This window comes from Cynocephalus volans, chromosome 12 (assembly GCF_027409185.1).
Source record: "Cynocephalus volans isolate mCynVol1 chromosome 12, mCynVol1.pri, whole genome shotgun sequence".
In the NCBI taxonomy this organism is placed as follows: Eukaryota; Metazoa; Chordata; class Mammalia; order Dermoptera; family Cynocephalidae; genus Cynocephalus; species Cynocephalus volans.
Window position 1 is genome coordinate 1055076 of NC_084471.1, and position 69041 is coordinate 1124116.

The window sequence follows — 69041 nt, forward strand, 5'->3', positions numbered from 1 at the left end:
CCTGTGAGGGTTGGGGCTGAAGCCAGCAGCTCTGGGGTGCAGGTGACCAGGACAGTTATGCTCCTCTGGTAGCCCAGCAGAGCTCGAGAGAGCCATTGGCAACTGTTCCCTGCTGCCAGAATGCATGCAAGTGGCTTCCTGACCCCACAGGCCCGGAGCCAGCCCTGCCCTGGCAGCCAGCCCCGGGGGGACCCAGTGCCCTGGGCCGCCCTAAGACCTTAAGGTTGCGGGCTGCTTCCTTTGGCAGCCTAGGAGTCAGCAGGCCTCTGGTGGGTGGGAAAGTCTCGGGGCTGTCTTCTGCCCTGTTGCACCAGGAGGGGGAGTGTCTGTGCAGGGAGCAAGCGGAGGCTCCCTCCTGTGTGTCTTTGTGGCCAGAGCAGTTGGGTCGGCAGCAGGCACAGGGCATCCTGTGAGCTTGCCCCACACGCTCACTGCTCCCCGGGAGCCGTCGCCGCAGACAGATGCTGGCTGGCCGAGCTCTCCTGGTCCTCTGCCTGACCTGGGGCATGTTTCAGAGCCTGGCCATCCCCCGGACTGCAGAATGTGGCCTCTCCTGTTCTCAGGTGAGCCCCTGCCTCCACCTAGACTCCCATCCTGTGGGCGGATGAAGCTCTGGTTCCTCCGTACGTGGGCCTGACACCCTCAGCACACGAATAAGAGTGGCAGGAGAGGGGGTGCAGGGGCATGGGGGGCAGAAAGCAGCGGGGTGATAGGAGGCTGAGGGGACCTGGGGATTCCTGCGAGTCACAGCCAGACTCTGGGAAGTGTTTGCTGGAAGGCGGAGGAGAGGGGGAGCTGACTGCTGACCCACCTGTGACCTGCCCCCTCCAAGGACGCCTTGTTAGAAGGGTGACCTGAAAGCCCCTCCAGGCTGTTCACTGAGCCACGTTGCATCATCCGGCTCCTGTGCACTCTGCTAAGGAAATGTGCAGGAGGGAGTCGCAGGGCCAGGACTCGAGCTTGGAAGTGATGGTGCCCGGGACTTTCACTGCAGGGCAGGTTGGCTCAGCTTCCCCAGGAAGTGGCCCCACGCCTGAGGCTGGCCTAGGCACAGCAGGGACACGGGCATGGAAAGAGCATGGAAGATGTCATGGGGATGGGGGACTTATGTAGCAACTGCTGTGTGCACTCTTCCTGGTGTGGAGGACAGCAGGGAGCAAGATGTACCTTCCCAGGGGACACTAGGGACACCCAGGCAGCTCCACAGGCCTGGGAGAGTATCCAGCAGAGGGCTCAGGCAGCTGGACTGCTGGGTGGGTGGCCACGCTCAGATCAAAGGGGCAGGGACTCCGGGATCATGAGCCAGTGGTGAGAAGGGATGGGCTGGGAAAGGCTCCCTGTGGCCCAGTGGGAATGGGTGAGAGCAGACGACATGGGGGTCCAGGTGGGACTGGGCAGCCAGACCCACCCTGCAGTGGAGATGGAGAAGGGAAGGGGACAGGACTGGCTATGCTGGACAGGCAAGGGAAGGAGAAATCAGAGATGAGACCTGAGAGTGTGACGTTAGCCTCTGGGCCTGAGATGGGGTCTGGGAGGGCAGGTTTGGGGGAGGAAGCTGGACTCTGGAAGTGCAGGTTTGAGAAGCATTTTACTCTTGGAGAGCCGGTGCTGGGACGGCAGCCAGGGTACGCTTTTCCATGTTGGGACAGACAGGATGACCGAGAGGCTGAGGACTGTGCCGTCATGGGCCCTGGGCTGCAAGGAGGAAAGATTCTCCAAGAAAAGGGGACAGAAAAGGGGGAGGGGAGCTGAGGGGGGCCTAGCCAAAGGCAAGGAGAGGGCTTCATGGCCCAAGGCAGGTAGGACAAGGTCACTGGACTTAGCCTGGGCAGTTCCAGCAGTTTGGTGTACTGCTGGGGACAGTGGGGTTGGTAGGAGAGGAGGCGAGGGGGGGGCAGCCCAGCAGCTGGAGGCAGGAGCTGAGAGAGGGTCCCTTGGAAGATGGGGTGATGGAGCAGGTCTGAGTAGGAGTGGGTTGAATGGAGGGGGCGGGGCTCAAGTGAGGCAAGGGGCTGGGTGGGGGGTGGAGGGTTTACTGTGGTTTGGAGGATGGGGGTGTGCAGGGCTTTACTGCAGGGGGTTGGGGTGCAGGGCTTACCGCAGGGGGATTGGGGTGCAGGGCTTACCGCGGGGGGATTGGGGTGCAGGGCTTACCGCGGGGGGATTGGGGTGCAGGGCTTACCGCGGGGGGCTGGGGGTGCAGGGCTTACCGCGGGGTGGCTGGGGGGCAGGGCTTACCGCGGGGTGGCTGGGGGGCCGGGCTTACCGCGGGGTGGCTGGGGGGCCGGGCTTACCGCGGGGTGGCTGGGGGGCCGGGCTTTACTGCGGGTGGGCTGGGGGGCGGGGCTTACTGCGGGTGTGGGCTGGGGGGCGGGGCTTACTGCGGGTGTGGGCTGGGGTGCGGGGCTTACTGCGGGGTGCGGGGTGCGGGGCTTACTGCGGGGTGCGGGGGCGGGGCTTACTGCGGGGTGCGGGGCGGGGCTTACTGCGGGGGGCTGGGGGCGGGGCTTACTGCGGGGGGCTGGGGCGGGGCTTACTGCGGGGTGCGGGGTGCGGGGCTTACTGCGGGGGGCTGGGGGCGGGGCTTACTGCAGGGGCTGGGGGGCGGTATCTCAGGTGGCGGGCGCCGCTGGGCCTTGGGAAGCTTCAGCGCCGGCGCATGCAGACGAATGCGGTTGGGAACCCCAGCGAAGGGAGGGGAGCCTCGGGTGCAGACAGGCCTCCCCCGCTCCGGGGTGGCGGGTTCTTCTCGGTGACGGCGACGGCGGCCTGCGGGCGCGCGCAGGAGGAAGCGCGCCGGGACTCCCCCCGCCTCGGGCCCGCGCCGCGGCTCCCCTCTCTGGCTGCGCCCCAAGCCCGGCCCGGCCGTCCTGCGGGCGGGGAAGCGAGGCCCCCGCGGGCGGGCGTGGGGGCAGCACGGGGGCGCGAGACCCGAGCCTGGCCTCCGGACCCCGCCCCAGGGCCGGTCCCACAGACACCCCACTCCGACGCCCGGCCCTTGGGAAGCCCCAAGAAGCCCATCGGAAAACCCCGCAGTGAGGAGAAGGTGGCCGCTTCTCTGTCCCCGCCCCCGCGGGACACCAGGGTCTGCTCCACTTGGCTCTCTGGCCTCCAGCTTTGCCACGGTCCCTCTTCTTCCCTCCCCGCGGGGACAAGTGGGGGCAGAAGAGGGTCTGGGCCAAACGCTCAGATGAGCTGCGGGTCGGGCCATCCACCGACTCCACAGCAGCCTCTCCTGCACCCCCAGACACACGGGGCCACAGCGCCAGCCTGTGTGGGCTCCGGGCACCGGCTGAGCTGGTGGGCCCTGGCAGTGCCAGTGATCAGAACACAGAGCTCGTACCCTTCACATCTCCAGCCGACCCCTCAGGCTTCTGGGAGCCCCGATCAGGGGCTCTTCCCTTCTTAAATGGGGGGCAGGTGTCCAGGCCACAAGTGGGACCCATGGTGCCCAGAGGGCAGAGTGGCAAAGGGAGATTGGGCATCTGGGACTGGAGGATGGGTGGTCAGGGACCTATGCCATGCCCCCCTTCCATCCACTCAGGGCTGTGGCGTGGGCCCCGTGGCTGCTCAGCCTTTCGGGGTCTCCCAGCACCCTCTCTGCTGCCTCCTACTGTGCAGCGGGCTGCCCACGCCTACCCACCTCAGAGCCCTCGGGCCAGCCCTGGATCAGCCCAGCCCTAGGTCAGCCCTGCTCCTCACCAGGGACTGCAGACAGGGCTGCAGGTCCGGGCAGCTGGTCCAGACTGAGCTCTCTCCAGGCCAGAGGGTTCTGTGGCCACAGGAGGTCGAGGCAGCATGTGCCATCACTGGGAGACACTGGGGTGGTCAGAAAGCGGACCGGTGCCAACGCGGTGAGGGCTGGGCCTGGGAGAGTTAAGCGCAATGGGGGCCCTGGGTTGGATCCTGGAACAGAAAACGGACCTTCCTCGGGATGTGGTGCCATCAGATGCAGACTGGGGCTTGGCTGATAGCGACGCACAGCGTTGGCTCCCGTGCTCCTGCAAACACACTGTTGTTGTGGAAGACTAGCTCTACCGGAGACTGTAAACTCTCTGCGGTGTCTTTGCAACTTTTCTGTAAATCTAAAATTATTCCAAGTAAAAAGCTTATTTAGAAAGAGGGCTGGGGAGGGGAGAGGTAACCACCAGTAGCATGTGCTCCACAGATTCAAGGAACAGGAATGGATTCGGCTTCTAGTTTTCCATGTTCCCCCTGGGGCTCCTGGCAGACGTTCAGGGTCTCATCTTGAGTCCCCCCAGACCCCCCAAAGTCTGAGCTTCCTGGGTCTATGGAGGGTTACGGGGCAATTGCTGTTTTTTGTTGCTGTTGTCTGTGTGGACCATGGGCCCCCAGCACGGTGACCACCCTGGGGGTCTGGATTCCTGGGCTGCGTGGATCTATGACCTTGTGCTCTCATGCTCAGCTGAGGAGCCAGAACTACCCACTGGCGTGAGGTCCCCAGGTGCTCCTTGCCACACCCGCAGGCTGGCCTTTCCCCTCTGACCCTCAGGCCATCTGAGCCTGGTCACACATCCAGACCCCTCTGTCTTCACTCTGAGTGTCCCTCTTGGTCCGCTCCCTCAGCAGGGCAGGAGTTGGGTGGGGATAAAAGTAAAATGAGAGTTCAGTTTGGAAAGGACTTTTCACAGGCTGTGCATCATGCGTCGTGCACCATGTACCCACCCCCTGCCCCACACACGGTGGTTCCTGCCTCCCCGCAGTCACGGGCCACATAAATTCATCTTTCCATGAGGCCTCCCTTGACCTCCTACTTAGATCTACAGCCCACGTTCTCCCCTCTCTCCTGACCCCTATTGTTTCTGCTGGCCCCCGTGATTTTCCCACATCTCCCGTCAACATCTAACACAAGACGTATCTTACTAATCCTTACGTGGCAGGGCGTCTGCCTGCCCCATCTCAGAATGGAGGCCCCTGGAGAGGCAGGGGTCTTTGCTTATTTATTTTATTCTTATCCCACCACCAAACAGTGCCTAGCACATAGTAGGTGCTTGATCCATACTTGTTGAACAAATGAACAAGTGTGGGTGGGTGGCCTGTGGGGGCTTCAATGCCAGCAGAAGTCGGGCGAGGTGGGACCTGAGGGCCCACAGGTATCACACTGTTTACTAGGTGACCACTGTGTCCTGGCCTTGGGCTGGTCTTTCCCAGTGCCCCCCACCACTGAGGGGAGCCAGGGCTGAGGGCATCCCCTGGCCCATCAGGGAGTGAGAGGTGGGGCAGGACAGACAGGGCATGTGACTCCTCAGGGCTGGGTAAAGGGTGGGCTGAGAGGCGGCTGAGCTGCTCCCAGCCACTCATCCCCTCGCTGTTTTGTCCCCAGGGCTTCACCTGCAAGAACCACATGAACCGTGAGTACACCTCAGCCGGGATGGGGGACAGCTCGCATCCCGGACACTCCCATGCTGCCCTCCTAGTCCTGGTCCACACAGCACCGGTGTCCCCCCTCGGGAGGCAGCAGGGGTCCCCTCGTGAACAAGCTGAGCCCCTTTGCACTGGCCTCTCCCAGCCCTCCTCACAGAGCCCCTGCCAGCCCTGGCTGCAGCCTGGAGCACATGGCCCCTGCCGGACTTGGGCTTGCATCTCTGTCCCGTGGCCGGGCCACCTTGCTCTCCAAGGTGGCTGCGCTCATTTACATCCCCGCCCGCAGCAGGTGGAAATCCCCGTTTCCTCTTAACAAGCTTCTTTACCCCATCGGGCTTCTAGAAATAACTTCATGGCCTCTGCAAACATTGTGTGTGTTTACTATTAAAAAGAGGGCGATGCAGTATAGACAAGGAAGGAAGTTAAAGCAGAGCTCACTCCAAGGCCCCCACAGAGTGAATCTGACTCACACCAGGTGAACGCTGTTCTAGACATTTCTGTAGCAAACACACAGTGAGTAGCATGCCCAGATAAAAGTTATTTTGTGGAAGTGAAATTAGCTTATGTCATTTAAACTAAGTATTTTACCTATTTTTACTTGGATTTAATAGAAAGAGTAAGCTGAAGAGGCGGCTAACTTAAGTGAAGTGTTCTCCACCTCAAGGCATCTGGCTTCCTCAGGGACCTCTCGGGTTAAGAAAGGAGGTTATGAAAGAAGTTGCAGCCCAGGGTCTCTGACCCTCGAGGCAGCAGGTGACGCCTGCCCGGCCGTGGTCCTCTGCACTGGCCGGGTCACTCGTCAGCTCTCTTCGTGTGACCGCTGGGTCAGCTGCCAAGTGTGTCCGCTTGCGCCAGCCTCTGCGTCCTGTCCGAGGAGCTCGTTGTCACCTGCAGTGGGTCCTCTGCCTCCGACGCCCAAGGACGGGCTCCACTGTCTTCAGGCAGTGCCTGCCAAGGACAAGTCTGAGGCCAGCCTGCCTTTTTGCCTGGGTGCCTCGAGAATGCTCTTCCTGTCCCTGAAATGTCATCACGTATCCAAGCCGCCTCTTGGTGATTCCTGTCCTAGGTCCCTTTTCCTGGATCTCAGTGTGCTTTTCAATCCACAGATTTTGTTCTTTGATAATATCAGAGAAAACCATTTAAATTACATCTCTGACGCTCTTGTGGGTGCTGTACGTCGGGGACTTCAGTGGTCTTCGTAGAGGGTGACCTTGGTCTTCCGTTAGCTGCTGCTTTCTCTGTGGCTCCGTTAATCTCTTTGTCTCTTTCGGCGGCCTCGACTGTGACTGTCTCAACACTAAGCCAGCAGTTCAGTTCCCAGCCGTGTCTGCCCTTCCCCGCGTGTCTGGGGTATCACGAGCTCGGGGTTGGGATGTCTGGGTCCCTTGGCCCCACTCCCTTCCCGATGATCCTGCTGTCCGGTCATGTGATTCCTTGTTTTACTGAGTCTTGTCCTTAGTGAGAAGCTTTATCCCTGGAAGCACCTGAGGATTCTCCCTCCGGCCTTTGGATCACATTTTCTTCTTTGTCTTTCCAATTCTTTGTTCCTTTCTCCCTCTAACCTCCATTCCTGCCTTTCATTCTTATTTTAATTTTTTCTGTACTATGTTTGTGACCTTTCTTTACATCTCCATCACGTTTCAGCAGCTCTAAACAGACCCTCGGTTTATTCTGGCTCCCTTCACATCTCTTTCAACTAAAATCCATGGCATTTCCCCCAAGGAGCTGCAGCATGAGGGGCTGGTGTCTCAGGGTCACCCCTTGTCTCGCAGCCCTGGGTGCGGCTGGGGAGAGGGGGAACTTGGCAATGTGCCTTCTAGGGGCGCATCCTGTGCCCACGGAGCACTGGGGGTGGCGGGAGGCCCCTCGGTCCCGGGGCCCATCCCCGGTTTGGTGGGAAGCCCTGGGGCTGTCACAGTATTCTCTATGCTTCCCACCACACCCCGATCCAGGCACTGAAAAGATGAGCATGTCAGGACCCTCATGAGGCACATAGAATAGAAAGGAGATGCAGATGTCGTATGAAAAAAGGATAAGTGAAGGCTTTGCTCTGAATTGGTAACACAAGTATCATATATAAATATATTCTAGCTCTGTCCACAGAAAAATCCTAGAGCCAACGACAACTCCTAATGGTGAGCTTGTGCTCCGGAAGCAGGGCTTCTTAGACAAACAGCTGGTTCGCAGTCGGGGGCAGAAAACATCCAAGAACAGCCAGGAAGGTCCGGGCACCAGAAGGCTAGGGAGCCATCAGTGTGGCCAGGAGCTCAGGGGCCACTCTGAAGACGCTCCTGTTAGACAAAGAGGACTCGATGTGAGCTTCGACAAATAATAGTGATTGCAATGAACTGCAACCCATGAGTTCAGAACAGTATTGTTTAAGCTCACCCACAGCACCTGGGCTTTGGGGAGGGGGTAGATTTCTTTTGATTCACCCTAACCCAGGGGGAGGGCCCAGCTTAATATGGGGAAAGTCTCCCGTATGTGATACTAGGGGTCGCTCTCATTTGGCTGGTCTGTGCCCGCCTCCAAGCCCCCAAAGCCCTCAAAGCCCTCAGTTCCCACTGAGTTGGCCGCCTGTGCTCAGCTTTCCTCTGGCATCTCTGTTTTTGTCCTTATGACCCCGATTCTTGTATCAGCTCTCACAAGTTTTTAAGAATTTTTTTAATATGTATGTTTTCTCTCCAGCATAATTAGTTGTTTTCAGCATTAGAGTTGTTCCAAATAACCTGGTCAACCGTATTACAGGAAATGTAACTCCCAGCTTATTTTTAAAAATATGGAAATCTTTTTCATAGCCTCTTCCCCTGACAATGCTAATTTAAATTCACCATCATGTTTTCCCAATTCTGTGTTCACTGTTCTTTTTTGTATGTCACTTCTTCCTTTTGAGCTGTGGACCTAAAAGAAATTGAGGTATAACATATAAAGCATAGGATTTATTGAGCCAATATGATGATTGCAACCAGGAAAACACATAGGTCAGGTCACCCTAAGAAATGCGCTCCAAAGGGGTCCAGCGGAGCTCAGTATTTTACAGTCACAAGAAAGGAGAGAAGAGGACAGCCCCCTTATCATTACATCAGGCTTTTGTAGGTTGTACATGGCATGTAGATGTGGGATTTTTGCTAGCTTCCATCCTACATGCAGGGATCTAGGATGAGGGTTACAGGAAGCATTCTAGTTTATTTTATTCCTTTTCTGGTGCTAGTACATCTGCTTCTAAGTTAAAATTGTCTTATGATAACATTTTCCAGGACATGGGACATGACTACCCACTCATCCCAGATATCCCAGGGCACTTTAGTTTAGCTGACCTGATCAGACTTTTTTAGTTATCAGAGTTCATATTTCTCCTTTATGAAGTATATCTGTTAAGCATTCTTTTAGTAAGGCTCTATGGGTGTTATTTGTATGACATTTCGAATAAGGCAAAATATAAGTATTTCTTTCTAAGTCCTTCATGACGAATTTTAGGTTCACAATTATTTTCACCCAATAACAATGAATTTTATTTTGTATCACGAATAACTTAGCTTGTTTCTACTTCACCAGCCCTTTCTTCTATGCGCTCTCTTCCCTGTTTTGTTAGCTTAGTTTGGAACAAGAGCCTGTTCTTATTTTTATATATTTTATTTCACAATGGGCAGCCTTCCCTTCTGCGTCCGTTATGCTTAACTCTCCATATTCTATCATTTTGCTTGATCACCACAAATCCTTCTCTTGTGTGGTTTTGCCATTTTTAAAATATTCTGATTTTGGTCCTTTTCTTAGTAGGCCACAGTAGGTCTTTTTCCTTGTTCCAGAAAAGGTCAAAACGACAGATTTCTCATTTCTTGCACAGAAGAGTCTCTGTGTTGCCTTCATATCTATGAATGACAACTACGGAGAGACAATTCCAAAACACAAATTCCTCTTACAATCGCTGTACACCAAGCTCTATGGATGACACTGTTTGGAATTGCCAGCGTGCGGTGGTAACAAAAGCAGAACAACTTTTGTTGGTTTTACTGTTTTTCAAATCTCTATTGATCGGGTGGGGGAGGGCCTGTGAAGCTGGGTCCGTATTGCCCACGGTCTACCTGCCAATGAAGAAATGAAGGGGAAACCCAAGGAGGGCACAAAGACAGCCCAGGGTGTTTAAGGCTTCTTACTTTCTATTGCTTTATTGTTTCATTTATTGCACTTCTGATCTCGGGAGCTGAGAGAAACCCCCCACCGAGAGGCAGAGCTTGGCACTATGTCCTGCCACCCCTGGGGAATCCCATGTAAGAGGAGTTTGGAAACTTGCTGCCCTCTTACACACCTTATAAATTGACAGGAAGAAGGAAAGTACCTTTTCCACGTAATTAACACATAACTGACATAAAATAAACTGTACACATTTACAGTATTCAATTTGCCAAGGTTTTACGTGCATACACATGTGGAACCATCACCAGAATCAAGAGAATCAATAATTCCATCCCCCCTAGAATCTCCTTGAGCCCTCTGTGGGTTCCCCTCAGCCCTTTCCCACCTGACAACCACAGATCTGCCTTCTGTCAGCAGATATTCATTTGCATTTTCTAGAATTTCATGGAAATGGAATCACTCAGTGTATACTCTTTTGTGTCTAGCTTCTTTCACTCAGCATAATTACATTTAGATTCATCCATGTTGTAGCGTGTGTCAAAAGTCCATTCCATTGTGTGCATAAACAGTCTGTCTACCCGTTCACCTGCTGATGGACATTTGGGTTGTCTCCAGGCTTTGGCTATGAAGAATAAACTATAATGAACATTTGTAGACAAGTCTTTTTCATTATTCTTGAGTGAATATCAAGGTGTGTCTGTTTAACTTTTAAAGAAATTGCCAAATTGTTTTCTAAGGTGGTTGTACTACTTTACATTTCTACCAGCAGGGTATGGGGGTTTCAGTTCCTCTGCATCCTTGTCAGCACTTGGTACAGTCAGCCTTTTTAATCTTAGCCATCCTGATAGGTGCACAGCGGCATCTCATTGTGGACTAAATCTCCAGTTCTCTAATGGTTAATGCTGCTTGGCATCTCTTCGTGCGCTTATCTGCCACTCATATCTTAAGGTGAAGTGTCTGTTCAAATTTTTTGCCCATTTTTTATTGGGTTGTTAGTTTTCTTATTATTGAATTTGGAAAGTTCTTTATAGATTCTGAACATGAGTTTCTTGCCTGATATATGATTGGCAAATATTTCCTTCCAGTTTGTGATTTGTCTTTTTATTCTCTCAACAGTGTCTTTCAAAGAGAAGTTTCTAATTTTGGTGAAGTCCGATTTATCATTTTTTTCTCTTGTGATTTCATGATTTCAGTGTTGTGTCTAAGAAAGCTTCCCATCCTCCAAGGTCACAAAGATTTTTTAAATTGTATTTTCTTTTAAAGGTTTTTATAGTTTTAGCTTTTACATTTAGGTCTTGTGTTAGTCTGTTTTTGTTGCTTATAACAAAATACACAGAACTGGGTATTTTAAAAAGAAACTGAAATTTATTGCTTACAGTTTCAGAGGCCGGGAAGTCCAAAGTCCAGGGAACACATCTGGTGAAGGTCTTGGTGGTGGTGACAGTGATGGCAGAGTATCGCATTGTGAAAATGGCGGAGCAGAGAGAGAAACTAACGTCATTCACTCTCCTTTTAAAGCTCTCAGAACCACACCCCTGACCATCATTTTTAATCCATTTGCTAAGGCATGGTCCTACAATCTAATCACCTCTTCAAGGCCCCACCTTGCAATTACCATAATAAGATCTCCCACCCTCTTACACTGTCATGGGGGGACTCAGTTTTGGAGGAACATTCAACCCGAGGCATTCCACCCCTGGCCCCCCAAAACTCATGTCCTTCTCATATACAAATACATTCATTTTTGTCCCCGAGTCTTAACTTGTTTCAACTCAAAAATCCAAAGTTCAAGGTCCCATCTGTGAAATCAATATAAGTTATCTACTTCCAAGATACAATGGTGGGACAAGCATAAGGTACATATTCCCATTCTAAAAGGGAGAAATTGGCCAAAAGAAAGGTGTAATAGGTCCCAAGCAAGGCCGAAACCCGGCAGGGCAGGCATTAAAACTCAAGGCTGTTGAATCAGGTAACTTGACTCAGTGTTTGATGTCCTCTGCACGCTGGTTTGGGTCTTGGGTCCTCAAGTCCTTGGACAGCTCCACGCCTATGGCTTTCCTGGTCTCAGGCCACACTTCAGCTCTCCCAGGCTGGCATTGCGGGCTGGTAGCTCCACAGGTCTGAAGTCTCCGTGGTGGTTCCACTGTCATGGCTCCACTAGACATGACACTGATGAGGTTTCTCTGCTGCAACTCCGATCCCACATTTCTACTTGGCATTTCTCTAGAGAAGACTCTATGCAGTGAATCCATCCCTAGGACGGATCTTTTCCTGGACCCCCAAGCTTTTCCATACATCCTTTGAAATTGGGTTGAAGGCTGCCAAGCCTCCACAGCTCTGGCATTCTGGGAGCCTGCAGACCTAACACCACATGGATACCACCAAGGCTTCTGACTTGTATTTTCCAAAGCTGTGGGTCCAGCCACACCTGGGGCCAATTTAGCCATAGCTGGAGCAGCAGGGGTGCAGGAAGCAGCATCCAGAGGTGGCCCTGGCCAGTGAGCACGTGCAGGGCACTTCAGGCCTGTTCCCCAAGACCATTCTGTTTCCCTAGGTCATTTTTCCTGAAATGGAAGGGTTGGCCCCAGAGGCTTCTGCAATGCCTTCAGGGCCTTTCTCCCCTTCTCTTGACAATCCCTTTCTTTTATACTAATCTTCTTAGAACCACTGCATTTTGTGTGTGTGTGTGTGTGTGTGTGTGTGTGTGTGTGTGTGTGTGTGTGTGTGTGTGTGTGTGTGAAAATGCTCTCTGCTTCTCTACCACAGGTCCAGGCTGCAAATTTTCCAAATCTTTACGCTCTGCTTCCCTTTTAAATTCTGGCTTTATGTTGTGCCTTTGCTGCCATAACTCAGTGTAGTCTGTTACAAGTAGCCATGCAGCTTCCTGAATGCTTTGCTGCTTAGAAATTTCGTCTGCCAATTACTCTGGTTAACAACTGCTAAATTCCAACTTCCACAAAGTCCTAGGGCATGGACACAATGCAGCCAAGTTCACAGCAAGGGTGATCTTTGTCCCAGTTTCCAAAAAACTCCTTCTCATTTCTATCTGAGACCTTCTCAGAATGGTCTTTATAGTCCATATTTCTATCAGCATTCTGGTGACCACCATCTAACCAGTCTCTAAAACATTCCAAACTTTCCCTAGTTTACTTGTCCTCTAAACTTTCACCAGCGTCTAGACTTTTTCTAGCCTGTTCCTCCAAATTCCTCCAGCCTTTGTATGCTTGTTGAAAATTGGTTGTCCATAAATGTTTGGGTCTATTTTGGAACTCTATTCTATTCCATTCATTTGTCTATCTTGACACTACTGGTTCCTGTACCTAATTATTTTATAATAAGTCTGATTTTGTTCTTCTTTGTCAAAGACGGTTTGGCTAGTCTAGATCCTTTGCATTTCCATATGAATTTTAGAATCAGTTTGTCAATTTCTCCCCCAAAAGGCCTTCTACAAAAAGGATTTTGATCAGGATTTCATTGAATCTATAGATAATTTGGGGAGAATTAACATCTTAACAATATTGAGTCTCTGACCCATGAACCCAATATATTTTCCATTTATTTAATTTTCTCTAATTTCTCTCAGCATTGGTTTGTAGTTTTCAGGGTATAGCTTGTGATTTTTTTTCAGATTTGCCCTTAAGTATTTCATATTTTTATGTTATTGTAAATGGCATTTTTAAAATTTCAATTTGCAATTATTCTTTGCTAGTGTATAGAAATACTGTAGATTTTTAAATATTGATCTTGTATCCTGCAACTTTACTGAACTCATTTATTAGGTTTAGTACCTTTTTTTGTAGATTCTGTGAAATTTCCTGCAGAAAAAATCATGTCATTTGCAAATGAATACAGCTTTATATCTTCCTTTCCAAACTGGAAACCTTTTATTTCTTTTGTTGCCTTATTGCATTGACTAGGATCTCCAACACAATGTTGAATAGCAGGAATAAGAGCGTGGATCTTTGTCTTGTTCCCAACCTGAGGAAATAATAATCTATGCTTTCACTATTAAATATGATGCAAGTGTTGGTTTTCCATAGGGAGACTTAAAGGTTGAGGAAATCTCCTTCCATTGCTAATTTGCTGAGAGTTTTTATCAGGAATATATGTTGGACTGTGTCAAATAATTTTTCTGTTACTATTGAGATGCTCATAAGTGTTTTTTGTCAGTGTAGTGAATTACACTGACAACTAAACCATCTATACATGGCCACTATGTATTATCCTTTTTGTATATTGTTGGATTCGATTTGATAAAATTTTGTTTAGTGTTTTGACTCTGTGGACATGAGATATGTTGCTCTGTAGTTCTGAAGTACTCCCTCATCTTTGATTTTCTGGAAAAACTTGCAGAGCTGGTGTTTTTTCTTTCTGAAATGTTTGGTGCCATTGACTTTCTCTACTTATTTTCTGTTTTCTTTCACCGGTTTCCATCCTGGTCTTTATCGTTTCCTTTCTTCTGCTTACTTTGGGTTTTACTGGTTCTTCTTTCTCTAGTTCCTTAAGGTGGAGCTGAGGTCACTGATTTGACATCTTCCTCTTTTTCTCTAATTTAGGAATTTAGTGCTACATATTTCCCCCTACATACTGCTTTAGAAGCATCCAGAAAAAATTTTTTTCTTGTTGTCTTTTCATTTTCATTCAGGTTGAAGTAGTTTCTCTCTTTTGACTTCTTCTTTGACCCATAGCTATTTAGAAGTGTGCCATTTAGTTTTCACATATTGGGGATTTTCCAAAAATATTTTTTACTGATGTCTTATTTAATTCCATTTTGTCCAGAGAAGAAGGCTTGTATGATCTGAATGTTTTTAAATTTATTAGAACTGTTTTATGGACCAGAATATGGTCTATCTTGGTGAATGTTCCATGTGCACTTGAAAAGAATGAATTTTCTGCTGTTGTTGGGTATGGTGTTCTACAAATGTCAGTTAACACAATCAAGTTGGTTGATTGTGTTATTCAAGTCTACTATGTTCTTTCTGATTTTCTGTCTACTTGTTCTATCAATTATAGAGGGAAGAGTACTGAAATCTCAGCTAGAGTTGTGGATTTGCCTATTTCCTTTTATAGTTCTATCAGTTTCGTTTTATGTATTTTGAAACTCTGTAATTAAGTGCATAAATGTTTAGAATTGTTATGTCTTCCTGATGAGTCACTCCCTCTAGTATTACAGAATGACTGTCTTTATCCCTGGTAATATTCTTTGCCGTGAAATCTCTGTTGTCTGGTGTTAATAACCACTCCAGCTTTCTTTTGATTACTACTGCATGCCATATCTCCTTTAATTCTTATCCTTCTACTTTAAACTGACTTGTGTCTTCATATTTAAAGTACATTTTTTATAGGCAGCATATAGTTGGGTCTTGCTTTTTTATATGACCTGAAAATCTTTGCCCTTTAAATGTGATATTTAAACATTCACATTTAATGTGATTATTGATATGGTTTGCTTTAAATCTACTTTGCTATTTTTTTATTTGTTTCATCTCCTTTTCATTAGATTTTTCTTCTTTTTCTGCCTTCTTTGGATTAATTGGGTATTTATTTGTGATCCTATATCATCTTCTTTGTTGATTTATTAGCTCAAACTCTGTTTTGTTATTCTAGTGTTTGCTCTGGGGTTTATAATATGCATATTTAACTTATTATATTCTACCTTCAGATGATAATATAGCACGTCATGTATAGCCTAAGGATTTTCCCATAGGATAGTTCCGTTTCTCCCCTCCGGGCCTTTGTGCTGTTGGGCTCGTTCCTTCCCCTTCTGCATCTGTTCTGAACCCCATAGTACATTATTTCAAACATATTTGAATAATAAGGAAATATCTTGTATATTTACCCACATAGTTATCATTTCTGATGTTCTTTATTCCTTTGATACCATTTCCATCTGGTACCATTTTTCTTCCTACCAGAAGGACTTTCTTCAACATTTTTTCTCGTGTGAGTCTTCTGGGGATGAATCCCTACAGCTTTTGTGCGCCAAGGAAGGCTTTTTTACCCTTCATTCCAAGAGACATTTTCCCATGGTATAGAAGTTTGGGTTGATAGGTTTTGTCTTTCAGAATTTTGAAGGTCTGGTCCCAGTGTCTTCTCATGTGCATTGTTTTCAACAAGAGATTTGCTGCTGTCTTTATTTTTGTTCCTCTGAACGTGACATCTTTTTTCCCTGTGGTGGCTTTTACCATTTTCTCTTTATCACTGGTTTTGAGCAAATTGATTTTGATGTGCCTTGGTGTAATTTTCTTTATGTTTCTTGTACTTAGCACTCAGTGATCTTCTTGGATCTGTGAGTTTATAGTCTTCATCAAGTTTGAAACTTTTCTATCGTTTCTTCATGTTCTTGTTTTTAATTCTCTCCTTCAGGGACTCTAGTTACACATACATTAGGTCACTGAAAGTTGTCCCACAGCTCCCTATGCATCACTCATTCTCATCATCAGCATCATCCCTGTCTGCCTCCTTTGGATAGTTTCTATTGCTCCTCCTGCAAGTTCCTCGATCTCTCTGTCTCTTTCACACTCCCTCTCTCTTGCAGTGCCTAATCTGCTGTTCACCTATCTGGTGTATTTCTCATGTCAGACATTGTAGTTTTCATCTCTAGAAGTTGTATTTGGATTTTCTGTATATCTTCTATGTCTATAATGAACTTTTTGAACATATGAAATACAGTTATAGTAATTGTTTTAATGTTCTCATCTACTAATTCTAAGATCTGTGTCAGTACTGTGTTAGTTTTAATTAATTGAATTGTTTCCTCATTATGCGTTGTGTTTTTTTTTATTCTTTGCATAGCTTATAATTTTTTATTAGATGCAGACATTGTGAATTTTATCCTGTTGAGTACTGGGAGGAAAAAAATACATATATATTTTATTCCTAAAAATACCCTTGAGACATTTTCTGAAATAGAGTTATTTGGAAACAGCTTAATCTTTGGGGGATTTGCTTTTAAGACTTGCTAGGCAGAACCAGAGCAGTGGTCAGTCTAAGGTTAATTTCCCCCCCTACTGAGGCAAGACTCTTCTGTAGACTGTACCCAGTGCCCTGTGAATCATATTGTTTCCATCGGGCAGGAAACAGGACTATTCCCAGCCAGTGTGAGTGCAGCGTACATTCCCTCAAATCCTTTCGGGTGGCTTTTCCCCCACTTCTGGCAGCTCCCTCACATACATATGCCGATGAATACCCTGCTGAATATCCTCCAGAGTTCTTTCTCTGCATCATTATCTGCCCTCTCATACTCTGTCTTGCAAACTCTAGCTGCCTTGGTCTGGCCAGCTTTCCATCCTAGTTCCTCAGCTTAGGGAGTGTGCCAGGCTCTCAACAGTGGGGCATCCTTGCATGTTTCCCATCTCTCAGGGATCACTTCAGTCCCTCATATCCACTGTTTTGAAACCATTGCTTCATGCGTTTTGTCTCTGTTTTCCTGGCCGTTTCAAGCAGGAGGGCAAATCTGATCCCTGTGATTCTACCTTGGCCACAGTGGAATCCACAACGTTGGATTTCTTTCCCATGAGCATATTCAGACCCCCTTATTCCCATTGCCCCTTTGAGCCTGTGGTTTCTGATGGCTCCATTGGGTAATGGGCTGTACAGTGTCTTACCAGCAGCACTTTCGTCCCAGGCCTCGGTGGCTGTGCCTTCTGTGAAGAAGGTGGCAGCCCTCCCCCTGTGGAGCAGCCGGGTCGGGACAGCCTGCTTCCCAGGCAACCCTTCTCCATCACCCCTGCTCGCTTCTTAGCAGGGGAAGGTCCTTGAACAGAAGCTGCTCTTGACGATTCTGCATCAGGTGAGCCCCAGGCCTGGGGGAGCAATTGTGTGCCCTTCAAGTACAGGCCTGCCTCTGTTCTTGACTGTTTGGGGCCCTGGGTAGTGTTCATTTCTGCTTCATCTTTTCTGCAGAGAGATGTGCCTTTTCTGTGCCACTTTCCTCCTCTTTTCTCCTGAATTTTAACAGATCAACCGGATCTTAAAGGTGGCCCCTCTCCTGTAGCACAGCAGGGCTGCTGCGGGACCCGGCACCCTCTGACCTTTAACTTCTCTTTGGCTTTTAGCCGCAATAGTGATTTTCCTCATATGCTCCCTAGTTTGCCTTGGGGGTCCCTGTGTAGGAGACACAGTTGGTGAGCTCTGGCCCCGGAAACACCCACTGAGCCCCACACCTTGTCCATCTTCCCCGTCCTGGTGCATCATCCCACCCGGCGGCTGCTCCCTCCACCTGAATAATATAAGCAGGCCTGAGTGCCACCTCACGCAGTCTTGCCTGGCTTCCCTTTCTGTGCCTTACTTCTTATCCTAATTCTACCAACTCCTGGGGCCCATGGGAAGTGCCTCATGACGGGGTGAGCCATGCCCTGTGTGCAGGAGGGACCTGTGCTAACTCCCTGGGGCTTAGCCCTCCCTAGGGTTCTGTGGCCCACATGGAACTCCACTTTGAGTCCTCACCTGCAAACCTGGCTGAGCGAAGCCAGCAAATATTGCTTAGCCCCCAGGGCTCAAAAGTGAGACCCCAATTCTGCCTTGCTCACATCAAGTCAGGCTGCCCTGCCTGGTGTCTGCTCCATTCACAGTTGCCCACACCCTGAGCAAGGTCTCCAGGGCCAGTGCTACCTGTGAGAATGCAGCCACCTGCCTGTGGACAGAGCCCTGGGCTGCAATGACCTCTGGGTCGTGACCAATGTGCCCCCAGTAGGCCTGCATGGGCCTTTTCTGTTGCTCATTTTTGGACAGGGGCGATTGGGGGTGGGCTCCTCTGTCCCCTTGCTGGCCAGATGGGGCAGCACCTTCCCCAGCTTGGATGCAGACTGGTGCGCAGGCTGCTCCCCTGACCTGGGCCCCACTCCTGGTGTCCAGCAGACATTCTGGGTGTAGCTCAGGGGTAGGCCTAACACTCACTGGGTGGCTGATTCTCTGATTCTGTTAGGGCCAGACAGTAAGGACTCCTCCCCAGCCGTGGCACCCCAGGGCTCTCCCCTCTTGCCGGACCAACGACAAAGCCTTTCCCAGGCACCAGGGAATCAATCCCATGGCCTCACCCTCCTTCTCTGTCCCCAGGGAACATTTTCAACAGCTTCTGCCGGCCACCCCCCACGTCCATGTCCAAGTCTGTCTTGGAGGCCCTGACACTCTCCACCGCCATGAAGTGTGCCCCCCAGGATGGCTGCTCACTACTCTTGCACGTGCATGCCTCTGTCAAGTTGCTTGGTAAGGCAGCCTCATGGGAGGCCAGCCCTGGCCATTGAACTGAGATAGTGGTGACACCCAGAAGGTCGAGCACTGGAACCAGGGCTCCTTAGTCCTCACCAAGACCTGGGCAGCGTTGGGGGGGGGCGGGACACTGCTAAGTGCGCTTCACAGGGAGGAGGCCAAGAAAGAGGCTGCTTCACATGGCCACACGGCCACACGGCCTTGAGGGAAGCCCATCCCAGCCCTGCTCTGATACCCCTACTGGCCATCCCTTCACCCAGAGAGCGTGCGGGGCCTGGAGGTCTGCTCCATGAGCCTGGACACCCAGGAGACGCAGTGTCAGAGCGTGCGGGTCTCCAGGGCCTCCCGCCTGCGGCAGGTGGGGCGGCAGGTGAGCAAGGGCCCAATCTGGACCTGCCAGCCCATCTTGGGGCCCTGCCATCAAAGTTCTGAGAAATGGACTCCTCTTCTCTTGGGTCCCCAAGCCCTGGGCTCCGGCCATGCAGGCAGAGCTGGCCAGGGGCGGGTGGGCAGTGGTTTCAGGGTCCACCCAGCTCACACCTGCACCTGCCCAGCTCCAGGTACACTTCGACTGCTTTGAGGTGAGCATGGCCCAGCACCTCTACATCACCCTGAGGACTATCCCCCACTTCTGCGGGGTCCAGCTGGACCAGCAGTACCACGTGGAAGGTGGGAGCCTGTGGGCGGGCCTGAGCACAGCTCTCTAGGGACTGGCTTGGGGTGGAACTTGTTTGGGGTGGGACTGGCTTGGAGTGGGACTTACCTAAGGTGGGCCAGGCCCCATGTTGGACAGCTCCCAGCGAGAGCTCTTGGCTTAATTCGGGGTCACTGCCTCCCTGGAGAGGAGGTACTTGCAGAGACCCAGGTAGGGGGACTGCCGTTGGGGGCAGAGCCGCTGGGCCCATCTGTGCCTCTGGCATTGCAGACTGCAGAGACGAGGACGTGAGGAGGAACGTGCCTGATTGCTTTGGTAAGTGGCCCTCGTCAGCCGGGACCATACCCTCACTGTCCTGGGAAGTACGCTGCTGCACGTCCAGACTTCCTGTCCTTCCGGGGTCTTCTCCCCGACTTGGGAAATCCTGATGGTGTCTCAGGTGGGCGACCAAGCAGGGGTCACTACCTCGGGACTCTCAGGACACACGGAGCCCTGTGTCTGTGACCGCTGGACCCAGTGTGGTCCCCACTCGCTGCTCTACTACAGCCAGGAAGCTCAGCTACTGGGTGGACCGCAGGCGCAAGGCCATTCTGGTGCAGGTGCCCGACGCCCCCGGGAGTCCCGACTACTACGTGCGGCTCTGCCTCAGGTGGTTCACCTGCGAGGACGCCGGCGACCCGGTGCAGGTGAGCCTCCTCCCCACCCAGCCTGCGCCCCCCGCCCACGTCCCGCCACCACACCAGGCCCATATCCACCCACCCAGGTCACCCGCTCACCTCCCTGCTCCAGACCAGGTCCCGCCTCGCCCACCCAGACCACGCCCAGGGCCCCGCCCACCAAAGACCACGCCCACGCCCCGCCCACCTCCACCCGAGCCCCAGGACCCGCCCACCCAAGACCACGCCCCAGGACCCGCCCACCCAGAACACGCCCCAGGGACCGCCCACCCAGAACACGCCCCAGGGACCGCCCACCCAGAACACGCCCCAGGGGCCCGCCCACCCAAGACCACGCCCCAGGACCCGCCCACCCCACCTGAGCCCAGGACCCGCCCACCCAAGACCACGCCCCAGGGCCCCGCCCACCCCACCTCAGCCACAGGCCCCGCCGGCCCAGACGGGGTCCCTGATCCCCTTCCCTCGGCTCAGGTGACCGTCAACAGCGTCTCGCAGACCGTCTCTCTGCCCTACAGCCGGGAGCTGCCGTGCCTGTGCCTGGAGGTCAGTGCGGGTGTGGCCTCGACTGCGGGCGGGGACACAGGGGTGAGCGGTCCGCGCTGACCCGGCCCCTCCCGCAGGGCTGGTCTGCGACCCCGGACGCCGTGCGGACCCAGATCTGCCCCTTTGAACATGGCAAGTGCCCTGTGGTACGGGGCCCCGCTTCGAGGGCAGCATGTGGGGGGAGGAGGCATGGGGGCGGCCCCGCCTCAGACCCCGAACTTGCTCAGGAGGCCTGTGGTCAAGGGTCTGTCCTGGGCGCGCTCCCCGCCTGGCAGCACCTGCACAGCACACGGCGTGTGTGTGCAGTGTACACGTGGGCACGTGCGGGGCCTAGCTCACCTGGAAGAACCCAGTCTTGTTGAGAGGGGCTATCTGAGGGCTGCAGGGGGGTGCCCCGCTCTTGGCTCTGCTCAGTGACACTGCACGTGCACACACACACAGGCACACACGTGTGCAGAGCCTCTGGCCAGGGCTCAGGGACCCACAAGAGAACTACAGCTGACCCCTGGCCCAAAGGTCACTTCAGTGGGTGCGAGGTCCTCGGACCCATTGGCAGCCAGGGTCGGACTCAGCTGACCTGTGCCTGGGGGAGGGTCCCTACAGACACGGAGGCGCTGTGGGACGCCATCCACTACCAGCCGGTGAGCCAGGAGCTGACGTGGGAGCCTGCCTGCCCCGTGAGCGGCCGTGTGAGCCTGTGCTGGAGCCCAGAGCCCGGGGCCCACTGCCATGAGCTGCAGCACTCCAGCCGGCCCGCGCATGGCAGGGTGAGTGCCACTGGGCACGGATGGGGGCGGGCATGGGCAGCCGTGGCCTGACCTGAGCCCTCCTCAGGTACAGTACCCGCTGGTGGACACACAGCCCCAGCTCTGCCTGAAGGTGAGTTGGCAAAGCAGCTGCCCCGGGCACTGCCCACACGGGGGAGGGGCCTTGCCCAGCCCCCGAGTCCGGCCTCCCAGCTGCCCTTCGGCCCCTCCTCCTGGTCCGAAGGTGGTGGTGCTATGGCCCAGGGAGGGGGCGCTGGCCCCAGACTCCCTGAGGGCAAAGGTGGCCCAGCCTGTCCCAGCCCCCAACCCCCCACCTCCCCCACACCTGCGCCCCTCATTCCTCTCTGCAGTTCTCCACCGGCTTGGATGTCCAGGTGAGGTGCCCTTTCAAACAAGGGCACTTTCCAGGTGAGTGCTCTATGGGGGCAGCACGGGGGTGTGTGGGAGGGGAGGCTGGCCTGGGCCTCTGCAGCGAACAGTGCCCTTTACTTGGCTGGTGTAGACAGCTCTTGGTCTGGGGGAGGTGGGTGGGCAGGGTGCTGGGCCTACCGGGCCTCACCCCGCCACCCCCACAGCCTGGAAGATGACCATCCAGCCGGCACCCACGCAGGGCCTCCTCCGGGCCACCTTCTTCTCGCCCAGCCCTGCCCACTTCCAGGTGCGCCTGTGTCCCCAAAGGAAGTCGTGGCTCCCTGCTTGCCACCTGTTGTTCCAGGCCAGCCCCCTCCCTCCAGCCTCAGTGAGCCAGGTGTGCTGGGGCACCATCCTAGGGAGGGTGGCAGGACCCCATCCCTTCCCTGCAGTCCTCTCTGCTGCCCGCCTGGCCCCTGAGCCCCCCGGGGTCTGGCCCACCTGGCAGGGAGGGGCAGAGGCCAGCGCTGCTCTGTAGGCGCTGAGAGGGCTGCTGTGGTGCCTGTGGGATAAGGACACAGTGAAGCCTGGCCTGCTCCTCCTGCATTCATTGCCTGTGACCTACCCTTCCAGACTCAGGGTGAGCCCACAGCAGACCCTGAGGTTGCCTTCGTGGACATTCCCAGGGACAGGGCCTGTGCCCCTGGTATCTGCATCCAGGTGGGTGGTGCACCGTGCCCCGCCCCCCCGCCTGTGCCTCCCTCATCAGCCCACAGGGAAGCTCCCACCTCCCCAAAGCTGCCCTGGCTCTACCTGCCCTGGGAGCTTCTGTGGCAGAGCCTCTCCAGGCCATCCTCTGGGGAACGTGGGTGGTGCAGGTACAGGGAGGGTCACAGGCAGCCGTGTGACAGCTGCCCATGCCTGCAGGGCTGGAGGACCGACGTGCACTTCTCTGTCCCTCAGCAGCTGTGTGACCTCCGATGCAGTGAGTTGGAGCCTGGCCGCCCTGCCTCCCCCTGGGCTGGGTGTGATGTGCCCTGAACGGGGTGACAGAGCAGTCACCCTCCCCAAGTCAGGATAGGCTTCTGAGCCCAGGTGGAGGCCTGGCCCCGTCCCTGACCCATGGCCTCCCGGCTCCTTCCAGACGGTCCTAAACCTCTGGGTCTCCCAAGCGCCCCTCCCCAGCCTCTGTCAGTGGCGTGGCCTCCTCCTCCCCGGTGTCCACCTCCCCTGACCAGGGCTCCGGTTCCACCTGTCCAGTGACTTGAGATGTCCCTCGCCCACCCAGTTCCGACTCCCAGGACCTGAGTTCACCAGGAGGATTCTCCCAGTGGGCAGAGCTAACCATGTGGGTCCTGAGTATGGCCCAGGTGCATGGCATCTGCCTCAGGGTCAGGGAAGGCCTGGAGCTGGCACCCCTCCCGCAAGCTCAGAAGTACCTGGCTCTAGGGTGGAGGGTGGACTGCAAGAGCCACGGAGGCAGGAGGGGCCGGAAGAGGTGGGTGAGGCCCGCGTCCAGGCACCCGGCCAGCCAAGGCCCTTCTCAGGAAGCAGCAATGGGCCAGGCAGGGACCTCAGAAATGTCTCCTGAGCTTACCTGAGCAATGCCAGGGCAGGCCACACACTGCCATCCACAAGGACATGTCCAGGGCCTGTGGAGGGACGCTCAGTCTGCATCCCCCTCCTCCAGCAGGGCTTTCAGCCAAGGCTGGACCGCACTTCCCAGCAAAGGTCATCTCCAGCAGAACAAGCCAAAGGGGTTGTGGCCAGCCCCAAGGTTTGGCGTCTGGACCAGGACTCACCACCTGCTGGTCAGGTGACCCTGGGAGCTGGCCCCAGCCACTGCCAGAGCCCCAATGCCATGCTGGGTTAGGGCCAGGGACAGGCCCATGGGGCAGTGGAGGGCCGTGCCCAGCTCAAGTGGGGGTGCATAACATTCTTGGGGTCCGAGAGGGCTTCTCTGCTAGCCCTGTTGCCCCCTGGAGATGGGGCACCTGCCTGCTTCCCATGGCACTGGCTCTTCAGGGTTGGGCAGCCCAGGCAAGGCCTGGTTTGTGCTGGACGGCCTGGGGCAGCTCCCCTCATCTCTCCCCAGCTGCCACCTGTGGGACAGCAGCCTGAGCCAGGGCCTCATCCAGGACAAGTAGGTGCCAGGGCCACATTGCTGGGGTGGGGCAGGAGGCCAGCTTATATCGGAGAACCCCAGAGCCTCTGACAGCCAAGGCCAGACCACCCTCTCTCCTGCCCCTCAGAACATGGGGGTGGTCTCACCAGAACCCAGGCTGTGGGGTCCGGCTCTCCAAAGTCCTGCAGATCTGCAGGGGCTCTCAGGGGTCGGGCCACAGGCCTCGGGCCTCGGGTTAGACAAAATACCTTCAGCCCCCTCCTGAGTGCCCTCAGGACAGGCAGAACTGGGAGGTCTACTCCCTTCCCCAGATAGCCCAGCCCCTGGTCTTCTCTGTCTCTCTAGGACAACTCATGGTCACGGCCACCATCCCTGGCCCTGAAGACGAGGCCCTGGCCTCCTGCCCCAGATTCTGCCCAGGGCACCCCGCACTGGCTGGAGTCCACCTCTGGATGCCGCGGGGCTGGGCCTGCACGCGGCCCCCACCTCACACAGGCCCCTGCCTCTCCCTCCACCCTCCCTTCAAGGAACTGCTGAGAACCTTGGTGCTGGGCGCCACCTGGAGCACCCGTCCCACCCGGACCCCTCGCAGAGGTCAGGCCACCGTCTCTGCCTCCCCAGCCCCCAGCCCTGCCTGTCTGGCAAGGGTTGTCACTTCCAGGAGCCATCTGCTGCTAAGTGCCATTCTCAGATGTTTGACACTCCCTGGGGACCCCTGTGTCCATCCTGCTGAGGACCACAGAGGGACCCTGGGTCCTCACAGTGTCACTCCCGACCCCAGGGCAGGGGTCGCCCAGCAGGGGGCCCGTGGGGTCTGCCCTCTCAGCTCTCTCACACGGCTCACAGGACCCTCCCAAGTCTGGGCGTCTTCTCCACTCAGGGACACCCACTCAGGCTGCCTCTGGACGGTCAGTCGCGCTGCCATCAGCACGCGCACTCCTACCTCCGGCCCCGGCTCGGGCTGCCCCTCCTCCAGCTGGCCCCGGACCCCGGGGACTTCTTTCCCTCCTGCAATGGGAGAGCCGGAGTGCCCCTCGCTCAGTAAACACCTGTCTACCTGCTGCCTCTTCCCTCGAGGACAAAGATCTGGGTCTGTGGGGCAGGGTGGCCCCATGGGGTGGGGAGGAGGATGATTATGGTGTCCAGTTGCACCTGTGAAATTGGGACCAAGGACTCAGTGGTGACAGCCGCCGGGGACAAGGCCAGACCCAAGAACATATCAAAGGCTGGGGATGCCAACGCCTCCAACGTGTGCCACCCTGGGTGTGTGGGGGGAGCACTGGGGTGGGGGTCTGGGCCTGCCCTGGGAGCTGGGAGCACCTCAGGACTCAGCTGGGGCAAGGCAGGGTCCCGGGAGCAGACTGACTGGGCATCCCCATCCACGTGTCCAATAAAGGAGAGGAGGAGGGGGCAGCCCTGGGCATGGAGGCCAGGTCAGGCAGGGGACCCAGGGAGGCGCCCCCTCCCCTTCCTGGGGGTCAGGGTCACGGCAGCAGGCAGGCTCCGGTGCCCTCTCCCCACTGAGACATGGGCAGAGGGAGACAATACTCCTGGCCCAGCTGGGTAGCCCCCACTCCAAGTTCCTGCTCCAGACTCCCTGGACCAGCCAGGGGCGCCCCCCACCTTGTGATGCACAGAGACCCCCGCCCTGACTCAGGGCTACTCCAGGAATCTCTGCTGCCCAGAGGCGGGGAGTGGAGGGACTTGTCAGAGGGGGGTTGTGGGGCTGAGCTCCCACCTGGCCAGCTGCAGGATCCCTCAAGACTTTGTCACATCCTTGGCCATCCCCCAGGTGGGGGAAACTGAGGCCCAAACACATGCATTGCTCAGGTCCCAGCTGCCCCTCCATCCGGCAGAGACAAGGTGGCTCTGACTGGAGAACATGTGTGTGCTGCCCCCAAGTGGCAGCGGTGCTCAGGGCCCGGTTCTGAGCTGGGTCGGGCACCCCAGGTCCCCGTCAGAATCCTGGGACCACACCCAGGCCCCCGCAGCCCAACAGGCCCACTGCCTTGGCCAGTGACACCGTCCTTCCCCCATCCCCGCCCCAGGCCACACCTGCCCAGGAGAAAAGTGCTGAGGCACTGGGCCCTGGGATAGGACGGGGTAGGGGAGGTGGCAGGGTCCCCCACTCCAGGCAGACAGCCTGGTTGACATCTGGACCCACGGTGTAGCTGGGGTGAGCCTTTGGACATCTGTAGGCAGCAATCATTCACCCATCGAGCAAGTGCTGGGCACCCCGGGGCCCCTGGGCACTGGCCAGCACTGGGGACAAACCATACTGACAAAGACCCAAGCAGCTGGGGACCGACCTGGGTCTACCTGAGACCGAGGGGTCAGGATTTCAGCGCTGAAACCAGGAGAGCCTCAGGCAAACTGGACCGTGGGTCACCTTCCCTGGGACTGACCTCTGCATAGAGATGACAACAGGCTAAATAAGTAACTCACACGGGATGTCGGACACCAGCGCGGGTGGGGAGGAGGCGGGGAAAGCAAATGCGGGTGTGGAAGCCTCAGACGGGGCTGCGGGCCGTCCTGGCCACCTGGTCCCCACAGGACCCCTGACGCCTCCCAGAGCAGCAGCGAGGCCGGGCGCGGCGGGGCGGGTGGCAGGTGGGGAGCAGTGCAGGGAGCGGGCCATCGGGTCCTGGCACGTGGGCCTGAGCAAAGGAGACCGACGTCTCGACCCGAGTGACTCGAGGGTGAAGGAGACGGAGGCGCAGCAGGGCAGGGTCTGGGGCAGGTCGGAGGCTGGTGTCGGGATGTGGCACGTTCCAGCACCCATGGGACAGTCACCCCCCTGCCAGGGCTTCTGTACACCCACTCAGTGAGCAGAAGAGTCACAGACCCCTGCCCAGGGAGGGGAGAGAAGCAGAAACAAAAGAGTAAATTATCTAGAACAAAGAAGGGCTATTCGGAAGGAAAACAGAGCAGGGTAAAGGGGAAGGCGGTGGGGGCGGGAGGCCAGCGTGGGTCTCATGGGGGTGACATTTATGCAAAGATGTGAAGGAGGTGAGGGGGTTCGTGGACACTGTGGGGCCCAACCATTAAAACCAGTCTCCTGCCAACCCGGTGAGTCCTCTCCGCAGCGGCAGGAAGGAGTTAAAGGTCTTGTTACTGGACAAGCATAGGCTGGACTGCACGAGCCCTGCAGGCACCTGCTCCGGAGGCGGCCCAGACAAATCGTCTCCCCCGTTCACGTCAGCCGGGCACGCACGACCCTGCACGTGTCACCTCAAGGTCGATGAGGACCGGTCTTCAAGAGCGCTCGACACAAAGCCTAAGTCGTCTGATGACAACGTAACCACCCGACTCTCTTTTGGTTACTATTTCCATGGAGTGTCTTCCCCGTCCTTTACTTCCCACCGCTTTGCATCTTTGTATCTAAAGCGAGGCTCTGTACGTCCGCGTGGGTGGGTCATGCTCTTCTGTGCGCTCTGCGATCTCGGTCACCTACACTTAAAGTAGCTACCCACAAGGGAGGACCAGCTCCTGCCACGCAGCCGCGTGTGTTCCATACGCCTCGGACAGGTTTCCCCTCAGTTCCTCGTGACTGCCTTTTTTGGTATTTTGTTTCTTTTTTGGTGTAACATTTTTATTCCCTCCTTCTTTCCTTTTCTGTATAGTTTTCAATTATTATCTTAGTGCTTATCTTGGGGGTTACAATTAAAATCTCAAAGTTATAACGATCTGGTTAAAATGATCCCAATTTAGTTTCAACAGTATACGAACACTCTGCTCCTGTAAACCTCTGTGGCTCCTGCTATTGTTATTGCCATAGATACGTCTTTATACATTGTGTGCTTATTAACAGAGACTTAATTATTATTTTATGAATTTACCTTTTAATCATATACGGTAATGAGCAGGAGTTACAAACCAAAGCTACAGTAATTCTGGACTTTAGATTTTCCTGTGTAGTTATCCTTACTAGTGTTTTTTTATTTCTTCATGTGGCTTCAGGTTACTGTCTAGTGACCTTTCATTTCAGCCTGAGGGACTCCCTTTAGCATTTCTAGTAGGGTAGGTCTGCTGAACCTGAGCTTTTATTTCTCCAGACATTTCCTAATTTCTCCTTCATTTTTGAAGGATAGTTTTACTGGATATAGAATTTTCTTTCTTTTTCTTTCAGGACTTCATATGTCACATCATGGACTTCTGGTCTCCAAGGCTTCTGATGAGAAATTAGTTGAAAATCTTACTGAGGTTTCCTTGTACATGATAAAGTTGCTTCTCTCCTGCTTCCATTTTTGTCTTTGTCATTTGACAATTTGATAATAATGTTTCCTGATGTGGATCTCTTTGAGTTTATCCTAGGTGGAGTTTGTTGAGATATTTGGGTATATAGATTCATGCATTTCATGAAATTTGGAGAGTTTTGGGATATTATTCCTTCAGATATTTTTCTACTCCTTTCTCTCTCCTCCTTCTGGGAGTCCCACGATGTGTATATTGGTATGCTTGATGGTGTCCCACAGGACCGTCAGCTTATTCCTTTTTTCTTTTTCTTTTCTTTTTTTTTTTCTTTCTGCTCCTCAGAGTGGATAATTTGAATTGCTTTGTCTTCAGGTTTGCTGATCCTTTTTTCTCCATGAAAAATCTGATATTGAGCCCATAAGTAAATTCTTCATGCCAACTATTGTGATTTTCAGTTCCAGATTTTTAATTTGGTTCCTTTTTATAATTTATGTATCTTTATTAACATTACCTCTTTGTTCATACATTGTTTTCCTGATTTCCTTTAGCTCTTTGTCCATATTTTCCTTTGGCTTTTTGAACATTTTTAAGAGAGTTGATTTAACATTTTTGTCTACTAATTTCAATGTCTGGACATACTTGGAGATGGTTTCTATAAGATTTATTTTCCCATGAATAGGTCATACTTTCCCATTTCTTTGTAATTTTGTGTTGAAAACCAGACATCTTGAGTATTTTACTGGGGTGACTCTGAAAATAAGATTCTCTTATTTCTCACAAATGGCTGATTTTGGTTTGTTGGGAGCTATAATGGTCCATTTGTTTCGTGACTCTTTCATACCAGTTTTGCAAAGCCTTTATTCCTTGTTATGTGTAGTCACTGAAGTTTCTGTTCTATTATCTCTGCATTTAGACAGTCCATAACAGAAATTTCCTGAAATGTCCAAAAAAAAAAAAAAAAAAAAAAAGGATGTCTTTTAAAATCCTCCAATAGATGTCACATTAAGGAACTAAAAAAAAGAGAGAGCCAACTAAACCCAAAATTTGCAGGAGGAAAATAATAATACAGATTAGTGTGGAGATAAATGACACAGAGAATACAAAAATAAAGAATATCAACAAAATCAAAAGTTAGTTCATTGACTATATCAACAAAATTGACAAACCTTTAGCTAGATTGGCTAAGGAAAGAGAGAGAAGACTAAAATTACTAAGATCATAAGTGAAGTGGGGACATTACTACTGATTTCACAGAAATAAAAAGGAATATAAGAGAATACTATAAGCAACAAATTGGACCATATAGATGAAATGGACAAATTATTAGAAGCACACTAACTACCAAGACTGACTCAAGAAGAAATAGAAAATCTGAATAGACCTATAACAAGTAGGAGATTGAATCAATAATCAAAAACCTCCCAACAAAGAAAAGCTCAGGACCAGAGAGCTACACTGATGAATTCTACCAAAAATTTAAAGAAGAGTTTAAATGTCAACCCTTCTCAAACTATTCCAAAAAATTGAAGAGGAAGGAACACTGCCTAACTCATTCTGTGAGGCCAGCATCACCCTGATACTTAAACCAGAATGACACAAGAAAGAAAACTACAGGCCAATATCCCTTATATAGAGATGCAAAAATTCTCAGCAAAATACTATCAAACTGAGTTCAGTAGCATATTGAAAGGATTACACGCTATTACCAAGTGGGATTTATTCCAGGCATACAAGGGTGATTCAGTATGTAGACATCAATTGGTATAATACAGCACATTTATAGAACGAAGGGAAAAAACACAGGGTCATGTCAATTAATGCAGAAAAGACTCGTGGCAAAATCCAACACCTTTTCATAATAAAAACACTCAATAAACTAGGAATAGAAGGGAATTTCCTTAGTGTGATAAAGACTGTATATGAAAAACCCACAGCTAACGTTATACTCAATGGTGAAAGACTGAAAACTTTCCCCCTAAGATAAGGAATAAGACAAAGATGCCTGCTTTCAATACTTCTATCAAACATAGAACTGAATGTTTTGGCCAGAGCAATTAGACAAGAAAAGGAAATAAAAGGCATTCAAATTAGGCAAGAAGAACTAAAATGATCTCTACTTGCAGATGACATGATATTATATGCGGGAAATACTAAAGAATCTACACAAAAATACTTTTAGAGCTAACAAATTCGGCAAAGTTGCAGGATACAAAACCAGCACACAAAAATTAGTTGCATCGCTACACACTAGCAAGATTTCTAACAATCTAAAAAGAAAACTAAGAAACACAATTCCAATTACAATAGTGTCAAAAAGGAATTAATTTAAGAATAAACTTAACCAAGGAGGTAGAAGACTTGTACACTATAATCTTGTATGTTACAAAATATTGCTGACAGAAATTAAACAAGACCTAAAGAAATGGAAAGGCATTTGTGTTCATGGACTGGAAGACTTAATGTTGTTAAGATGACAATATCATCCAAAGTGATCTACAAATTCAATGTAATCCCTAGCACAATCCCGATGGTATTTTTGCAGAAATATAAAAACCCATCCTAAAGTTCAAATGGAATCTCAAGGGACCTGAATAGCTAAAATAAATTTGTAAAACAACAAAGTTGGATTCATACTTCCTGATTCAAAGCTTACTACAAAAGTATAGTAATGAAAATTATGCGATACTGGCATAAGGATAGACTTATAGTTTAATGGGGTAGAGTTGACAGCCAAGAAAAAAACTCTCACATATATGGTCAATTGATTTCCTACAGAGTGAAAAGACTATTCAACAGAGAAAGGACAGTCTTTTCAACAAATGATTCTGGGAAAACTGGATAACTACATGCGAAAGAGTAAAGTAAGTTGGATTCTTAACTTACATCATATTCAAAAATTCACTCCAGATATATTAAAGGGGAAATCTTCATTAACTGGGATTTGGCAATGGTTTCTTGAAGATGACACCAAAAGCATAGGCAACAAGATTAAAAAAAAAAAGATAAATTGTATTTCATCAAAATTTAAAACTTTTGTACATCAAAGGACACTATCAAGAGAGTGAAAAGACAACCCACAGAATGGGAGAAAATATTTGCAGATTGTCTGTCTGATGAGAACATACAAAGAACTCCTACAACTCAACAACAAAAAGACAACCCAAGTAAAAAATGGACTTGAATGTACATTCCAAGGAATATGTGCAAATGAACAATAACCACATGAAAAGATTCTCAACATCATTACTTATTAGGGAAATGCAAAGCAAAACCACAATGAGATGACATTTCACATCTATTAGGATGGCTATTAAAAAAAAAAAAACCCAGAAAATATCAAATGTTGGAGAGGCTGTGGAGAGATGAGAATGCTCGCATGCGCCTATTGCTAGTAGGAACGCGAAATGCTGTGGCAGCTGTGGAAGACAGCTTGGCGGTTCTTCAGAGAGTTAAACAGAGCTCCCATACGACACAGCAATTCCACTCCCAGGTATACACCCAAAATAACTGACCACAGGGCTTCACACAGATGCTCGTACAGCAGTGTTTATAGCAGCATTATTCTACGTCGCCAAAAGGTGCAAACGACCCAAGTGATTATCAACTGCTGAATGGACAAAGGAAATGTGGTCTGTCCATACAATGGAACATTATTTAGCCTTAAAATGGAATAAATTTCCGATACATCCTGCAACACGGACAAACCTTGAAAACATTATGTTAAATGAAATGAGCCAGACACAACAAGCCACAGATTGTTTATTGCACTGGTATAAACCATCTAGAAGAGCAAATTGATAGAGATACAAGGTAGATTAGAGGTTACCGAGATCTCAGGGGCAGGGAGGACGGGCAGTTAGTGTTTCGTGGGTGCAGAGTTTCTGTTTGGGATGGTTTAAAAGTTCTGGAAATAGTGGTGGCAGCTGCACAGCACTGGGAATGTACTTAATGTCAATGCATGGCTAAAATGGTAAATTTTATGCTATGAATATTTTTCCACAATGAAAAAAGATGTTTTAAGAGGACTTGACGGCACCGTGTGTTACTCACAGTTCATCCTAAATTAACCTGCTAATGGGGGAGGCCATTAAAACTTCTCATATCTCTGTGACAAGCAGGTAGTTACAACTTGGACCCAGGCTGCTAAGTTAAAATTCCACCAAGACAGGGAGAAAGGGCGCTATCCTTCCTTGTGTACATTTCAAACAGACGGTCCTGAGACCCTTAAGAGAAACATTCCTGGGGTGTAAGACTGGCTAGAGGCTTATTTACCTTTTCAAAAGGAGAACTTACATCTCAAAGCCGAGAAAAAACTCCCGGGTTTTCTAAAGGAGATTGAGAAAAGGGGGGCGGGGGGTGTAGTCTCTCCATTTGGCACCGGAGAAGACTCGATTTCAGATTTGTGATTCCGCTACAGCAGCCGGAGGAAGGAGGTTTGGGACGGAGGGCAGAGCTCGTGCAAAGGCCCTGGGGCAGCGCCGGCGCTCGGTGCAGGCGCCCGGCCCGCAGCGCCCCCTGGCGTCCCCCAGCGGGGACACCCGCAGAGCTTCGACCCTTGGTCGGCACAACTCGCAGTTCGGGTTTTGGCTTTTCCGGGGCTAGTTTTGAGCTGCTGCGTAGGACTTGGGAGCTGGACGACTGGAATTTTTTTCTAGAACGGTGTTGTGCGTGTTTAAACTCACTGTCTTGTGTGTTTCGCCGGACACCACGCGGGACGGCATAGGACGGGGACGGCGCGGGCCGCGCAGGTGCAGAACCGGCTGCGGGGCGTGAGAAACGCCACCGGGACGTGTGGAGCGACGGGGCGGCTCCGCGGGGTGCAAGAGGCGAGGCGTGGGGACACCCCTGTGCTAGGCCCGTGAGGACGGACCCCCGGGAGGGCGTCGTGGGGCGGCGGTGGCCCTGCGTCCCCGGAGCCTCGTGAAGCCGAGTGCAGGGGAGCGGCAGGGGCGGCTCCTGCGCTCCCGTCCGGCTTCGGCTCTTACGGGGGACCCGGCCGTGAGGACGCGCATCTCACCGCGGCCCCGGGTTCCCGGACCCTGGGAGCTGCAGCGTCCCCGTTCCCTGTCCTGGGGCGTCGGCAGGTCCCGTGTGGTCACCCGGGCACGGAGCTTTCCCCATCTCTGGGCGGAGGGTCGGGCTCCCACCCGCGGGCCGCAGGGGCCTCCGGCAGCTCCGTGCGCCCCAGATCACCCGGCCCCACTCCCCGAGGACTCGCGTCCCGAGCGCCCGTCCCGTCTGGAGGGGACTGAGGTCTAACGCCCCGTCCCCAGCTCACCCAGGCCTTCCCAGGCGCCCCAAGAGGCTTCATCTCTCTTTTTATTTTTACTTTTTTAAGGATCCGAACCCGTGGCCTTGGTGTCATCGGCACCGCACTCTCCCGGCTGAGCCACGGGCCGGCCCCAGCTTCATCTCTTTGAATGTGGATGGACAGTGGTTCCAGCACCATTTGCTGAAAAGACCGATCATTTCTCCACCGCATCGCACTTGCACATGGGCCAGGGATGAAATGGCTGCGTTTCTGGGGCCTGTTTCTGGACTGTCTGTCCTGCTGATCTGTGCACCTGTGGCTTTGCCAATACGACACTGTCATGAGTCCTGTAGACACATAGTAAGTGTTGACTTTGGGTAGTGTGATTCCTACAACGTTTTTCTTCTTTTTCAAATTTATTTTACTTATTCTAGTTTTATTGCCCTTCCATATAAATGTTAGAATCAGCTTGTCTCCATCTACCAAAAAAGTCCTGCTAGAATCGTGACTGGTTTTGCATTAAATCTATAGATCACTTCGGGAAGAATGGTTGTCTTTACTATGTTGAGTCTTCAAATCTACGAACGAAGTAAGTCTGTCCATTTATTTGTAGTTTTCAGCACAGAGATCCTGTGCATGTTTTGTTAGATTTATACCTAAGCATTTTTTGGACTAAATGGTAACTTTAAAAAAGTTTTGGTTTCCAATTGTTCGTTGTATATGGGAATACGACTGATTGATTTGTATGTGTTCAATTGTATTCTGCGACCTTGCTAAACTCACTCTTTGGTTCTAGGAGTTGTTGGTATTTTCTGGTTTTTGTTTTTTAAAAAATAGATTCCCTGGGATTTTCTGTATAGATAATCATGTTTGTCTTCAAATCAGGATGGTTTTATCTCTTTCTTTCCAACCTGTATTAGCTTTTACTTCTGTTCTTGTCCTATTGCGCTGGCTAGAACTTCCAGCGCTACGTTGGTAACAGTGGTGGAGCAGACATCCTCACCTCGATCCTGATTCAGCCTTTCACCATTAAGTATGCTGTTAGCTGTAGGATTTTTGCCAATGCCTTTTATCAGGTTGAGGAAGTTCGGTGGATACAGAAATATGAATTGACAATTATTTTCTTTCAGTACATGGAACATGTCGTGCTACTTCCTTCTAGTCTCCATGGTTTCTGATGAGAAATCCAGTCATTCAAATTGATGTTCTATAGGTAATACATAATTTTTCTCTGGCTGATTTTATAATTTTTTTTTTTTGTCTTAGTTTTCAGCAACTTGATTGTGAAGTGTCCTGGTGTGGTTTTCTTTGTTTATCCTGGACGGGATTGTTCTGCTTCTTGAATCTGTAGGTTTATGTCTTTCACTCACCTTGGTAAGTTTTGAGTTATTATTTCCTCAAATATTTTTTTTCAGCCCCACACTCTTTCTCTTCTCCTCCTAGGACTCCAGTAACACAAACATTAGTCCTTTCATTGTTGTCCCCAGGTCCCTGTGGCTCTGTTCATTTTTTAAAAATTATTTTTTCTCTCTATTGCTCAGATCAATTTATATTGATCTGTCTGTGAGTTAGTTGACTCTTCCCTCTGTTACTTCCATTCTGCTATTGAATTCATTTAGTGAATTTTTTTCTTTTACTTAATGTAGTTTTCAGTTCTAAAATTTCCCTTTGGTTCTTCTTTATATCTTCTATTTCTTTGCTGTTGCTCTATTTTAATATTTGTGCCAAGACTGTTTGCAACTGCTGGTTTGAGCATTTTTATAATAGCTGCTTTAAAGTCCTTGTCAGATAATTCAGATGTCATCACTGATGTCTATTAACTGTTTTTTCCTGTGTGAGCTGATATTTTCACATTCTTCATATGCCAAGTGATTTTCCTTTCTATCCTGGACATTTTGAGTATTATAAGACTCTAGGTCTTTTTTCCTCCCCATGGAGAATGTTGATATTCTTTTTTAGTCTCCCACGCAATGCGGTTCCAATGTCAGTTCAAGTTTTCAAAGCCTTTGCTGCTGTATTCAGGACTGTCCTGTGTGTGCACCACCTAGCGGTCACTCTGAGACCTGAGTGGTAGTCTGCCTGTTAGATCAATTCTCCAAGCACTTTATATGCTAGTTAGGATCAGATCCATGCAAATGCAGATTAGGGGTAACCCAGGAGTTCAAACCTCTAGAGTTTATGGGATATTTCTCTAAGCTTCTTCCTCTGCATTATTTTCCTGGTACTTACCAATTACTTCGGGTTCCCTTTTCCTCCAAAAGAAACCATCCACTTCTGCATTTGTGATGCATCTGAGGCCAAATGGCAGGAGGATATGGGGGGCGGGGCGGGGGCAGAGGGAAGCTACTAATAAGCAAGTTTGGGAGGTTCCAGGATCCAAGAACGAGATACAGAAATCAACTGCATTTCCATATGTTAGCAATGAACAACCCAAAAATGAAGCTGAGAAAACAATTCCATTCACAACAGCAACGAAAATAATATATTACCTAGGAATAAGTTTAACAAAAGTAGTGCAAGACTAGTACACTTAAAACTACGCAGTATTTTTAAGAGATATTTTATTTTTATTTTTATTTTTTAAAAGATGACCAGCAAGAGGATCTTAACCCTTGACTTGGTGTTGTCAGCACCAGCCTCTCCTGAGTGAGCCAACCGGCCATCCCTATATAGGGATCCAAACACTTGGCCTTGGTGTTATCAGCACCACACTCTCCCGAGTGAGCCACGGGCCGGCCCCTCTAAGAGATATTTTAAAGGCACTAAATAAATGGAGAAACATTCAATGTTCATGGATTAGAAGTCTAAATATTGTTAAGATGACAATAGTCCCCAGATTGGTTTACAGGCTGAATGCAATCCCTATCAAAATGTGGACATGCTTTTTTTCCCCCCAGAAATTAGCAATCTGGTCATAAAATTTATGTGGAAATGCAAAGGATCCGGAATAGCCAAAATAATTTTTAAAAGGAACAAAGTTAGAGGATTTTCCAATTTCAAAACTTACTATGAAAACATGGTAGTAAGGACAGTGTGTACTAGCATAAGGGTCCACATATACATCGATGGAGAACCCAGAAATGAACCATTCATGGTCAATTTATTTTTGACAAAGGGAAAAGATAGTTTTTTCAGCAAATGGTACTGTGACAATTAGATATCCACATGTGAGAATGAGTTTAGACCTTTACCTCGCACTGTACACAAAAACTAACTCAACACGGACCACAGACCTAAATAAAACACTAAAACTATCAAACTGTTAAAAGGAAACATAAGAGAAAAACTTTGTGAACTTGAGTTAGACAAAGAGTTCTCAGGTACAACAACAAAAGCAGGATCTGTGAAAGAAAAAATAAATTGGACTTGATCAAGTGTGAAAATTTTGTGCTTCAAACAACACCATTGAGAAAATGAAAATTGGGAGAAAATGTTTGCAAATTTGTATATGTAATATAGGACTTATATTTAGAATACATAAAGAACATTTGCAACTCAAAAATAAGACAAACATTTTAAAATGGTTAAATTGTGAGTTTTACGTTATACATGTTTGACCACAATCTAAAGAAAAATAGTATTAAAAAAAAAATAAGACAAACTACCCAAGTAAAAAAATGGGCAAGAAATGTGATTAAACATTTCAACAAAGATGATATTTAAATGGCTTTAAAGCACATGAAAAGATGCTTGACATCATCAGATATTAGGAAAATTCAAATTTAAATCCAGTGAGATACTACTTCACACCCACTAGGAGGACTAAAATGAAAAAACAAGACAATAACAAGTGTTGACAAGGATGCGGAAATATTGAAACTCTCATACATTGCAGGTGGGAATGTAAAATGCACAGCCAATTTCTTCAAAAGTTAAGCATAAATGTATCATATGACCCAGCAATTCCATTCCTATGTGTCTACCTGAGAGAAATGACAACATGTGTCCACACGAAGACTTGTACATGACTCTTCATAGCAGCTTTATTCATAACAGCCAAAATGTGGGCTGGCCCGTGGCTCACTTGGGAGAGTGTGGTGCTGATGACACGAAGTCAAGGCTTAAGATCCCCTTACCGGTCATCTTTAAAAAAAAAAAATAAGTAAATAAGTTAATTAAATAAAAAATAAAATAAAATAATAATAGTACTAGCCAAAATGTGGAAACAAACTTCCAACTGGTGAATGGATAAACAAAGTGGTTCATCCATACAATGGAATGGCATTATGAGAACTGACTTCTGAGGCATGTGACAACATAAGTGAACCTCATAATGATTATACTCAGTGAATGCAGCCAGATACCAAATGCTACGTCTTGTATGATTTCATTTATATGAAATGTCCAAATAAGGCAAATCCATAAAGACAGAAAGCAGATTGGTGGTTGCCTAGGGCTGAGGGTGGGAAGAGGAAGTGACTGCTAGTGGGTACAAGGGGACTTTGAGGTGATGGAAATGTTCTAAAACTGGATGGTAATGGTTGCACAACTCAGTAAATTTACCAAAACCATTGAATTGTGGGTGGATCACTGAAATTGTTAAAAGTAGGTGGATTTTATGGTATGTAAATCACACCCCAATAAAGCTGTTTTAAAAATACCTTTCACAGATTTTATTAGATTTCCATTTAATTCTGAGAAATGTTTAAAGGGACTCAGAGTATTACTTTAAGAAGAATTTTGGATTTTTTCAAAACTTTAGCCAACTGAATGAAAAGAGCCTGCCCTGACCCCTGCTCCTGGGACTGCCCCCTGGTACAGGAGGACTTCTGTACCCCGTTCCCCGTTGCCACCCCTGCACAAGTCCTAGAGCCAGCCTCAGGCGCCCCATGTCCACAGCAGCCTGTTATCCTCGCTCCCACCTAGCAAAACCCCATGCATGCCCCGCAGCCTTCCCACCCGCCTCCCTCTCCAGGGCCGCAAGCCTGGGCCTGCCCTCCTCCTCCAGGCCTGGCCCACCACGGCCTCTCCTCCTGACCCCACTCAGGGAAGCCATCCCAGCCCACCCAACTTGCACCTCCCCTCCCTGTCCCCTGCCTGGCATTTTCCACCACACCCACATCACGCCACACACACACGCACACACACACACACACACCACATGCTACACACACACTGCACACATACCCCACACCCCACATCCCCCACACACCCTGCACACATCACACACCTCACAGCACACAAACCACACACGCCACACACACGGGTGCATTTACCCCCTTGGACCCTGGGAACAGGTGTCCCTCTGACTGTGACCCTGGCCCACTGGCCTTCGGGGAGGTTCACTCTAGGCCGAAGAGGCAGTGGGTCGTCCCGAGACCTGGGGACAGAGCCTGACGGGACCCAGGCTCAGATTTCCTCAGCGGCGCCGAGACTCGGCCACATGGACCCCCGGGCGCTATTCAGTGGGGTAGGGGACTGGGGGAAGAGGAGGAGGAGGACGGGGACGCAGGGAGGCCGAGGCGGGGCTGGGGGTGGACGGGGCCGGGGTGGGCGGGGACGCAGGGAGGCCGGGGCGGGGCTGGGGTGGGCGTGGCTGGGGAGGGGGAGGGGAGAGGGGGAGGGGCGGGGGCGGGGGAAGGGGGGAGGACGGGGGGAAGGGGGAGGGGGGAAGGGGGAAGGGGAAAGAGGGCGGGGGCGGGCAGGCACCCCGCGGCCGGCAGGGGGCGCCCGGTGCCAGGCACCCCCGAGGGACACGAGGGAGGCACCGCGCGCGGGCAGCCCAGCGGGCGGGGCAGCCGAGGTGGCCTGGCCTCTCATCCCCACCGCAGACCCACGCCCCCTGGCCGGGGTTCCTCCACCCGGTGCTCCGATGTCCCCAGAGACGCCACCACTGAGGTGTGGCCAGGATGAAAGACGGCACCTAGCCCCGCCCCGGTCAGTGCGCACCCTGCTGCGTGCCGCCGGGCTCGGCCTGGCCTTCCCGCCACCCGGGACGGGGTCTCTGGGGACGGCCGGGCCCGCGGCTCCACACCGGAGCTTGGACCTGTGGCCCCGCAGTCGGTGCGCGGGCAGGTGCCCCGGTGCCACCCTGGCCCGCCTCCTTCCCCTCCTCCACCCCGGCCGGCTCGGGGCGCCCGCAGCTAACCCGGCCGTCCGCGAGCAGAGGCTGCCGGCAGCCCTGGGGCACGGGGAGTCAGGTGCCCGGAGGACAAGGCGGACAGGCCTCGGTGACCCCGTGTGCTGGGGACGGGGACAGAACGTCCCAGAGGCCGGGCCAGGGTGTGGGAGGGGAAGTCAGCCGACCACAGCTCTGAGTCCTCGGTCCCACCCCGGGGCCCCCACTCCTGCCCCCAGGACGAGCGGCGTCCGCGGGCCGGGGACTGGTCAGCACCGGCCTGGGCCTGCTCTCGGCACCAATGGCCGGCCCGGCGCTTCGCAGGGCGCAGCCTCACGTGTTCCCGCGTCTGAGGGGCGGGGTCCTTCCGGCCTGTCCCGCCTCCCCCCTCGTTGGTCACTGCGACCTCACACCTCCCGGACCCTCAAAGGCACTTCCTCCTCCCTGTCTCGGGGACGCCGGCCACGCCCCCGCCCGGCCCTCCGGTCGCCCGCGCCTGGGCACTCGGCGTGCGCCCCCGCCCCCAGCCGCTAAGCCCCCTCCTCGCTCCGACACGCCCACCCTCTCTGCCCCTCCCCTGGGACCCCACCCACCCTCGTGGTTCCCTGGATACCCCGGCGCACACAGGGCCCAGGGATGTTGTTAGAACCCCGCCGGGGCCCCAGGCCGTCCTTGGCGGTCTGTCCCGCATGGCGCCCCGGTGGTACGCCTGTGTACCACAGCCGCTGAGGCTGGTCAGGGGCCCCCGCCTGGCAGCTCCGCCTCCACCTCCCTCCCCGCTCCAGGCACCGCTCTGCACCCGCGTCCCCTTCCCCCACCTTCTCGTGGGCGGGGCCTGTCCGGCCTCCGGAGGCGCTGAGTCACAGGAGAGTCCCCCGCGTGCTGCTGTGCCCTTTTGAGTGAGAGGAGGGGGAGTCACGCGGTGGCAGCAGCCGCGTCACATGGGGCGTGGAGGGGGAAAACACTGCAAGTCTTGGCACCAAGCTCTGTCTAGGCTAGATCCCCACAGGTGCGTGCACACACGCACATACGTACGCACGGATGCGCAGACACTCGCTGGAGCACACATATGCATATATGTGCAGACACAGAAACACGAGCACACACGGGCACGCACATGCACACACACTCATGGGATCACATACATGCACACAGAAATTCACATGCACATCCATACATGCACATGCCCACACACCCAGACACACGCAGTTGAAGCACACTGACAGACACTCATACCTATACGCACGCTCAGACGTAACACACACACTCACATAGGGTTACATGCAACTCTTGTGGCCCTTTTTAGAGGGGAGACTGAAGTGGCTGCCTTGTGGCTTGGACTGGGGGAGGGGCAGAGCTGGGACTCCGGGACCCTCCAGGGCCATGTCCTGTTCTTTCTGGCTCTCCAGAGGGCACCACAGCTTGGGTCACCCGTACCACGTGTTGCTGACCCCTCTGCTCCGACCAGGGTCTCCCAGCAGCAGGAGCTGAGGCTGGGCAGCAGCCCTGGGCTCTGCTCAGCACTCCTGCCCTGAGGCCTCCACCTCTTATGGGAGGAATCAGGCAGACCAGGAGAAGGGTCCCAGAGGTGTGTGTGCCGGACAGGGACTCTGCACCCCTCAGCTGCCTGCCCTTTCATTCCTCCCTGAAAGCTGGGGCTCCTCTGACTGCCGCAGGGCCTTTGCATCTGTGCTCCTCTGCCAGCACCGCCTCTCCTCCGCAGAGCCGCCTGTGCAGTCTCCCAGGCCCCCCTCAGAAGCCCACCCATCAGAAAGGCTGACCGTGATGATCCCTGAGAGCCCCACCATGTCCCCCTGTCACATCTGAAATTGTCTTGCCAACTTATGTCTTGGTCACTGCCACTCGGCCAGTGGTCACCCCAAAGTTGGGAATGTCTGGTCCTCTCCTGAGTGAAAAGGGGTAGGGCTTGGTCAGAAGAAGCCAGATGGCAGGTCAAGTGTTTGGGTAGGGGAGGGCCAGGATCCTGGAGTGGACCGCCTCCTGGGCACCTCGTAGGACGGGAGTGCCTCTGTGGAGGCCCAGCCGGCGGCCCCGCCCACTTTCTCCAGGACATGGGGGCACCTGCCTGCCTGTGATTCTAGACTGCCTCAGCAGAGTGACCACAGGGTCCTCTGAACAGAGGACTGGCATGAGCCCCCCCCCCCCATTGCATGTTGGGCCTGGGGTGCCTCAGGCTTCCCAGGGGCCCTCACCTGTGCTGATGGGGTACCAGAGGGCAGCTCAAGGCCAGGCAGGGCTGGGCAGCCTCCAGGCAGGAGGGTGGACTACAGGGGCCAGAACCCAGTCAGAACCAACTCACTCTAAGATGGGGTTCCCCATCGCACCCACCCATGAGGCACTCTCCTCTCCAGTGGAGGTGGGGGCCTTGGGGTCAGGTTGCAGATCTGGGTACACTGGCTCATTCAGGGCTGTGTACAGGTGACCCATCCCCAAGGGAGGAGCCAACTCCCCACCCACGCCACCCTGGCTGACATCTGGGGCACGGCTCCCCCGGGAGGGGCTTTCCTGCAGGAGCCTGGCCAGGAGGAGGGCAGTGACCGGTGCTGGAGGGGCAGGCCCTGCCCCCACCCTGCCCAACCAGGCCCGACTGCTGGGAACTCTGGGGTGGGGGATAGTCAGTTGTGCAATCGAAGCAGGGCTTCGCCAAGACTGCCTGGAAAGCTGGCCATCCTGGAAGTCACGTGCTGAAGGCTCAGGCCCCCCCCGTCCCCCATCAGAGGTCTCTGCTGGAAGAGGAAGGGCCCATTGAGAAATCCCAGAACCAGGAATTCAGCCAGGGCCCTGCAACCCCTCAGCCTTGGCCCGGGGCCCAGCGAGCTCCTGTCTACCCCGTTGCTCTGTGGGCAGGCACACACTCCCTCCCACTGGGACCTCGGGGCTAGCAGCACCTGGACACCGCCCACACAGAGCCCCTCCAGCAGCCCCCGTCCAGACTCCAGCTGCCCTGACAGCTTCCTCTGGAGGGCCCTGGTGCTTCCGACCTGGCGAGTCCAGCTGTGAGCTGAGCACCCCTTCCCTATGTCCTGCTCCTCTTGGGGCCCCCAGTGGTGCTGGCGTCAACATACGCTGTGGCCAGGTGGAGGTCAGCCTTCCCAGCCATGGGGCCGGTGACTGTAGGTCAATGGGCAAGTGATCGGCCCCTGCCTGTCCAGGCCTCCACTGCCGGCCTAGGGAGCCGCCAGCCTCTCCCCCCCGGGCAGCCCTGCATGGCCAGGCGTGAGCAGCCACACGAGCCGCTCCACTGTCCCGGTGGCTTCGTGTTTTGTCCTCATGCTGCTTTGCTCTGGCACAGGGGCTCCTGGGCCGGTTGGGGTCTGTGTGGTGCTCAGGAGGGCGGGCGAGCTCACAGGCGCCGCCAGGAGTCACTTCCCTTTACTAGAGCCAGCCAAGGTTTCGTTTCTGGAGCTGCACTGGAGAAAAGAAACTTAGCAAGGCTCTGACGGCTACAGAGGTCAGTTTTGGGGACAGAAGTCTAAGGCCCAGCACTCAGTTCCGGGAAGCCAAGCTGTCCTCGGGCTTGGGGTGAGGAGGCCAGGAAAGGCTGACAGTGCACGGTGGGGAGAAGCGGGGCCCGCGGAGCCTCGCCACCTGTGGGCACTGGACAGCCTTGGCCTGGCCCGTGACCTGTTTCCTGACACCCAAGGTGCAGGGTTCTCCCATAGGGGGATGCTTTCCAGAACCTGAATAGTTCTGAAGGACACCTTTAGATGTTAAATCAGCAAAATTGACCAAAGACATTAAACGATGAGGGGCGATGGGGGACTAGCCCGACAGAATCGTCAGAGCCACAAGACCAGGTGTGAGGAAGACCCCAGCGTGTGGATGCGGGCAGAGTCGGGGGGCAGCTCAGAGCCTGGCCACAGTCTCCTGGCAGTGGGGGGTGCTGGCAGAGGGGGGAGGAAGCAACCCAGGAAGCTCTCAGTCTTGACGAGGACAGGACTGGGTTTCGGGGATCATGTCCCCCAGACAGTCCTTATTGTAGGGCAGCCTTTCCCCCTCTGCTCCAGCCCCAGAGCCACCCACATGGCCAACAGTGCTGGCCTCAGGGAGGGCCAAGGGTCTTGCCCATGGTAACAGCCCCATCTTGGCCCCCGAGGCCCTGGGTTAGGGTTAGGGGTAGAGCCTCGGCTCCACAGACGATGGTTCTGAGATGACTCTGCCCCAGCGGAAGGGGGTTCCTGCTGACACTGGGACCTGCACTGCTCAGCATGAGTTTCACAGACCCTCGCCTCTGCAGAGCCAAAAAGTGGGACAGCTCGGGGGCAGGTGTTGGAGGCTAACCCGCCCCACACCCTATAGCACCCTGTCCAGACCCGTCACCTGGTGCTGGGGTACATACACGACCACCTTACCTCGAGTGTCAAGAGGCTGCGGCAGTCCTGGAGGCTGCCCAGGCAGGATGGGAGGGAAAGGGGCCTGAGCACCCCTTTCCAGATCCCACCCCGGAGCTAGCAGAGGACCCTGTGTAGACACGAGGCCTGAAGAAACTACAGTAGACCCTGCTGGGCTGCCTCCCCCAGAGAGAAGCCAGGCCCTGGAGGCTGTGCATGCTGGGTGGGGATCCTAGGGGATCAAGGCTTGTGGGTCACTCAGGCCCTGGCAGGGGAGTGGCCCCAGGGGAGCGTCTGGGGGCCAGGGTGGGCCCAGGGGAGGAGGGGAGGAGGGCCGAGCGTCCGTCTCCTCCCACCCTTCATCCCAGGTCAAGTGGCCCAGTGGAGCCAGCATAGCAGCAGGCAGGGCTGCGCCCTGGGGAGGGGTGTGTTCCTTGCATCTGCCTCTGGAATTGTGCCTGTTTCTGGGAACTAGGACTGTGCCCTTGGAGAGTTCTCTAAAATCTCAGAGTAGGGACCCCACAGCCAGGAAAGTCCCCATAGGTCACTGCACCTAAGCTCCCTCCTGTGCCTTGAAGGATGAGGAAGGACCGGAGGCTGGCTGGGCCCTCTGTGTCCTCCTGAACCAAGGGGACTGTGTCCAAAGATCCCCTTAGCATGCAATCCTCTAAGCTACAAGGCTGATGAGATACAGCTGGGAGCCTCAGCCTAGCATCCTGCCCCACACCCAGAGCCTGGCCACTGCCTCCATCCTATGGCCTCAGCCACCATGTATGGGTCTGCGGCCTGGTCCTCAGCAGCTCCCTGATATGTGGGAGGCACAGCAGTGGGTGACCAGAGTCATATTCTGGCATCTGCACAAGGTTCCTGCCTCTCTAGGCCTCAGTTTCTTTAAGGGAAAACCTGGTGGAGAGTTCTTGCCTGGTGGATTTGGGGTTGTGGGTTGCCCACGGCGTCCAGCTGAGGAACAAGCAGACGGCAGTGCCCAAGGCCCTTACCTGGGCTGGCACTAGCTGATGGGGCAGGGAAGGGGTGCTTGAGGGGCACTCAGGCCCTGTGCAGTCAGAATGAGACAGGAGGGCTGTGAGGCCAGGGGAGTGGGGGTGAGGTGGGACCTGAGGAAGTGGGGGCTACCTTGCTGTTCCTTCAGCCTGGGCAGGTAGGTAGACGGGTGGGCCCAAGGGACCCAGCACCCTCAGCTAGCAAGCTGGGGAGCCAGAATCATGGTAATCGGTGCCATGCCCACAGAGGGTCACTATCACCAGGGTGGGGTGCAGTGGCCTGGGTGCCATGGGGATGCCATCCTCAACTCAGGGGCATCTGCACCAAGAAATTCTCTGTGGAGATCCACCAACCACAGAGCTCTGACCACATGGCAGGGACTGCTGCCCCTGGATCCCATTCCTGGGGTGGGGGTGGGGGTGGGGTGAGTGGGACAGGAAGAGCCCAGCGGGCGTGGGTGAACTCAGAGCAAGCTGGCCAGGCCAGGGCGCTGCCTGACCCACATCTCTGTTGCTGGGCCAAGGCTGGGGGGTGCCGGGACAATGGCTCCACAGGACCTGTCTACCTAAGGAGCGCCCTATGGGAATTCCAGGGCCTCGGTGATGGCGCCTCAGGAGACAGGCCACAGGCGCCACTGGGCCAGGCGTCCCTCCACAGCCCCTCTGCCTGTGCAGAGCAAATGTGACTTCATTTCCTCCAAGTTCACTTCCCAGGACTTCCTGCCTCTGCCATAGCGTCGACCCCAGGACGTTCCTCTGTCTGGGCTGCACTGCCTGCCTGGGCACTGTCCTGGGTACAGGTCCAGTGCCAGCATGGGGGGGCAGGGGAAAAGGGGGACATAAGGGCCACATACCCAGTACCAGAGCAGCCAAGCAGAGTGCCCCAGGGTGGGGGCCGGGCTGGGACCAGGCCACACCCAGCCCCTCCACCCAGCCCTTTCAGTGCATGCTGAAGCCTGGCCCATTTCCACATGTGGATCTGGCTCATGGCTCCCACCCACCCCGTCACTCCACACCTATCAGGCCAGGGCCCAACTACCACTGACTATATCTCTGCCCTCTGTACAAACCTTCGGCACTGTGTGGAACACCCTCCCACCCCATCAACCTGGCAAACTCCTGTTCATCCTTCAGAACCCCTACCAGTGTGGACCTTGCCCTGTGCACACCTGAGTGAAGCAGCCTGCTGCCTCTCTCCTCTGGATGCAGGGAATGGGGTGGTGATCAGGGACACAGGTAGGACCCTCTGGCCTGAGAGAGGGGGACACCAGGGAGGGAAGAGGCTGGGCCCACCCTCACATTCCCCCAGGGGGCCAAGCTGCCCCCTCCCCATGGGAAACCTGGAACGGACCAGATCCCCTTCTCAGAGTCTCCCTCTCTCACCCCAGGCCACCCAGCCCAATAAACATGGATATCCGTTACATACGAAAAAAATTTTTAATTGAAATACTTGTATAAAAAAATATGATCTCCAGACATCTCACTTCTGAACTGAAAGAAACCCCCCCATCCACGATGCCTACACACACCGGGATCACAGAAACACAGCTGCTAAAATAAATTAGAGGCTTGAGACTCTGTCCCCCCACCCCACCCCAGCTTCCAGAGCCAACAAGCAGACTGTACAAGTTCAATAATTTAAAACCCACCCCCTGTGGCACAGAGCACCACAAGGTGGCAGGGTCACCCACTCCCCTTAAATTAGCCACTGTACAAGTTCATCTTCTGACAGACACAGGTGGAGCTAGGGACGTACACCAGGTGCAGGAACCAGGACCTGGGCTCCGCCAACCACACAGACACCCCCTCCCCCCCAGGGGCCTGGAGGAGATGCAGCTGCCCAGAGGAAGTAACTCCAACAAATAAATTAAACAATAAATAGCCCCGGCGGGCTGGGGGTGCCCTCCTCGGGGTCACACCATAAATACGACGTGGGCACGCAGACAGGGCTCACGCGGGCGTCGGAGGCCCGGCCTTGCATTGCTTGTGCTCGGATGTGCCCAGACGGACACCACAGACTGCAGGGCGCAAGGTGGGCATACGGGACCCTGCCCCGAGGGGAGTGCTCCAGGTCACAACGGCCAAAGAAAAGGCCACCTCCCGACCCAGCAGCAGAGAGAGGGATGTCTCGGGCTCAAGTATCCACCAGGGCCAGTGAGACCTCCCTTCGACAGGAGCCGTCTTTGGACAGGCAGAGCTTAAGAAAACCAAGTCCTGTGGGAGCAGCTTTCAAAAAGGCACTCAAAGCAAAGGAAACAGGCCCGGTGCCAAGAGCAAAGGTCACCAGGAATTAGAGATCACTGCTTTTGCAGGAGGAGACAGCCCAGGCAGAGGAGAACGTCACTGTTTTGGGGTGTCGGGGGTGGTCGAGGCAGGTGGTCCCTGGCTCCCACTAGCCAGGTGTGGGCCCCCAAGGCGGAGTCCAGGTCCTCCTCACAAGCTCTCGCTGCTGGACGTGGTACTGGCCCCGTCGTCGGTGTCAAGGACACAGAGCCGCAGGTCACAGCTCTCTGGGGTGTCCCCGTCTGTCCCCAGCATCCAGGGGTGGGCCGCGATCTGGTCGAGTGAGGGCCGCTCCGAGGGCCGCAGGGACAGACACCACTCAATGAGCTGCTGGCACTCTAGGGGGAGGAGAGAGTCAGGAAAGGGCCGGGCTCCCCTGCCCCCCGACCCCAGCCGGCCCTCTGCACACCTGGTGAGACCCTCCTCCGGAAAAAGAGGCGTCCACGGAGAATCTCCTCATCCTGCTCGAAAGGGATGTCCCCACACACCATGTCGTACAGCAGCACGCCAAGGGACCACACGGTGGCCGAGCGTCCGTGGTAGCGGTGATAGCGGATCCACTCCGGGGGGCTGTACACACGGGTGCCTGAGGACACGAACGCTGGTTAGGAAAATCCCCAGGGACACAGACACGAGGGCCCCGCAAACACCGCCAGGCTGGGCGCACTCCCCGCTAATTCACTCGTCCGGAGCGGCCAAGAAGCCGGGCTTCAAAATCCTGCTTGTCACCGCCCTGGAAAAACCCCAGCGACCGCCCGCCGGGCGTGGCCTCGCGAGGGGAGGGCAAGGGAGGGGAGGAGCGGCCGCCCCCGCAGCCGACCCGCCGCTGGAGGAGCGCGTCACATGAGCACGGGCTCGGGTTTCACAACAAACAGATGTGATGCGAGGCGACCACGGCGCAGCGCGGGTCCCACAGCCGCCCCCGCCCGCGGGAGCCCGGGGAGGGCAGCGGGAAGGAGGGGGCGGGCGGGGAGCCCCGGCTTCCCCGCGCTCCGCAATGCGGGGATTTCTGCCGCGGCGCCCCCGCGCTCGCACGCACGCAGCGCCCAGCAACACGCGGGGGGAGGCCCCGCAGCAGCGCGGCTCGGTCGCGGGGGGCTGCGCCCTGCGTCGCACAGGCGCGCACGCCGCGGGGACGACTTAGCCGCCGCCCCCAGCCCCAGATCGCGCAGCCTCGAAGAACCGCTCACGACCCCGCGGCGGCAGCCTTCTGTACGCCGCCATCGCGGAGGCGGGCGCAGTCTCGAGCGCGCCCCTCGCCTCCTGACATCACGAGGTGGCCGGTCATCCCTCGCTCGGCTCCCCGGCGCCGCGCGCCACCGCCCCACAGTCTCCAGCGCCGCCGCGCGCCCTGCCCCGCGGGCGTTGCCCACCCGTGCGGCCGCGCTCACCGTCGAAGTCGGTGTAGACCGTGTCCTTCAGCAGAGCGCCCGAGCCGAAGTCGATGAGCTTGAGCTCGCCCGAGCGCAGGTCCACCAGCAGGTTCTCGTCCTTGATGTCGCGGTGCACGACCCCGCAGCTGTGGCAGTGGCGCACGGCGGCCAGCACCTGCGCGAAGAAGCGGCGCGCCAGCGGCTCGTCCAGGGCGCCGCGCTCCGTGATGAAGTCGAAGAGGTCCTGCGCCGGCTCGGGCCGCTCCAGCACCAGCAGGAAGCCGTCGGGCCGCTCGAACCAGTCCAGCAGGCGGATGACGCCGCGCGCGCCGCCCGCCGCGCCCACCTTGCGCAGCAGCAGCACCTCCAGGGGCACGACCGCGCCGCCCTGGGGGACACGGCGGTCAGCGCGTCCAGGCCGCGGCGGCGCCCGGCCCCCAGCCCCCGCCCGGCGCCCTCAACTCACCAGGCTGCCCCACTCGGTCACCCGCTCCTTCACCACGTGCTTCACGGCCACCTGGGGGGAGACGCGACGGGTCAGCCCCGCCGGCACCCAGGCGAGGCGCGCGGGGGGCTGGGGGACGAGCAACCCGGGTCCGCCCGGCGGCCCGACTCACCGGGAGCCCGTCGGCGATGCGGCTGCCCGCGTAGACCGTGCCGAAGCCGCCGCTGCCCAGCACGGCGCCCACCTGGTACACCTTCTCGAAGCTCTCCTTGTCCGCCTTGGCTGTGGAGACCCGGCGCGGGCGGGGTTGGTGCGGCCCGGGCAGCGCCCGCCGGACCCCCGCCCCCGGCCCGCCCCGGCGCCCCCGGGCGTACCTGGCTGCAGGATCTTCACCGGGAGGTGGTCCACGCCGCCGGGCCCGCAGAGGTGCGCCAGGGAGCCGAACTTGGAGAGCAGCATCGCGGGCGGCGGCCCCGGGGCTCTGCGCCCTCTCGGCCGGCCAGCCGCGGACGCGAGAGCGGCCTCCCCAGCCCGCGCGGAGACCCGCGCCCGGCAGCCGGCGGCGGATCCGGGCGGACGGCGCGCCGGGCACCGGCCCTCCGAGCCCGAGGCCGCGGGCGCTCGGCGAGGCGGTGCGCACGGCGCAGTCGGCCCCGGCGGCCGCGCGTGGACACGCAAAGACGCGCAGCAGCCGAGCGGCTCACACGCCCCGTCCGCCTCGCCCCGGAGTTTTGGGCCGCGGCGGTGCGTATCCCTCCGCGGGGGCGGGGCGAAAAAGGCCCCGCCTCCCTGCGCTGGCGCCGGAGCAGACGAGCCGTTCCGGACCCCGCGGAGGCGACAGTAGGGGAAGCCGACACCGCCTCGGCCGGACGGGAGAGGGCGGGGCAGCGGGCGGGGCGCGGCGCGCCGCCCCGGACTAGTTTCCGTAGTAGAGCCGCGGAGGCGCACGGCGTGCCGCGTGGCGCCCTGCCGACCGGACGCGCTCACGCTCACACTCGGCGCACGCGCAGCGGTTTCGCGGGCGGCGGCCGCTGCGCCTCGGGCCGCGCGGGCCAATGGGAGCCGGGGGTTTTGAGAGACTGGGGCTCCAGCCAGTGGCGGCGCGTGGAGGGGCGGGGCTTCCCTGGAGGCCCCGCCCCAGGCTGCGCTGAGGAAGGTCACCAACCGGCCCGGGAGGGACACACGCGCGTTCCTCTCGCCCGCCCCAGCGTGCGGCGTGGGGAGGCTCCGGGGGTTTGGAGGAGAGGCGGAAGTCCGGGAGATGACTCCCGCGCCGTCCCGAGGCCGCGCAGTGACACATGCCGTGCGTGTGCGTGTGCGTCACTGCTGGCCCGCGCACTCCGGTGCGCACGTGGCGCGGCGCTTGAGGTAGTGCCGCCCCTTCGGAGACCCCTCGCAGCGGCAGCGCCTCTGGACTCGCACCCCGGGCGGGGGCTGAGACACCTCATGGCCCAGGGTCGCCCTCCCCACCCGGGCTCACACCCGCAGTGCGACGTCGGTCCCGAGCACGCCTTCCCTCTTGGGAACCTTTGCCCCGCTGGCCCGTGCCTGGAGTGCCCTCCTCTGTTCTCCAGCCACTTGGCACCGTCCTGGCTGCCCTCTAGGACCAGCTGCTGCCCGGCAGCTCCACCTCTCCCAGAGAGCCCACCTTGATTGCTGCGACAGCTGAGATCAGGGCCCGAGCAGCTCAGGTGAACATCACCTGACTTGGACCTGACCCTATGGGTGCCCCTTCTTCTCTGCCTCCTGTACCTGTGTGGTGTGATCCAGCCCCACTGGTTGCCGACGTCGGCTCGGGGGCACTGGCCTAATAGCAGCTCAAGACTCCTGGTGTGAGTGGCTGTCTGCCAGCCATGGGGCTTGTCCCCAGAGTGGGCTGAGAGTTGGGGGACCAAGGTACCCCAAATGGCTCCTGGGGGCCAGGCCGGGATCTAAGTATTGTGTTTGATGTCCCTGGGCCTTCTGATGTGACCCGAGAGCACAGTGTACACATGCTTGCCTCAGGTCTCCCTCAAGTCTGGCTTCTCACCCCTTCACAGTCACAGTCGCTGTCCCCCCACTGGTATGCTGGCCACCACCCCACTCTTCTGCAGTCACAGGGCATGGCCTGCTAATCTACAGCTCTCACTCCATCCTCCAGCTCCCTGGTGGCTTCTCTCTTGTCCCAGGTCACTCCTTCCCTTGGGCCCACCCTGACCTTCTCTACCTGCCTGCCCCAGCCCCCCTGCTGCTTCTGCTGTCACCACTAGTGCCCATGAAGCAGCTTTTAGGTTCTTGGAGCTCTGTCCAGTGCTCTCCTGCAGTGGGGGCCCTGTGAAGGCAGGGCTGGGACTGGCAGGTTAACCATGTCCCCACTCAGGCCAGCACAGGGCTCCTCCCGGGGTCAGATCCCAGGTAGGATGGATGCCCCAGGCCCACCCCATCAGCAGAATCCACACAGCACCTGGGAGGGACAAGGGGCTGTTGCCGACTTGTAGGTCCTTCCAGAAGACCAGTCGGGGTCCAGCAGGGCTTGCCCACCCCTGTGCCTGGACAGCCAGACTGCCCTGCTTCCCTAGTCTTTGGGCTGGAGGGGCAAGAATGCTGGAGAATGTTCTTGGTTTAGCTGGTAACAATGTCAGGATGTGGCTTTGATGGTGGGTTCAAGTCAGCTGAGAGGGGCTTGGGTCCCCTCGTGGCCTCCCCAGGAGGTCCTCCAGCCTGGCATGTGGACCTTCAGACCGGTTCCCCTCAGGTCCTACTGGCCCCCGTGACTCGCTGGTCCCCAGCTAAGTCATTCTCGAGAGACCAGCATCTGCAGGGAGGGGAACCCCACTCCTGCCCCTCCTGCAAGCTCCCGCATCTTGCTCTGAATATCGCCCCAAACTAAGCATAGTGGACTCGCTCCTTCAGAAGGGGGGGTGTGCGCCCAGTGCCATAGCTCTTCCTCCCCCTCCTCCTGATGGCAAGCTGTAGACCCCAGTGGGGCTCCTGCCACACAGGGCCTCTGTGGAAGCTTCTGGAGGGCTTTGAGAGTGGGGAGGGGTCCAGCAGCCAGTTCTGCAGTGGAGGGCAGAGCAGGAGGCAGCTTTTTTCCTTGAATGGGGATTTTTTCCTGAGCTTCATCTGTCACTGTTGCACATGCATCTGTGTGTGTGTTGAGGACCCTTGCACTTGCCATGAATTCTGTGAGTGGTTGGAATGGACCCTAACCCCCCACCCCCATCCAGGGGTTGTCCAACACTGAGGCCTCTTTCAGGCTGCAGCTGGGTGGAGGAGTGGGCTGGGCAGAAAGCCGGGCCTCTCTGCCTGTGCAGCCACTCAGGCCAGCATGTCTCTTCTGGCAGGAACGCCCCGGATAACTCAGCCTGCCTTACCCTGCCCCTACCCTGCAGGTAGGCATGGCCCACCCCTTTCTCAGCTTGGCAAACTGAGGCTCCAGTGGGTCCTCCCGGCTGTGCAGCCTCTGCCCTCCTTGCACTTGGGGGCCAGGCTGAATCTTGGAGACCTGAGGGCCTGTTGCCTTTTGCTGTGGGTATGGCCTTTGGGTGGCTGATCCCAGGACACTCCCTAACCCCAGTCAGGTTCCCAGCAGTGCAGGACACCAGTCTTTGCTTGTTTTTTCCTGGTTCCTGAAAGGCCCATCCGGTGGGCCTTAAAATAGCTCTGGGCTCCACAGGCAGGCCCAGCCCACGGGAGCAGAGCTGGAGCCGCTGTTGCAGGCAGAGGGGTCAGCCAGGAGGAGGGCTCGGCAGGTGGAGGTGCTGGGTCCTCTCCCGCTGACCCACTGCAGAGGTTCTGCCCTGCCCCTTGGCCTCCCACCCACCAGAGTGCCCGAGGCCCAGGCCAGCGTGGCCTGGGCATCACCACCCACTGGGCCATTCTGCTGGGAGGCACAGCCTCACGCCAGGGTTCCTTTGCCTGCCGATCCTTTTCTAAGCAGGTGTTTTGCAAGGAGGGGGCTGGGGGAACAGGGCAGATCCTGCCAGAGGGTCTGCACCCCCATTCCCACCTAGCCTCTGAGCCATCCGGCCCCTGCTGCCACCTTTGCCTCCTCTTCCTCATCCTCTCCCTGTGGTGGACATGCAGCCAGCCCCACCAGGTCACCCTATCCTGCTGCTGGGGGGCTGCTGTTGCCATGGTGACTGGAGCCAGGCTGACCTCCCTGGATTAGGGAGGAAGGGGAGGGTGGGGTGGGGGTGGCCCCCCTCACAAACCCACCCTCACAAACCCACGCTCACACACACGCGGCTGCTCACGCTCTCACACCGACTCAAACACACTTGCACACACAGCATCACATGTACACACTTATATGTGTGACAGGGCACCGCAGAGGGGAATGGGGGACTCTCCACGGCACTCTTCCCCGCACTCTCCCAGGCTGCATCTGCCCTGCCCGGGCTCCCCGGGCCATCCTGGTCCCTCTGCCCTCCTTCCCTGGGGCTCTTGTCCACTCCCTGTCCCCGTGCCAATGACCAAGGCCTCCTCAAGCAGCATGTTTCCAGCTGCTGCCCGGATGCCCTGCAGGTTAACCTGGCCCTGTCCTGGCCATCTCTGAGGCCCCTCCAGCCTGGACCGTGCCTGGGGGTCCCTTCACCTGCCCCCTAATCCATCACCAAGGCCACGGTTCTGCCCCAGCTCCCACATTCCCTCCCACAGGCCACCTATCCTCCTCTCCTGGTCCCTCTCTTACTTCCACCCGGGTCCAGGCACCAACTGGATGCCCCTCGGTCACCAGGGTCTTCCCATCACTGGCACATCACTGTCCTGCCTTGGGCCCTCCATGGCTCCCTGGGGCCATCAGAGGCAGTCCCAGTGGTGCCCTGAGCCCCCTCTGACCTCAGTTCCCACTGCAGGAATGCCCTGCCCTGCCCGGGCCTGGCCTCCCCAGCCCTGCAGGGCCCGCTCGCACCAGCACCCCTGCCTCCATGTTGTCAGTTCAACACCTCTGCCCCCCACCCCCAGGCCGGGAGCTCTGTGTCAGCCTCGCGCCCACCCAGGGCCTGGCCCCGGCTCTCTGGGTCCCGCATGAAGGCTGGGGGTGCTCCCAGGGCAGGGGCCGGGGGCACAGTGCTGCCGCTGGGGTGGAGGACCCCACGCCGCCTTTCCCCTCTTCCCTCCCCTTTCCTGCCTCACAGCCTTTCACCCGCTGGGGACAGGAGCCAGCAGAGCCTGGGCCAGGATTTTGCAATGTTTCACCAAAGGCGTCCTGGGGTTGGCCTGGGGTGCAGTGGGGCATGAGTCCGGGGGTGGGCGGCCTGTGTGAACTCTGTCCCAGCTGCTGCGGCCACCTCCGCCAGCCTCTGTCCCCCAGAGGCTGATGGACACATCCTCCCTGCCCCCGGTCCCCAGCCCTCCTGACCCCTCAGTCGAGGTCCACCCTGCATTCCCTCCTAGTACCCCACCTGCTGCCACCAAAGTGTTTACCTCACCCTCCCTGGACACGGCAGAAAGAGACCCTGAAAAACCAAAGCTGCTGCTGTGGGGGTGTCCGGGCCTAAAGCAGGCCCTCAGTGGAGCTGACGCTAAAACCCAGCTGAGCCAGAGCCACTAAAACCCGCCTGTGCTGTCTCCGCTGGTGGCCGTGGCACTGCGGCGGTGGTGGGAGCAGCAGCAGCAGCCACCGGCCCTGTCCAGATCTGCCAACCCAGAGAGCTGCAGCCACGACCCAAACCCACTGCCTCCCAAACCCGGGACCTGGGCCTGAGCCAGGGGCTGCGTGGCGGGGCCGGGGGTGCACAGGAGGCCTCTCCTCACCTTTGCCCCGCAGTGCCTTCCCTGACCCTCGTCTGGGACCATCCTCCGACTCCAGCCTGGGGCACCACAGCTCACTCCCGCATACCACCCCTGGCTGAGTGCCCACTCTGTGCCGTCCCATCGGGGGACTCTGCCCACCCTGTGTGTAGCCTGAGCTGTGAGGAGGATCCTGGGAGGATGCCTGCCAAGTGCTTCCCAGGGCACACAGTAGGTGCCTGATAGGAGCTGCAGGCACAGACCCCAGGACTTCATCATTGGAATCCAGGGGACTCCCAGGATAAGGGGCTGGGAGTGAGGCCCGACACCCTCTGTGCTGAGACCCTTGAGGTCAGGAGCCCAGCTGGTGTGACTTCGAGGGAGCCGCCCCACCCCTCCTGCTTGTCCTGGGTCTGGTCCACCCGGGGCTGGGGGAGGCAGGGCTGCCCCCTGCGGAGGCTCGTGCCCTGGTTCACATAAGTGGGTGAGGCTGGGGGCATCTGGAGGGGCCAGGGGGTTGGCGGCCTCCGTGCGTGGTGCGAGGCCGGACAGGCCCCTTGCCGCCCTAGGCTCCGGGCCCCGGTGTTTGGATGAGGACGAGCCTCAGTGGGGCTGCGGCGGGAGATCCCCGAGGAGCCGGAAGCTGGGCCTGGCCGCCTTGCCCATGTTTGCCTCCGATTTGCATGGGGCTCCCACCAGGCCCAGCTCCAGGGCCCTGCAGGCTCAGACACAAGTGCACGGCTTCCCAGTCGGCTTCCCAGTCGGCTTCCCAGTCGGTCTGACGTGGGGACTTCCTGGAGGGCGAGACCCAGCTCGACTGAATCTCAATGCTGATTCAGAGCAGAGGGAGGGCGTGGGGGGGGCACAGAGCAAGTGCGGAGGGGAGAGGGGTGCTCAGCACCGAGGGGCTGGGCTGGGGGCCACAGTGGGGCCAAGAGTTTGGACGTCAGAGCTGTGCAGTTTGGAGCCAGACAGGAGGTCTCCCAAAGAAATAGGTGCTGGTGGCCTGAGTCCCAGGGGACTTTCGGGACCCTGGGCCCCAGGGCCTACAGCAGTGATGATGTTTTGGAAGTTTCTGGAGCTGCTGCAGCTGGTCCAAAGGCTAACCTGGGCTGCTCGGACCACTCTTGGGCCCTAGAGGAACCACTCCTTACAGATGGATCCCTAGGGACTCTGCAGCTGGGACCTCCAGAGGGCCTGGTTGCAGCAAACATTCTCCCAGGACATGGTCAGGGCCTTGGAGATACATGTTTAGTGAGCACTTGCTGCACACCTGCCCAGGCTCAGCACACTCCTGTACCCCGTGCCAGCCCTGGGGGCACTGCCATCACGCCTGCGTCAGAGAGAGCAGTGACCTTCACAAGCATGGGGCTTCTTGGGGAGGACGAGCCCAGGGTTGGCAGTTGGCTTGCTGGGCACTCAGACAGGAGTACTGCTGCCAGGGCATGGACTCTGCCCAAGAACGGGTCAGGCTTAGAGAGAAGCAGAGCAGGAGAGGCAGCATCTTCAGGTCAGGCTCGATCTGACTCCCCCGTCAGCCCTGGGCAGCACCCACACAGCTCAGAGATAGCAAGCGTGGGCACCCCAGTCTCTGTGGGTCTCCTTTAATGGCTCAGAAACAGACTTCGGTGGGGGCAGAGGGGAGAGTCCCCACGCCTGGGCGTGGTAGGGGCAGACCAACTTGGCTGGAAGTCCTGCTCATGGAGAACGGACCAGAATGGCACCAGCAGGGCCTGTTTGTGTGGCACTCGGCACCCTGCGGCTCATGCTGGTGCCCGAGGCTCCCTGCAACCTGCCCTCAACCCGCCTCTCTCCTTTCCAAGCCTGCTAGGAGTGGACCCAGGCCTGTGGGCAGGGGACAGATCGGGCAGCCACAGCCCAGACGTGGAGCTGGGCCGAGGCTAGGGACAAACCTGCCAGATGAGCCCCATGAAGCCGATGCCACCTTCAGGCTGTACCTGGGTTGCTCTGCAGAGATCTTCCAGACTCTGCTGAAAGGACCCAGGTCTGGCTCCTGGGAGTGTCCCCAGGGCCAGCATAGGCCAGGCACTGAGAGACATCAGGGCTTTTGGATCCCAGGATGCAGCAGTGTTGGGGCTCCAGGGACCCCAGCCTAGGAAAAGACACCCATTGGGGAGAGTCTGGCAACCCTGAGCTGTGTCAGCCCTTCCTGGCCCGGCCCACACTTTTCTTGAACCCTCAAGTGCCTGTGCCTTCCCAGGCCCTTCTGGCTCCTGATGTTGCCCTGGGGGTGGGGGCAGGTTGAGGAGGCAGGTCCTGGGCTGCTGGAGCTCTGGGTCAGCCCCCAAGTCTGGGCTTGAACCCAGGACTGGGAGAATACAGAGGGGTCCAGGAGGCCCTTCCTGCTCTGTCCCCATCTCTTTTCAGGGCTTCCCCAGCCCACCCTGACCCTGGGCCATGAGGTGGCCTGGATGGAGCGTGCAGTTCAGGAGAGGCCGGGCTGTTTTCCAACCACAGGGCCACTTCCCTATTCCTGGGAAGTGACAGTAGGGGAGACGGGAGGGCCCAGGCCAGCCCAGAAGCTGAGCTGGCCTCTGGCAAGGGGATGTCCCGGCTCCTGCCCAGCTCATTCCCGAACACCCCCTGCTCACTCTTGCTGGTCCTGAGCAGACCGGGCTACCCAGGGCTTCCTGGAGGTGGCGGCACGGTGGGTGCTCCAGAGCCCAGGATCTGGGAGGGACCCAATCTGGCTTGGGGACAGCTGGGCCCCAACCTGGGAGACATCTCAGAGCGCCATGGTGGCTGGTCAGTATCCATGAAGGCCCAGGGAGCAAGGCAGCTCTGTGCACACCTGTGCCGAGGCGAGTGCTGGGGTGTGAGGCACCCCTGGGGCAGGTTCACGCCATCTCCCTCTCCTCCTGAGAAGGACCCCAGCCCATCCTGCCACGCCAGACCCCATGGCTGGTGGCTGGTGCAGGGAGGCCCCGGTCCCTCCTCCCACGGGGGCCACGGTGCAGCCTTCCTACCCCTCAGTGGACAAGGCTGGTGGGCTGTGCCTGGGGCGGCTGAGGGTTGGAGACTCAGAGTCTTGCAAACGTGTCCATCGTCCAGACGGGGACCCTCAGGCTCAGGGAGAGGTCACCCTGTCCGCCCCACCCACACCCCCACAGTGCAGCAACTGAGTCACATGGGGGTGGAGTGGGGTCTCATAGACCCCCTGTGGGACCTCCCCCCATTGTGGGCATCGGGCTCTGTCCAGGAACCAGGGTCATGTCCTCTCAGCCTAGCCTGGGCTCTGAGAGGGGCAGCGAGGCATGGGCTAGTGCGGAGATTGGCATGGCCGGCACAGCGACTGAGTCCCCAAGGGTGGGTGGCTGGGGCTGGGCTGCATCTGAGGGGGCAGGGGACCCATGAGCCCTCCTGGCCTGCACTTTCCCAGGCTCATCCACAGGAAGGTGGCGGCTGTGTGGCTGAGTCATCGGGAAAGAATGGAAAGAATGGGAAGAATCCTGCACTTTTACGCTCTGGCTGGACTCCCCACCCCCAGGAAATTCCTCATCCTGGGCTGCCCCCCAGGCCTGCAGGCCCCCAGCCCATCCTGTTCCCGCTGCCACTCTGACTGCAGCGGGCTCTGGGTCCCACGGGGCCGGGCTCCTGAGGGACCCGCTCATCCGCAGCCCACCCTCTGGGGTCCGCCCTGGCCAGGCCGGCCGCACTGCTGGGGGCTGCGCTGCACCCCTCATGCCCTCCTCAGCAGCAGGGCACGGCCCCTCCTCGGGTCTGGCTTTTCTCTCCTGTTTTACTGACGCAGCCCCAAGGCTGGCACACGGAGCCCATCTTCCCACCTGCGGATGGGGCATGCGGGCACTCCCCAGCCCTGCTGGTGGCCTGCTCACTCCCGCCCCCACCCTCCCAGCACTCCCCTCCCTGAGCACCCCTGCTGCCCTGCCCTGCGGCCTCCCCCTGGGAAAGGTCGGGGGCCCAGCCAGGCCTGAACTCCAGCCCCTGGGGATGGAGTGTGGGTGGTGGGGAGCCAGCTCCAGGCTGGGCCCTGGCCGTAGGGGACCTGGGCAGGCAGCGTGTGCCCAGCAGTCAGGCCGTGCCGTGCCACAAGTGGCTCCTGGCCCCCATGGACCAGGTTCAGGCCTGGGCAGCACCGTGAGGGAGGAAGGGAAGGCAGGTACGGCAGGTGCGGGCTGGTCCGGCTCTGGTGGAGCCCAGGGCACGAGGCCTCCTGCTCCCTGGACACCCAGGCTGGCCACTGCTGCCGGCACCCTGTCCCCACCCACACAGGGCGGGATCACACATCCACCAGGTGATGGTGGTATAAGTGCCCCAAATTTTGGGTGGGGGCTGTCCAGAAGAGGAGGACCAGCTTCCTGCCCCCAGGCGCACACCTGAGGAGAAACTCTCCACCTGGGCAGGGAGGTCCAGGGCTCAGGCCCAACTTCCTGCCTAACCCTGAGGGCTGAGTCCTCCCCAGGCCCACACTGGCTGCTGCCCGAGGGGAGGAGGGCGGCCCCGGGCTCCCCCACATCCTGCGTCTTTCTGTCCCTGCTTTCTGGGTGTCCTCATCTCTGTCACACCCTCTGGGCGTTCCCAGAGTGGCTTTGCTGGTGGGGGTGGGAGGGGAGCCGCTGACTTGTGGTTTCTGGGACACGCCGTTTTGGGGTTTCGACCCGGCCCTGGAATCCCTCCCAGGTGGGCGCGGCAGCTGGTCTGGAACCCTGGGGCTGATGCGCCCCATGGGCAGCAGGAGAGCAGAGCTTATGGGGCCACCCCGCTTGTGACACTGATGCTGCTGTCCATCCCGCCCCCCATCCCCAGGTCCTGCCACTGCTCCACGCCCCAAGGGGCTCTCTGCGCCCCTCCATGTGGTGCAGCCTCTGGAGCTTGTTTCTGCACATGTCACCCCCCGCTCTAAAGCCTTCGGTGGCTCCCTGTCGCCTGTGGAGGAGAGGCAGAGCCGCTGGGCCCCAGCTCTCAGCTGCCAGGTGCACGTGCAGTGCACACCCACTCTCGCAGGGCTCTGGGAGGAAGACGTGAGCTGGCGGGGAGTCTCCTGCGAGCCCAGCAGGTGGTGAGCGCTCAGCGGGACCACGTGGTTCGGCCTGTCCTGCCCCTTCCCAGCAACCGGAACCCCTCAGCCAGCCACCTTTCACCTCAGGACTTAACACTGCTGTTCCCTGCGCCACCTCGCGGGCCTCAGCCTGGGTTTGCCTCTTCCGAGGCCCCGCCCCCCACCTCCAGCCCCCAGCTGGGTCAGGGCTGGTTGGGCAAGTGCTGGGTCGTGCGCTAGACTGAACTGGCCTTGGGGCAGCTGCAGAATCTAGCTCAGGCCTGGGGGGGCAGAGGTCGTTTCAGGTCCCGTATCCCATTCCTGGAATCCCTGGTAATGACACAGCTTGTCAAACGGGAGCAGGGTCAGGACAGGCGGGGGAGGGAGGTAGCTGCACCCCACACAGTTAGAACCTACCCCCCAGCCCTGTCCCCACGTGCTCCTCCTCTTCATTCTAACAGGTGGGGAAACTGAGGCTCAGGCAGGCCGATGGCTGAGCAGGCCCCAGCTGGCTGTGGGGAGCTGGGGTGGGATGCGGGGGGCGGGGGTTCAAAGCCACTCCTGAGCTCGGTCCAGGGCCCGCAGGCTGTGCAGGAGGGCAGGGGGCACCTGATGCCTGTCTCCTGGGCCAGGCCCTGGACAAGGCTTGGGGGCTGGGTGTCTCTTGTGGGCAAGATTTTCTGTCAAGGTGGGTGAGAGAGGGAGGCTGCAGCAGAGGCCAGCAGCCAGGTGGAGGGTGGCGGGAGGGAGGGAGCCCTGGCATGTCAGGGGCAGGAGTGGTGGGCTGGGCCAGGCCGGCAGGGCAGGGTCTGCAGTCCTGAAATCCCACCTGCCTGGGATCCTGTGGCTGTCAGCAGAGGTGACTCAGCGGCTTGCCTGGGTGTGGAGCTTTTCAGTGAGACCTGGGTAGGGGCCAGCGTCAGGCCGGCCTGGCCATTGTGGCCTCAGGCCTGCTGGAGCAGGGCTGCCTGTCAGACCAGCACACCGTGAGTGCCAGCGGCTGGCCCTGCCTCAGAGAGCTGCAGGGCTCTGGAGGGCAGTGTCTGGGCTGCCCTGGGGTTGGGGGTGGAGTGGGCAGATCCGGGGGTGGGGCTGTGGAGGGGGCTCTTGGCTCCACCCAGGGTCCAGGCCCAAGGCCAGATGTGACATCCTGGTGGGGGCTGTGGGCCTCACAGCCCAGTTGTCCCCCATCCCAGCATCTCTGGACAGTGGGATGGGTAGAGTGGCCCTGGCTGGGCCCTGGCTGGCCTGTCTGCCTGAGCCTCCCCCGCAGCCCAGCCTCCGAGGCTTGCCCTGCTCTGCCACCCCAGGCTGGGCAAGTGGGCCTCGGGCAAGTGGGCCGCCCGCCCACGGTGCTACGTAGGGTGGTGCCCATGACGCAGGCTTCGGCCTCTGTTCCGCCTGCCTTCTGGCTGGGACCCCGTCCCAGGCACAGGTGAGCACACACACTCTCTCACACACGCACACGCACAAGCGCACGTGGCCTGCAGCTGGTCGGACCGGTTCTACATGGCAGCCCTTGGCCGGTGCAGGCCTCCCAGCACCCAGCCCCTGTCCTGGTGACTCAAGCCTTGGTCTCCTCACGTGGGAGCAGCAGCACTGTCCCACCTGAGGCTCTGTGGGCTGAGCACGAGGAGACACCGCCCCACTGGTGTGGGGTGCAGAATGGGAGAATGGCAGACCCCGGGCACTGGGGAACTGTGGGGACCCCCAAATGCAGCTCCCTCAGTCATGAGGCCAAGGAAATGTGCCTCCTGCCCAGCACCCCACACCCCTGCCCCCTGAGGGGCCCCCAGCCACGCGGTGCCCCAGCCCTGCCCTCATCCATGCCGCTTTCCCTCGTACTCGTCCATCGGCCAACAGGGTCTGGGAAGGGCGGCCCGCAGACCCCCTGGCAGCCACCCCGCAGGCCCCCAGCAGCTGCCGGCGGGCGGCTGAGTCAGTTCTTTCCTAGTTATTTGGTTACTGGTTACAGGGTTTGTCCATCAACCCAATGTCCCTCCAACAACTTGGCCCAGACTAGACCCCACCCCCACCTGTCACTTGAATCCACAGGTCATCCCCAGCCCCAGAAAGGGGACTGCAGGGCTGGAGGGGCGTGTGCCCCTGTGCAGGGGTGATGAGCGTGTGCACGCGTGGGCTGGATGTGCACGAGCCCACTGTGTGTGTCGTGATGTGGGTGGGCCCATGCAGACGTGTGCTTGACCTGTGGCCCGTGTCTTGCTTGTCTGGCAGACCTGGCAGCACTCTCCCCAGGAGCAGGTGGCCCGGCCCCTTTCACACCACGCCCTCCCCTGCGCCCAGCTGTACAGTGGAAAGTCCAGCAGCCCGAGGCCACGCACGCAGGTGCAGCTCTCACCGCCTGTGACCTGCCTCACCTGAGGCTTCACCTCTCGGCCGGTAACCCGCATGGTCCAAGGAGTGGAGGGCCCCAGCCCTGGGCTGAAGGCGGCAGCCCCGGGGCCTGCACCTGTCCCCAGGACTCCTGGACTCCCTGGAGATTTGGAGCTGCCCTCTCCACCTCCCCCGCCAAGGACCTTCCTCCCATGCCCGCTCCAGTGGGAAGCCTGCCCCCTGCAGCCCTAGGGAGGCTCTGTTCGAGAGGGCAGGAGGGGGCAGATCTGCCCATAGAGTGCAGACAAAAACTCAGATGTGTGCCTAAGTCTGGGTAGTGGCACCAGAAATTTAGATCCAGCCACCCCTACAAACCTGGGCCTTCTCAAGGTGTCAGGGGTGCAGTCAGGACAAGGGGCAGGGGAACGAGGGTGGGGAGGGGTGGGGGCGCAGGCAGGGGTGAGGGTGAAGGGACAGTGGGTAGTGCAGGGGGGTGTGCAGGCACGTGGGAGTCAGTGTGGACGTGGCGGGCAGGGGCAGTGTGAACACCGGCCCGGGTGGCACACAGCGGTGGGGGTGGTGTGGACACAGCAGGGGCATGGGGCTGGGGCGGGGCAGCCGGGCACACAATGGGCCCTTGTCCATGCTGGCCTGTGGCTGCCGGGTGCCCTGAGCAAACACACACCCTGTTCCCAGTTGCACACCAAGTCCTGGGTGCGGCCGTGGCACTGTGCCAGCGGGAAGGTGCTCGGGGCCAGCGCACGCGCCTCTGACGGTCCCGGCACCCACAGGCCTCCGCGGAGCCCTCCCTGCCGGGCCCCGGTCCTGGCCACTTCACCAGGTCTGGCCTATGCAGGAGCCCCGTGGGGAGGGCCGCTCCCTCCGGCCCCGCCTCCAGCTCTGCACCCCTCCCAGCCAGGCCAGGCCTACTGCCTCCCTGCCTCCTGCCATCCGTGCCTCTATCCACAGGCACCGCTGGCCCTGGGCCCTCCTGTGTCGCCTCACTGCTGACAGGCCCACAGGTCCCTGCTGAGCCCCGCCTGGCCTGGCCCTCTCGAGGGAGTGAGCAGCAGCAGCAGCAAGGACCTGCCAGGGCCCCCTGCCCACCTCACGGCCCACCTCTACCCCAGGCCTGCCCCAACCTGCCACATTGACAAGGTGGCCTGGGCGGCTCTGCCTCCCCGACTGTCCTTACACTGGGTCCTGGGCAGGGACTGGGGTGGAGGATCCTCCAGGGTTGGGCTTCTCTGTGGGGCTGGCCAGGGCTGTGGTGAGGGGCTGCACTGGGCGTCAGGGCTGGGGTGCAGGCGGCTGAGAGACTGGCAGCCAGCCCGCAAGGGCATTAGGGGTTTGTCATGGAGTTCGGGCTCACCAGCTGCTCTCTTCTGTCCACGTCTCTTACCTGGCAGCAGTAGGGGCTGACTGTTTACACCAAGCAATGGTGCCTGAGACACCTTCCTACCTGGTGACAGTGTACCTTGAATGGGGCCAGAGGACGCAGGGGAGATAGACACCAAAACGGGACAGCAGCAGCAAAGTGCCTGGCAAAGCCTGGGACACATGCTGAAGGGGCATCAGGGTCAGTTCAGCCTCTTCCTGCAGCAGATGCTGCTGAGACGACCCACCGGGGCCCTCCGGGGGGCCCCGAAGCGCGGGTGCTAGTGTGGGTTTCCAGGCATGGGGTACCCAGTCTGCTGGGTGGCTCAGCAGCTGTGGGTCCCAGAGTTGTCCTTGTTAACAGGACTGTTTGTGGCCAGACTGGGGAGGCAGCTGCTGAGGGTTCTGCACCCCCTCCCAGGGTGGGTTCCTGGAGGACAGGGGCCCTGTTCCCAGCCTTGCCTTGAGACCCTTCACCTGCACCCTGCCCCATGAGTGCCTGAGGATGGCCCCATAGGCTGCATGGGGGCAGGACAGCGTGCACTGGGTACACCTTCCCTAGGATTCTGGCCCCACAGGATGGGAGGGGAGCCTCTGTCACCCAGCCAGTGTCCCAGTGCCTGGCCACCCTGGCCCCGCATGGTACTTGGGCTCAGAGGTCAACCACGACCAGCAAGGGGGCCCAGCACAGGCCAGGCACAAGCTCACCTATGTGGGTCTGGACACCCTGAGTCAGTGCCCTGGCTGGGCACTGGGTAGGCAGGGAGCAGACTCAGTCCTGCCGCAGGAGCCGGCCCCCCCGAGGAGACAGTTCTTGCCATCTCAGCTCCAAGGACTGTGGGGTCGGAAAAGGGCTGAAGCAGGGGCTGAGGCCTTGGCATGTGCAGGGGCAGGTGCAAGGCTGAGAGCCCACCCTCTGGCTCATAGTCCTGGAGGCAGCTGAGGAAGGGAAAGAGACCTAGGACCCCCACCCCCACCCCACTGGTGTTCCAGGAAACCAGGAGGGCGTGTGGCCATGTTAGGGCTCCCAAGGATGGGAGCTGGCTGGGTTTGAAGCTGGGAACCCTCTGTCCGGGAGCGTCCCTCAGCTGCTGCCCCCTCTGGAGGAAGGGGTCCCAGGTCCCACCCTGGATGGCAACAGCTCTGAACCCACCCAGGAGGGCTGGCAGGGCCCCTGGAGGGGCATCTGCATGACATATGCGTTCCCAGGAAGCCGCATGTGTACACTTCATGCCCTCATGTGCCCACACGTGCGTGTGCATGCTCTGGGCATACAGGACTGACAGTACTCGCCTGTGTCTGACCACACAGCCAGCTCCAATTTCAAACTCACAGCCACCCGTCCTTCTCACCCGGGGCCCCTGCCCAGCCTGGCCCTGCCACACGTGCCCCGCCCCCGACCGTCCAGGGCAGTGGTCAGAGGTGGGGCAGGGCGTGCGAAGCCGCAGTGAGGTGGAGGCCTGCGTTCCGGTGCCGCGCAGCAGGACCGGAGTTAACAGCATTGTGCTGTGTATTTCCAGACAGCTAGAAGAGGTTCTTGAATGTTCTCAGCACAGAAGAAGTGATAAATGCATGAGAGGAAGGGTGTACTGATTACCCCAATCTGATCATTACGCAGGGAACACATGTACTGAAATACCGTGTCGTGTCCCATACATATGTACACTCAGAAAAAATACACGTGTTAGTATCTAAATTGCTAAGTGCGTCATATGTAGAGAACAGAGCACAAGACATGCTGTGCCGTTAAACAGCAGTAAGGACAAAACACGATGTTGTGCCCCAGGTCACCGGGCGGAGTGCCCCCAGGACCCCGCTGCCCCGCCAGCCCACCCTACCAAAGAGCCCTGCCGTCGCTCCCCAACTTTGCTTTACAGTTTGTCACCTGTGCTAGGTCGTGCTGAGTCACACTCTGCTGCTGGACCCTTCCTCCCAACCCCTTTCCCGAGGTGCCAGGTCCATTGGCAACAGAAGGACGTGAGGACAGGGGGCTCTCAGAGGGTCTTGGTTGGAGGCATGGACGGTGGCCTGGGTTTCAGCTGGTCGTCCTTGCTCCGCTCGGCGTCCGGCGCTACTTCCTGGCTGCCGCCCTGCTGGCCGGGGCCGCCACACGATTCGATTCGCGGGCCCAGGGCAGTATGAGAATTCGGGGCCCCTTGTTCAAAAAGCAGCAAGTGACATCACAGGCACTAAAACACAGAGCTTTTTCCTTTTTCCGTGGCTCTTTCTCAACTCATCATGCTGTTTTCTGTTATTCAATATTATTGTAAATAAAGAGAAATTAAATCTCGAGCTCATCACCGTGAGTTGGCCATTTGTCCTTCCACTGTGCAAGGCGGGCTTTAAATGCCAATGTTGGAGCAACGAACGTCCACGTGGGTTCGCAGCAACCACACGGTCTGCATTTGATGGCTCATACGGGCGTGAGCGCTTTGTTTTTACCAGGACAGTGGAAACGCTGCACCAAATACCTCAGCTGTTTTATTTTAATTTTGACTGCAGTAAAATGTAGATAACGTAAAATTTGCCATTTAATCACTTGTGAGTGCACATCAAGCACATTCACATCGTTGTGAAACCATCACCACGCTGTTTCCAGAACTTTCTCAGCTTCCCAAACCAAAACTTTGAACCCTTTAAGCACCGACTCCCCTTTCCCCCTCCCCCCAGCCCCTGCCCCCACCCCTCTGCTTTCTGTCTCTGGATCTGACGACTCCAGGAACCTCATGCAAATGGAATCGCACAGCGTTCGTCCTTCTGTGACTGGCTCATTTCACTTAGGGTAATGTCCTCAAGGCTCATCCAACTGTAGCAGGCGTCAGGATCTCCTTCCTTTCTAAGGCTGAGGAACATCTTATTATGTAGATACAGCACATTTTGTTTATCCATTCATCCATGGATGGACACGGAGTTGCTTGCACACTTTGGCCAAGTCCAATACTGCTGCCATGGATGTGAGTGTGCAAACACCTGCTTGAGCACCTGCTTTTAATTCTTGAGGGCGTCTATCCAGGAGTGGAATCGCTGGGTCGTGCTCTGCTGTGGTTTGAATGAGTTGCCTACTTAATACGCAACGCAGCAGTGTTGGGATGTGGGGCCTAATGCGCGGTGCTTACGTCATAGGCACCCATTACCCTCACGAATGGATTAATTCCATTATCTCCACAGTGGTTCCTTATAGAAGAACAAATATGGCCCTCTGTCTCTCTGTCTCTGTCTCTGTCTCTCTGTCTCTCTCGCCTCCTGCCTCCTGCCTTCTCCTGCAGGATGACGCAGCAAGAAGACCCTTGCTTCACCTGGCCAGGTGCGGCCCCTCAGTCTTGGACTTCCCAACCCCCAGAACGACAAGCCAATAATTTCTGTTCATTATAAATTCCCCAGCCTCAGGTGCTCTGTCATACCAGTACAAGACGGACCAAGACGAATGGCAGCTCCGTGTCCAGCATCTTGAGGAAGTGCCAGACGGGCTCCACGCTGACCGCCCCGTGCTATGCTCCCACTGCTGATGCTCCAGGGGTCCTGCCTCTCTGCGTCCTCACCATCCTAGTGGGCGTGAGGTGGTAGCTCCCTGTGGTTTTGACTTGCAGCTCCCCCAGTGTCCCCTCCTCATCCCTGGCCACTCCCACCTGCCCCTGTCCCCACTGTCCCTCCCTGGCTGTCCCCCACCTGCTCAGCTAGCCTGCTGCAGAAGGTGTCTGACAGATGGGCGGATCAGCTCCCATCCTCACATGCTCTGGGCGCCCCCCGCCCCAGCCGTGGGGCTCGGCTGCAGGCACGGCAAGGGGGTCTGTGTGGCGGCCTCTCCTCTGAGCGCACTGCTCTCACTCTCATCCCGTGCTCCAGCTCCCGGTCCCCCCTTCCAACCCACCTCCTGTCCTGGGATTCTGGCCCCCAGCCTGCTCCTTCGCTGTTTCCTTGGTGGGGTTTTCCTCCTCTTCTCATCAACGCTGCACTCCCCTGTCTTCCCTCCCGAGGACGTGTCCTGGGTCTGGTCCACCCAGGGAGACAGGGATGGCCCCTGCAGAAGCTCACGCCCTGACCCCCACAAGTGGGCAAGGCTTGGGGGAGATTCCTGGTGGATTCCCAGCTACGGGAATGTCCCTGCACAGCCAGGCCCGGCTCAACTGTGGCCTCAGAGCCTTGAACCTTGGAGCCTCGAGCTGCTCCTTTGCAGGGTCACGGGGCTGAGGGTGCCCAGCTTGGCAAGGCACGCACCCACACATTTGTGCACCACCCCCCCACATGTCCGGCCGGCTGACGTGCTGCTCCCAGGGGTCCTCTCCAAGAAGCCCGATAGCCTATGTCCATCTCTGGATGACATGACCTCTAATGACCCCAGGGTCAGAGCAGGGTCACAAGCCTGGGCACCCCAAAGTCAGGGATCTTAATGTAGAAAACCTTCCCTTCTTGACGTACCTAGTGGGTCCTTCCCGTAAGACCTGGGCCTGGGGGCTTCCAGGGTCCCAGTTTTGTTCTAGCTCTTGGGGTGAGAACGCCAGGGCCTGGGCAGAGCTGGAGCAGTGGCCAGGCCCACCCAGAGGGGCTGTGTGGGCCGTGGTCCAGCCCCGTGTGGGGTGCTGAAGGACACAGCCTTGGGAGGTGCCAGCACAGCGTCCGGAGAGTCAGGTGCCACTCAGGGGATCAGGACACCTTCTGTGGGGCTGTTTCCAGGAGATGCCCTTTAGCCCATGGCCCTCATCCATTCATCAGCCCCATGGCAGCTGCTGCTTTGGGAAGCGATTTCAGGCAGAGTGTTCAAAGCTTCCAAGGTGGCTCCACGAGGGGCCCACATTCTAGTCTCCCTCAGGCCCTCCTTGGCCTGCACTGGGTGGGCAGCAGACCCCTCCCGCCCCACCCCACCTCCCACTGTGATGGGGGTCTGCGCCCGGCCAGCCAGACGTGGGTCAGGCCAACTCTGGGTCCGGGGGCTCTGGTGGGCAATGACGGACCCTCACCCCGACAGACCCTTGGGGTTGCCCACCACAGTGGCTCGTGTCTGAGGGGCCAATCCTCCTCCTCCCCGGCCCCCCTGGCCTGGCCCCTGCTCTCCTCCAGGGCAGAGGAGTCCCCAGCAGGGATGACCCCACCCCAGGCAGGCCTCGCGTCCACAGGCCAATGCATGGGGCCCGCTGTGGCAGGGAACAGCTGTGGCTTTGTGTCCTCAGAAGCGGGAGGCGGGCGGCCTCGGCCACCCCAGACATCCCGGCGCTGCCTGTGGCTTCAGGAAGTTGCCAGCACAGCACGTTGGACCCTTGCTCATTTCCCACATGCGGCCTCTGTTTACTCAGGATGGTGACACGGGGGCTCGGCATGTCCGGGGCTGGGGTCAGTGCTGAGCAGCTGTGGGGGCTGGGAAGACAACTCACTGGCACATGCACTCACTCCTTCACTCACTCACACGTCCACTCATTCACTCACTCACTCACTCACTCATTCACTCACTCACTCGTTCACTCATTCACTCACTCATTCACTCACTCACTCACTCATTCACTCACTCACTCAGTCACTCACTCACTCACTCATTTACTCATTCACTCACTCATTCATTCACTCACTCGTTCACTCACTCACTCATTCACTCACTCGTTCACTCACTCACTCATTCACTCACTCACTCACTCATTCACTCACTCACTCACTCATTCACTTATTCACTCACTCACTCGTTCACTCATTCACTCACTCGTTCACTCACTCACTCATTCACTCACTCACTCACTCACTCACTCATTTACTCATTCACTCACTCAGTCATTCATTCACTCACTCGTTCACTCACTCACTCATT

At 56.7% G+C, this 69041-nt stretch overlaps 2 protein-coding genes and 1 long non-coding RNA gene across 4 annotated transcripts; 1 reads left to right on the forward strand and 2 right to left on the reverse strand.

The window, feature by feature from the left end:
* The first annotated feature begins 461 nt into the window (after nt 1-461).
* On the forward strand, nt 462-26170 carry IL17REL (interleukin 17 receptor E like). Its single transcript, XM_063075845.1, has 22 exons — nt 462-563; nt 5345-5372; nt 18577-18726; nt 18990-19099; nt 19284-19398; nt 19655-19699; nt 19931-20070; nt 20533-20604; nt 20682-20736; nt 21208-21371; nt 21439-21483; nt 21722-21779; nt 21947-22110; nt 22362-22442; nt 22650-22707; nt 22961-23052; nt 23416-23590; nt 23748-23865; nt 23975-24081; nt 24193-24441; nt 25798-25950; nt 26046-26170. Exons 1-22 carry the CDS (start codon nt 462-464, stop codon nt 26168-26170), a joined length of 2406 nt encoding a protein of 801 aa, XP_062931915.1.
* Nucleotides 26171-36614: 10444 nt separating this feature from the next.
* LOC134391884 (uncharacterized) lies at nt 36615-40239 on the reverse strand. Of its 2 annotated transcripts, none has more exons than XR_010025024.1 (3): nt 40169-40239; nt 37216-37375; nt 36615-36633 (listed from the first exon to the last, which is right to left on the reverse strand). It is a non-coding gene; the product is annotated as an uncharacterized LOC134391884 (long non-coding RNA). The 2 variants fall into 2 exon arrangements; XR_010025023.1 differs by lacking the exon at nt 40169-40239 and adding an exon at nt 39182-39239.
* Nucleotides 40240-46121: 5882 nt separating this feature from the next.
* On the reverse strand, nt 46122-49515 carry PIM3 (Pim-3 proto-oncogene, serine/threonine kinase). The gene is made up of 6 exons (XM_063075248.1): nt 49179-49515; nt 48977-49086; nt 48826-48876; nt 48378-48747; nt 47396-47572; nt 46122-47324 (listed from the first exon to the last, which is right to left on the reverse strand). The coding sequence occupies exons 1-6, from the start codon at nt 49261-49263 to the stop codon at nt 47137-47139; spliced, it is 981 nt and encodes a 326-aa protein (XP_062931318.1). The 5' UTR covers nt 49264-49515; the 3' UTR covers nt 46122-47136.
* Between the last annotated feature and the right edge of the window lie 19526 nt (nt 49516-69041).

Bases quoted from the DNA above. Each gene is read 5' to 3' on its own strand.
- PIM3 (XM_063075248.1), bottom strand. From the start codon at position 49,263: ATGCTGCTCTCCAAGTTCGGCTCCCTGGCGCACCTCTGCGGGCCCGGC. The intron at 49,087-49,178 runs GTACGCCCGGGG...GGGTCTCCACAG, and splicing joins GGTGAAGATCCTGCAGCCAG to CCAAGGCGGACAAGGAGAGC. The intron at 47,573-48,377 runs GTGAGCGCGGCC...TCGTGTCCTCAG, and splicing joins GGTCTACACCGACTTCGACG to GCACCCGTGTGTACAGCCCC.
- IL17REL (XM_063075845.1), top strand. From the start codon at position 462: ATGCTGGCTGGCCGAGCTCTCCTGGTCCTCTGCCTGACCTGGGGCATG. The intron at 18,727-18,989 runs GTAAGGCAGCCT...CCCTTCACCCAG, and splicing joins TGCCTCTGTCAAGTTGCTTG to AGAGCGTGCGGGGCCTGGAG. The intron at 23,053-23,415 runs GTGGGCAGAGCT...CTCCTCCAGCAG, and splicing joins TCACCAGGAGGATTCTCCCA to GGCTTTCAGCCAAGGCTGGA.